This window comes from Prionailurus bengalensis, chromosome A1 (assembly GCF_016509475.1).
Source record: "Prionailurus bengalensis isolate Pbe53 chromosome A1, Fcat_Pben_1.1_paternal_pri, whole genome shotgun sequence".
NCBI lineage: Eukaryota > Metazoa > Chordata > Mammalia > Carnivora > Felidae > Prionailurus > Prionailurus bengalensis.
The window spans coordinates 113,163,363-113,233,737 of NC_057343.1; the positions used below are offsets into that span (position 1 = coordinate 113,163,363).

Sequence of the window (70,375 nt, forward strand, 5' to 3'; positions counted from 1 at the left end):
ATAGTCCACAAGGCCTAGGGGCCTGTTCCAGAGTGCTTATTGGTTCTAAAGTTTGGAAAGTGCTATATGGAAGATGGGCTTTTTGAAAAGGACCCAAATTCAAACGTTAGGATATTTAGATTTCTATACAATGGAAGGGTGGAGAAGGATGGTCTTAAATCGAATGATCAAGAAGGCATTTTCCTTGGCCATTAAGAATGGATGCACAGAAAAGCAACTCTTCCAGGCTCTTGTAGGTCTCAGAAACTGTAAGGTGCTAACGAGAACCAGAAACCCAGACTAGCAGTATGTCTGTCTCTGGTACTAACTCTGTCTCTGGTTTGGGGTTTGATGAGTTGCAGTCTACCTTGCTGACTTGGCTTCCCTCCCAACCAGATGATGAATCACCTCTTCTGGGAAGAATCCCAAACCCCCTCCACTCCTCTCACCCTCGACCGACTAGCCAGCCACCATCCCCCCTCGCCCCGTGTGGTTGGGTACTTTCCTTTGGAGCTCCTTTCTATGGAGCCATATATTAAGCACTTATTTCATTGTATATACGCCTGGCTCCCCCACCAGACTGAGTGCCTCATGGATGGGGAATGACTGAGTCATTTCTGCAACTGCCACAGGCAGCCCGTCGCTGAGCTCGTAGCATGATTTCTGTGAGTGTTTGTACAATCAGTCCAGAACCACTTTGTGGAGCGAGATGGTTGACCCATGCGTCGGCAGTAGCATTTTGTTTTTAATGACATAGAAAAATAGGACTTACTCAAACTACAGTTCAACTGTGACTTCAGAAACGTGCTAAATAATCCGGACACATCTTTTCTACAGACTCTGGGGGTCATTTTAATTCTTTTGTTGTCCTGGGATTCTGTTGTATTAAATGTTAATCTAAGTGACTGCGCCGTTAATTTGAAGAATTCTCAAGGACAGATAATTGATGTTTGATCAGTAATTTAAAGAGGAATAAAAGGAAAGTTTGGGTTTTTGTTTAAATGAGACTTACCGAAGTGTTGTGTGTGGGGTTGTGCCAGGCACCCCAAAGAATTATCTTTCACTTCTTATGTTATACACTTTTACGGTGCTTTAAGAGAAATGAGGGCTCAGAATACATAGTCCATCCGCAGTGTGAAATGTATTAGGAAAGAAAACGATCTGTCTTGCCAGCCAAAGAGTCAGACAGAGGTCATTGCTGGAGTACGGGAGGCTGCAAAGAGGGGTCTAGATAATTAAAGAGGAATGACGAGGCCTTGCCAGTGCTTGCTGCAGTATGTTTAAGAGTCCACATGTGCTGAGACCATAAGTTAGCTCTGGGAGCCTAGAGGCTACCTGATGGTAAATTGGGTGCAGGTGGGAATGTTCCCTTTGGGAGGTCCCAGGCCATGGGGAGCCCAATGTCAGTGCTGCAAACTCCCTCAGGTGTCTGAGTAAGCCGTGGGGAAAAGACAGGGATGTGCTTCCCCCAAATTCAAGAAAGAAATTCTCCTCTTGCCCATGCCAGCTGAGTAGCATTTTTATTTGGTCAACGCAAATTCTGGAGACTTCATCAGAGGACCCTGCAAGTGGCTAATCTGGAGGAGCAGCAAGTCACTGCTATGGGAGCAGGTGGGTAATCCCTTCCCCTGTATCTGGGAGGCACGGGCTCATCTAGATTCACCAAGCAGTAAATACAGATGGTTCTTTCTGTAGGCTGGGAGTGGCCTAACGGTAAGGTTGTTGAGGGGTGCTAAATAATTCTAGTTGAGTCACTCAAAGGAACACAGATTTCATGGTGAAGACAAACGATGGTTCCACAGCTCAGTCCTCTGCCTCTCTGGGGTGGGAGGGAATGGCTCTGTGTCACCACTTTCCTCACCGAAGCTGCCTCATTCGCCAGAAAGTCTGCTGGGAACTTGCAGGGGTTTGCTCAGTGAACATCTGTGCAAGCGAGAGAAAGTTCTAGAGCTTTCGAAAAGTGTGCAACTACACTGCCCGCCGAGGGGCATTCAACAGTGGTGTAGGCAGTGCGGCTGCTAGGACCTGGTGGGCCGTCTGGGCTCAAATGCTGACTCTTCCGCTTACAGCTTCATCACTTCTCTGGCAAGCTCCTTCACCTCTCCCAGCCTTGCCTTTCTAACATCTGTAAAACAGAAAAAATAACGATTCCCACCCCATAGGATTATGTTAAAGATGAAATGACTTAATGCACAGAAAGTACTTAAGATAGCACCTGCCATTGGTCAGCTAGGAGTGGTGTGCAAACGGGTAAATAGTCCGTGTGTGCGCATACGTACAAGTATAGCCTGTGCACATGCGTGCACCTATGTGCCTTTCTCGGCTTCCCCATCGCTCTGAAGCTCACTGCCTTTCTAGAAACAGCCTCATCTAGGAGATCCCCGGGCTAAACCCTGCTTTTGCTGTCTTGGGAAGCAGCAGTCCAAGCCCCTTTCCGTGGCTCCTCTCATCACAGCATTTAGGCCCTCAAGTCTTGGTGAAAGGTCAGGAGCCCCATGGGTGGAAGGCTGAGGAGGAAATGCTGGGGAAGGCTGGGAGTGGGAGGGAGCCGGCTCGGAGAGGCGGCTGGTGCTGACAGGTGGGCTCTGGGCCCAGCCTGACCGCTGTGTGAGGGGCGGGGCGGGTCCAGAGAAGTCAGCGTGTGTATCACAGAACGCTGAAATGCGGAGTAATTTTGCCTCCATTTCAGGGTAAAGGTGCTGATCTAGAGAACGGGCATGTTCCAAAGTGTGCAAGATGTGTCTGTTATCTCTCAAGCTGTCTGGCCTGCACAAATCACCTTCTGTACCATGGATTCAAATGTCCTGAGGCCTTTTGTGGGAGGCGGGGTGGGGGCAGGATCAGAGCATTTCTTAGGCACTTTCAACATGGCTCTCAGGATGGCTGCTGTAGAGCCACATCTCTCGATGGCTGCAACCTCTTCCCCCTTCTTCTGATGGTCACACAGCTTGCGGCTGAGGAAGTGGAGGCTTTCGCTGCATTTTAGCACGCGGTGGGGGGGTGGGCAGTCAAAATCAGGATGTGACGTTGGGAGGGAAGGTGGGGAGGGGAGCCAGGACAAACATTTTTTTAAGCCCCTTGGTTTCTGCCTGACTCTGAGGGCCACTTAAATCAGAATCCTAGCTGCGTGGAGGAACCATCAGCTAAAGTGGTGTCCGTCTCCGCTTACTCCAGACCCATCCGTTGCAATGGGTGGGGGTTGCACCAGAAGGGATTTAGGCTGGGCCTTCCAAAACACAGACAGCAGTCAATCACTGAGGCTGTAGCTGTTAACTGGGCTCTATGCGGAGCTATTCTGAAGTTCTAAAAGAAGAGCATGTGTAAACACTTGGGCTAAGTGTCATGGCAGGCCTAAGGGCTGACATGGGAAAGGAGAGCCTCCCTCAAGTGGGAAGTCCAAGGAACGAAGACGAGATGATAACACAGCATCCCAGAAAGGTTACGGAATCTGCCTGAGGGCACACAGCTTCTCAGGAGCAAAGCTGTTCTTACATGAGTGGAGACCAGGAGGAGCCCAGTGCTCTGCATAGTGGAAGCAGAAGTGGGGCTGTGTGGGGTGTGGGCTGTGTGCTGTGTGCCTTGCCCCACAGGAGCCAAGGCTGATGTCAAGATACGTGGGAGAGCAGGCTAGATCCATCAAAAGGAGGCATTCTATAGGAGCCTTAGCGGCCAGGCACAGCAAAAGAACGGCAATGCGTGGAAAGTAACTTTGGGTGTAGGGATTATGGATGTGATCAGTTTTATTCTATGATCTAGCCTTTTCGGTGTTTTCCAAGCTCTGTATAATCTGCATGCGTTCTTTTTTTAACCAGAAAAAAAAAAATGTCCATTAAAATGAAAGAAAACAGACCGGGAAGTCTGGATTTTCTCTCATAAACAATAGAAGCCATTGGGCGTGTCCTAGGAGATCAGTGTTTCCAGAGAAGCGGTATTTGGGGAAGATAAGGCAGGCAGTGTTGGGAAAGGTGGATGGTGGCAGTGAGGGTAGGGTGTCAAGGAGACTGGCTGGGGACTGCTGATGGTGAGAAGTGAGGCAGTGGGGTATTTGAGTGCTACCTGGGGGAGCAGAAACATCTGGAGAGGTGTGGAAAGAATGCTTGGAGGGTCTTGGTGACCGTTTGCACGTGGGGGGCAAGAAGAGGGAAGAGGCAAAAGTTGCTGTGGGGTTTCCAACCCTGGGCGGTGCCCTTGGCAGGAATATAGAAGCCAAGAGGAGTCGGACGAAGGAGAGGAGTGGGACAAAGCAGCCATTGGGGCTTGCTGGAGTTTGGAATGCATTGCCTTTGGGTGATGTCTATTTTTTTGAGGCCTTTGCCCTCCAAGCAGGAAAACTTGAGGGGAGTAGAGAAAAGGCATGGGTAAGCTTTGTGTCTCAAGTTCCCTACTGTGGGTATCACTCCTCGAAAGTATTTGAGGTCAGGCAACCTCAAAAGTGCCTGCAGATTCTTCTAGGAGATTTTATCTGAGCCAAATCAATGCAACTCTCGTGTGAAAAATCCATTTCCCTGGAAAATGAAGTTGGGTTCTAACCAACAAGTAGTAGCGTTTGGCAAGCCCTGATTAAGAAAGCCAGTGTTTGGAGAAGTTGTGACAACAGCCAGTCATTTAGGAAAGTAAACACTGGGGACCTCATGCCATTTTAGGGCTGTGACAGTTGGTTCTGTCCCCTTCAGATGTAGAGACTGACGCTGCAGGTTTAAGTGCTTGCTGTTACCAGCCTGTGGACCACCCAGGCCCCCTTTGCAGGCTTTGAAAAGCAAGAAGAATTGAAGGTGACCCTGACCAGACACAGTTTCCTTTCCCTGTTCATTGTGGAGAAGACACTGAATATCTAACAACTGGACTTAGCAAAACAAAAGACAAACCACCTGCCAGTCACCAAGGTATCTTGACCGACTTTCAGAAAGTCAGCTGGGCCTCAGTGCAGCAGCTGACCACTTTCCAACGTCGTCATGTTGCTGGCAAAAATTTTCGGGTGTCTTTCTCTTTGTCGATGTCTGTATTTCTTGAAAAGCTTTACATGAATTGAATCGTAGTTTAAACTCATCTGAGCTTTACCCGTTTAACCTAAAACGCCACTGGCCTGTGTTTCTCAGACTTTGACATGCACACAAATGACCTGGTGATCTGTTAAAATACAGTATCTGACGGGGGGTGGGGTGTCTAAGATTCTGCATGTGTTCCACACGTGCTCAGGGGCAAGGTTATGGTACGCCCTTGACAACCCAAATCCAAATTCCCCAAATGGCACTGCAGTAACCCCTCAATTTTAGTAGACAGGGCTGTTTCTTGCATTTGTCAGGGGGATAGAGAATTGCTGTGTGAAGTACTGTTCTAAATGCTGTGTGTTGTACAAAGAATGGAAGCTTTCCCCCACATGTGACTCATGTGTTCCTTTAAGTTGGATATCTCATGCCAAAGCTCATCCTTCTTTCTCCCCAGCAAGTCTTAGGGTGCTGAAGAGCTAATTCGCTACATGGCGGCAACTTTTTTAGGTCGAGTGCCCTCTGGAAATTATTTTGGCCATGTCATCTGACCCCACTGATGCACAGACATCACCAGGAACTCTGGGGAGGATGGCCAGAGGGAGGTATGAAGTGGACCAAGCTGCGAACACCAGTTCTCCCACCCACAGACCCCCAAACCAGTTTCTCTCGGTTTCCTTTGTGGGGAACTTGCTGGAACCACTAATTCGTCGTGATGTTTAAGGCGCGTCGTCAAGCACAACAGGGTTATTTTCAAAAACTGAACCGTCTTTGGTGATCTTACATGAGCCACAGAATGTGAAAGTAGTCATTTTTATAAAGTGCCTGAAAAAGCCTAGCAATTATTGTTCCAAACAAGCCGGTCTTTCTCTTCAGTTTGTCTGACGTGGAAAGAAAAAGAAAATCCCTTCCAAGTGAGCGGTCTTTTAGTGAGCTGTGCTCGCCCTGGCTGGATCCAGGTCAGCGGGGATGGGGGACCCCTGCTTTTCTCTCCAGCTGCATCTTGTCCTGTGGTCCAAAAACACCCCTCCAAGCAGCTGTCTCTGGTGGGAGAGCATGTTTACAATCACGGCGCTCTGTGTTGTAAAACTGTAAAGTTTCCGAGGGGGGCAGTGGTGGGCAAGAACGGGATTTATTTTTTACTTACATCTAAACAGTCAATGAAATATTACTGTAATCTCTTACTGAGCTCATGGAAAAACTCAAGTCATCGAATGTTAGTTTTACAGATGAGGGAAGTTTTACAGCAACATTACCTGACTGGCTCCAAAGCCCGTAAATCTTGCTACAGGGAGAGTTAGGCTGGGAAAGCAGGGCTCCCGGGCTCTTACACACGAGATGCATCTTCCCTAAAACTGCGATGCAGCTAATGTTCCAGCCCCGGGGGAAATTTCAAGCCTGGGCTTGGATCTCTTTGAGTGCTTCCTAATGTCCTGTGCCAAGCAGTCATGTTGAAACAGAGAAACGTTCTGCTTGAAATTAATTAAAAGATCATTTTCACATGATCGCTTCTAGAGTTGTTAATCAGTGACCTCTATTATATAAAACAGTTACTGGGGAGAAGTAAGCAACTCATATGCATCGACCACTTGACTTGAGTTATATTATAATCTACCCTAAGTCCTATGGGGTAGTTTTGATGATCATCTCTATGAGATAAGTAGCGGTTGAAGCTCAGAGGAATTGACCAGCTTGCCCAAGGCCACACAGCTTATAAGGAGCTGGGATTTGAACTCATGCCATCTGCCTCCAGAGCCTGTATTCAACAGCTTTGTTATACTGGTGTCATTACTCAGGCAAGACTGGCTGTCTACATGGTGGATCCTGCGTGGAGACAAACGTGAACCAGCTGCAAACCTGAACCATCAAGCGAAATTGCCAAGGGCTGCTTCCTCCCTTTCCTTCCCAGAAACTTCCTGTCGTTTCTTACCCTACCCTTCTTGTCAAAGCCACCCCAAATTTACAATGGAGTTATTTTACAGCAGCTCATACTCAGATGCCAATCCATGGAGGCTGCTGTGTGCTCAGACCTCAGCCCAGCCAATGCAGCCTTCCCAGCTGGTGATCTGAGAGGCCATCCATCTTGACTCAGTGAGTGGGGTCATTGCCAAAGATACCTCTTTCTTTGCTTGACCACTGGCTGAGCAGAAAGTCAGCAGATAGGATTTTTTGATGGGAAAATCACCAAAATAGTTCTTCCTATGCTGCTCTCTGGATTTTCTCCCAGAGGCTCCAGAAAGAAAAAAAAGAAGAAGAAGAAGAAGAAAGAAAAAAGAAATGATAATAAGCACCACGATGAGGAAAGAACTCATAGATAAAGTGGAGCTAAATCCTAGGGGCCCAAACCCAGAACCTAGGGCAGCAGGAGAGACATTTTCCTCTCTCAGAAATTTGTTTTCAGGAAAGTGCATTTATTCCAGACTGAAGTGTGTATTTGATAATGCTCCCCAGTGAGTAGAATGAGCCTCATGTGGACAGAGATAGGCAAAGGGAATATTTTCCCCAAAGTGGCAGAGGTCCCCAGCACTGAGCCTGGCCCCCACAGATAGCCAGCAGAGTGAATGTCCCAACCCTCCCTTCTGGGGAGGTGGGGAGGGGAGGAGACAAGGAGGGCATCAGGGAAGGTCAATGTCAGGACCACTCCAGATCACCTCCTGGTCTTCAGGGCAGAAGACACAAGTGGGGTTTCCCGGAAACGATAGCCTTCTGGTCTTTGGCTTCCTGAGTGCCAGCCAGAGGCTAGAAGCCGCTTAGTGATAGGATCCAGCTGGAACTCTGTGCCCCAGTTGACAGTGGTGGTAGCTCTGTGAAATCCTCCTCTCCATTGGCCTCCCTTCAGGGTTTCTTCTCTGCCTGCTTCTCCGCCTCTCAGATGGATCCTTCCTCAAGCTCGGAACTGCTTCCTCACCTCCCTTCCCCTTGCTCTTCCTCCTTGTCTTTTCCAACGCAGGAGCTGCAGAGAGCTCACCTAGTCCACGGTTTGGCCACCACCTGCTGGTGTGCTGACTCAGATCTGCATCTCCAGGCCTCAGGATTCCCCTGGCCCCCCGCCCTGTGAGGGCAGGTCTGTACTGGGCCTCTCCATCTGGAAATGCAGGGGACCCAGAAGGCATGATGTGGACACACCTGGACTCATGGTTCACTCCCCACTGGCACCTCAATGTGCCCTTCCCGGGGTGCTCATCATGTATCCAGTCGTCCGAGCCTCAAGCCTTGGTTAACTCTGACTACCCCCCTCCCTCCCTTACCCTCCAGTGCCCACGGGGTTTCCAAGTCTAGTCAAGGCTACCCTGAAATCTCCCTGCAACCTGTCCTCCCCTCTCGACTCCCTCTGTTCCCCCACGTCAGGCCCCCAATAGCTCTTCCTGCCCCTTCCCCAGGCCCTCAACTGCTCTGCTCCCCTCCTCTCCTTGCACCCCACACTCTGATGACCCCTTCTTCTCTTTCTTCTTCCTTTCCATCAGCATTCTAACATGTACAAGCCTCTCTTGATTTTGTCTTCACCTGACCTCCGTCCTGACTCTCCCCTTCCCTTCCCAGACAGGATTCTTGAGAAGAATCTTCTCTACTCCATACTCGTGTCATCACTCCAACCACCGCAGTCTGGCTTCAGCCATCCTGCTGCCCACAACCAGGTCCCCAGGGGCTCTCTGTAACACGGCAGGCTGAGTCCGTCATGTATACAGTAGTGCTGCTAACAGCCCCTCCTTGCGGGGCCCCCTCCCCAGTGTAGCTCCACACTCCCCATCTCCTGTCCCTCTGTCAGCTGCACCACCTGCCTGGTGACTGCTCTGTGCCCTGCCTCCTCCCCATCATTGCTGTCACCCACCTGCTGCTTTGCCTGCCCTCCCCCAGAGTTCAGGGACTCCTGCAGCTTCAGCTTCATGCAGGCCCAGGGTGACGCCCACGTGGGAATCTCCACACCCCAGCCCCCCCAGAGAGCCACATCCCACATCCAGCTGTCTGTGGGACCCTCCACTTGGATGAGTCACAAGCACATCAACCTGAGAGGATCCAAAACCACTTACCCTCTCCTGGCAAACCTGCAACCCCGTCCGTGTCCCTTATTCTAAAAATGGTTATCACCACCCGCCTAGATGCCCATGCCAAGAGCACCTTAGTCATTGTGCCTCCTCCTTCTCCCCTTCTTACGTACAGCGTCCAAGTCCTGCTGAGTGTGTTACCTCCTCCACACCCCTGGAGTTTGTCCGCCTCTCTGAATGCCCACCTCCACCACTGTTGGTCCAGCTCTTACATGGTCCCCCTCCTAGTCACCTGACCTTCCCACCCCAGGCTCGCCCTGTTTTGCCTGGGCCTCTCCCAGCCTGTTCCTGACACTGATCATGTCACTTGCCTGCTTTTCCGTCACCTGCACGACTCTTAGTTTGGGTCTGGGTCCTGTGACGTGTCATCCCGCTTCCTCTCTCCTTGACCTCCCTGTTCCTGAATGCATGCCGTGGTTGCCTGGCTAACTCCTTTTCACCCTCAGGCCGAGGAACAGGTGTCACTTCCATAGAGCCAGGGGTCTCCTCCAGGCCCCCCAGGCCCCAGCTGCCACTCTTCATGGCACGGTATTGGCTCAGAGATCTCCAAACGGTGAGCTTTTTCAGAAAGAGCCTCGATCTCCTTTGCTAGCACGTCTCTGTCTCCCCAGGGCTACCAGTGCCAGGTAACTGGTGGGTGATTAATAGGTGTTTGGATGGATACTTAGCTCCCTCCCATGTGACTGTCTGCTTAGGCACTCTGCGCTGCTCCGGGCCAGGAATCTTGCCCCTTCTTCTATCTCTTCACAGCATCCATCTGGCGCGCGGTGCTGCAGAGACGTTTACTTAAAGAGAATGAGTGTGTACCAAGGCGAGGGACCCCACCCTTCTCCAGGGTTTCCAAGGGTAGCTTAGCGTCTAACAAAACCTGCCCCGTGTATTTTTAGCTTCTGGCAGTCATAAGGTTTACTCCTTATCTGTCTGCCAGTTAGCAAGCCCTGGGGTGAGTGCTCTTCCCGAAATGCAGAGGCCGAGTGTGATGGGAGTGCGGTGGGCATCAGCGGTGCCCGTCAGTCACCCCTCTCCCCCAGAGTTTTGTAGCCTCAGACCAGGGAGGGACCTCGGAGCTGGGCAAGCTGCGGGCCTGGAGGACAGAGACGTGTGAGGAACCCAGCACACCACCGCCCCGCCCGCCCCGCTGTCCCCGCTGCCAGCCCCCACGCCCGCTGCGCTGCCGGATGACCCGTGGCCCCGGGGAGGGCGCAGCGGGGAGCGCGGGCCTGGGGCTGCGGGGGTGCCGCGCAGCGGGGGCGGCGGGTCGGAGGCGGGGGCGCCCGGCTTCCCCGCCCCTCGCGGCCGCTCCCTCCCGCTGCCGCCTACTTAACCTGGCCCGCGGCGGCGGCGCTCTCACTTCCCGAGGTCCGGGTCCTCTCGCTCCATGGCGCTCCTCGTGCGGCTGCTGCCCCTCGCCCTGGCGCTGGCCCTGGGCCCCGCCGCCACCCTGGCGGGCCCCGCCAAGTCGCCCTACCAGCTGGTGCTGCAGCACAGCCGGCTCCGGGGCCGCCAACACGGGTAAGCCGGCCGTCGCGCCAGGGGTGGCCGCGGGACGGGCCGGGGGCGCAGGGGACAGAGCGCAAAAACGCCGAGCAGGCAGCACGGGGAGGCCTGAGGGACCGGCCCTGTACCGGGTGAGGGAAGGAGGTGGGGGACCTGGAGGGCAAGCCCGTGGCACGGGCTTCGTAGAGGAAGGGGTGGGAGAACTGAGCGGCAACACCGGCCCTCGGGACCAGAGCACTGGACGACCGAGGCTTTCAGCTTCCTCTCCCAGGGGTAGGAAGGGGGAGTTGGCGGCCGTGCCCAGAATAACCGTGGAAAGGTGGCCAGGGCAGAGAGGAAGCCCACCTGCAGGGCACATGGTCCAGTGCAGCCAGGGCCTTGTCCAGAGAGAGCCTACAGATGTGGCACTGGAGCCGCACAAGGTGGCACCGTCCAAAGGCTCCGCGCCCACCACCTGGCTCCAGGCAGTGCTCACCAGGCACCCCAGGGGCCGAGCGGCACCTCCTCCCCTGCCAGATGAAGAGCAGAATTCCGTGGGCCTCATGCACGCTGTGTAGACTGGGAAACTGAGTCCAGAGAGGACTCATCCCTTTTCTCTAGTCCTGCCCTGGAGCCAACACTGGAATCTGCCTTAAAACATTAACTGGGATCATAAATGTGGCACATGATCCTCGCAGATATTCCTTTGAGACACTGACACTGATGTGTTGGCTGAAGGAGGCAAACCCAGGCAGAGGGTCTGACCTGGTAAAGACACCAGCCCAGACCCAGGCAGGGACAGGTGATATTTCTACATCCCAGACTAGACCATCCCACTTCACACTCACCCGGGCTTTGCCATAGCTTCCAGCCTGTCCCGTTGCACCAACTCTTTTTTCACAAGTAAGTAAAACCATACGTGGATAGAGTCATGCCACTGGGTCTGGCATTCGAACCCAGGTGGTGCCCTGGGCACATGACTGGGCAGACCTGTACTCAGGTCAAAACTCACTGTTGGGGGTGACTACAGGTAACTTCAGAGGCCTCACTATGCCTTGGCTCCCCACCCTTAGGAGTGCTCCAGGGGTGGGTGCCGGCTACCCCCCACAGAGAGCAGTTGTCCTTGGGCTTACGTGGCCTTTCAGGTGCCCAGGGATGCGGGGAGGGGGATTTCTGCAGACTGGCAGGGTGAGCTGCGGCCTCAGTGCCCTCCTGGAAAGAGTAGAGCATGGGAGAATGTCCTGGGGTCTTTAGGGAAGGGGGAGAATCACCTTCGACTGTGGCTGTGTGTACAGAAGGGTGAGGGGGGCAGCTCAAAAAGTTGAGGGGGATCATAAGAGACGTAAAAGTCAAAAAGTGTGCGACTGGCATCTTCATTGTCTCTGCCCAGCTCACCTTTCCTTGCCTTTCTTGCCAAAGAAGCATGTTCTGTTTGGGTGCCGCAGTCTGCGTGGGAGGTTTCTGTTCCTTCTGTATGTTAGCCACTAAGTCAGGAGAAGGTCCCGATAGCATGCCGAGCAGCGCTGTCGCCCAGAGTGGGATCTCCATGCACACCACAGTGAGGCTTCCCCAAAGGTGTTGTCAGGGCTCCACCAAGAGTCATCTCGATAGAGAAGCTCCTTCCCTTCAGAGCTCAGAAGAGACAATGACCAACTGAAAATTAGGACTTTTTTTTTTTTTAACAAGGCGAGTGCTCTTTGTTATGGATTTCAGATATTAGCTCAACTTCCTCTGCACCCCTCTTCCCCATGCCCCTGCAGGCCAATCCTGTTGTTTTGCTTCTTGGGGGGTGCAAAGGAAGGCCTCTAGGAAGGCCTATGGAGATCGGGGATGGGCAGAATGGTCTGGGAAGTCACATACACACACCCTCCCCAGTAAAGTGTGGGTCTGCAGGCAGGTGAACTGTGACCAAACGCTTGCAGGCACGGTTGCATTTCCTGTGATCTAACTGTCCCTGAGAATTCAGAGGGACTGCCTGGCCTTGCACATAGGTGTGGCACCCTGTGCAAAATGGGTAACCCTGTTCAAGCCCCAACCCTTCATTCAAAGTGAGAAGTGGTGGAAAGGGAAGAAAAATCTGCTCTTTTCAGGCAATGCGGCATGCTCCACGAAGTGAAGGAGAACTAGGAAGTGTGCTTTGCCCACGAACAGCGTTTTATCACCCCACACCCCCATCTCCACCACAGCGCGGGAGATCTGTTGTTCGTGTTCCCATCTTACAGGTGGGGAAACTGCAGCTTAGTGGGATGGAGTGACTTAGTCCCAACACGGGAAGCTGTTCGGAGAGTAGAGACTGTGATGTGACCTCTTGACTCCCAGCTGCATCCATGTTGCTACAGGGAGGGGAAAAGAAATATGGACAGAGAAGTAGAAACGCATTTGCACTTCTGACTCCCAACATCCAAAACTGGACTGGATTTCCTGAAGCATTTGAGTTTCTTTCTTTTTTTAAATGTTTATTTATTTTTGAGAGACAGAGCAGGAGTCGGGGAGGGGCAGAGAGCGAGAGGGAGACACAGAATCTGAAGCAGGCTTCAGGCTCCGAGCTGTCAGCACAGAGCCCGATGTGGGGCTCGAACTCACACCAGGAGATCGTGACCTAAGCTGAAGTCGGACGCTTAACCGACTGAACCACCCAGGTGCCCCAAGAAGCACTTGATTTTCAAATCCGAGTTGAACAGCAGAACTGTTGTGCTGGAGGCAGTGGGCCCAGAAATGGCTAGGTCATTTCTATTAAGCTTCAGCCTAGATTTCCTGTGTATACAGCCCACCCCTCCCCCTGCTGCTGTGAGTGGGAGCCACCCCCAGCCTCTGCTCCTGTCTCAAAGGGGCCGCAGCAGTGGAAACTCACTCCACAGAGGAATGTTAGAGCCACATCCACAAGAGACTCACTGAAGATTCGCCAGCCGCCTACGGAAAGTTGCAGGGAATTCATCGACAGTAATTGTTTCCTGCTTGGGCAGATAGAAGAACTTCTGAGGTTGTTCAGCAATAAACAGTACCTAGGGCTGGAGTGTGGCCAGTGGGGACTCTCCAGGGGTTATTTGGGGACGGCTGTAACCTGTGAATCGCAGGTGGCAAACAGAGGAGCAAGGTGGCTTTGGTTAGAATCCTCTGGAGGCTGTGGGCATCTGGTCAGACCCAGCTAGGACTAAGGGGACACAGGCTTACCTCCCTGCCAGCCTGTGATTTGCCGCCCCCCGACTTCCCTTGCCCTCTGCTTCTTATGCCGACTCACGAATATTTAGTGTGCCTCCTTGGCCCGTGCACCTTTGCCTCCTGAGCCACAAGCTGGACAAAGAAGTGACCTCCATATGGTAGAAGAGAGAGGGCAGAGAAGCAAAAGGTCAGTGTGCCCTCCTACCTAATAACCCGATTCTGACTTTTTGAGAGCTGACCACGTTCCTGCAGCTGATATGATGGGGATGGTAGGTGTAGCTGTTGCTGAAGTACCCATGGCCTCCTGGCAGCAAGTGATGATTGCTAAGCACGTTTTTAAAGTAACAGAGGAGGTGATATATAAAAATGACACCTGAATCTCTCAGGACACAGAGGTTTTGTGGAAGCCCTCAGTCTCTTCGCTTTGTTTTCCTCCGACTTGTGGTTCAGCCAAGGAACTTCCTGCCTCAGGTCAGGGAGACCCCCTCCCAATTGTCTCCCGCTACACAGCCACAGCTAACTCCTTTCCCCCGGGGCTCCTAATGAAGATCCTGCCACTGCGTGGCCTGAGCATGGTTTGGGTCACGACTCCGTACGTTGGTTAAAAGACACACCAACAGGGGCGCCTGGGTGGCGCAGTCGGTTAAGTGTCCGACTTCAGCCAGGTCACAATCTCGCGGTCTGTGAGTTCGAGCCCCGCGTCGGGCTCTGGGCTGATGGCTCAGAGCCTGGAGCCTGTTTCCGATTCTGTGTCTCCCTCTCTCTCTGCCCCTCCCCCGTTCATGCTCTGTCTCTCTCTGTCCCAAAAAATAAATAAATGTTGAAAAAAAAAATTAAAAAAAAAAAAAAAGACACCAACAAACCCCCCAGCTCTGGGAAGGGGGGCTTCTCAGCAGAACCCTGGGCGTTGCACTGAGCTTTTCCAGCATTCCCAAGAACTCCTCCGAGTGGGTGGTCCCAGCAACAGTATCTTCAGCAAGGTCATTTCCAAGCTCTTGCTTCACCCTGACTCAGTGCTGGGCCCCATGTAGAATGTAAAAGCGAGAACAAGGCAGCGCACCTACCCTCAAGGGTCTTTGGGGGGGTAATTGGAGAGAAGAAAGATATGTACTCTGATCAGTTTTGGATTCTGTTTGGTACCAAGCATCAAACAGGGGCCGTATTTTGGGGTAGATTTGCACAGGAGAGGGTCGCCTGGGACACTGGAGGGAGGCTTTCTGGGGGCAGTGGACTCAGGCAGGGGCCTAACTAGTGAATGGCTGAGAGTCCATTGGGAGAGTGTCGCCTACCGAGGTCCTCACCTCAGCCAGCATAGTAGTGTTCAGAGCCAGGCTCCTGGCTTAGGGATGTGGAACATGTCTGTGTGGAGCTGCCTAGGAGGTGCCGGGCTCAGACTTTGGCCTCCTCTCATGACAGAGGGGCTGGCTATGTGCACTGGGATGCCCAGTTAGAGCCTGTGGACATTGTGGCTCAGAGGGGCCTTGGGGGTGCAGAGGAGGGCTGAGGGCTTCTCTCAAAGCTGCCTGGCTTCACAAATGTACTACTTAGCTAGCTTTCTCAATCTGTAATGTGATCTAAAAATGTTAAGATGCTTTTATTTACACAGACCCACTACCTATGTCAAAGGATACTTCCATGAAATTATGTCAGTGTGCGAGATACACTTTGACAGGGTTTAATTTGGTAGGAAACTTGCAGGGGAGCTCGAAATCAAGGGAGACAGTATCTGCCCCCGAGCCACCCCGCAGGTCCCAACACTGACATGACTGTGCCTTCTCCATATCTAGAACATTCTAATGATCCATTCTAAAACATTCCCATGACAATTCTAGAACATTCTAACGACCCATTCTAGAACATTCTAACAACCCTGGAAGGCCCACATGGCGGGAAGGACATGGTAGGCGGGTAGAGGTGCCGACCATCCTGCTGACACCACTGCTTTTATTTCAGCCCCAACGTGTGTGCTGTGCAGAAGCTCATCGGCACCAACAAGAAGTACTTCACCAACTGCAAGCAGTGGTACCAGAGGAAGATCTGTGGCAAATCAACGTGAGTATCTGTAAGCGCTCGAGACTGCCAGCCACCTCAGAGGGCACACTGCACGTAAGCCAGTTGCAGGGCCCCTGGGCCAGGGCCGGCCTTCTGAAAGGTTAGGCTGCCTAAGGAGTCACGCAGATGCATGTGCAAACGTGTCACACAGCTGTGTCCTGGGGAGGGGCGCTTTTAGGAGGCTGGCCAACTTTTTTTTTAATTCTTTTTTTTTAATCTTTATTTTTGAGAGAGAGAGGGAAAATGACAGTGCAAGCAGGGGAGGAACAGAGAGAGAGGGAAACCCAGAATTCAAAGCAGGCTCCAGGCTCTGAGCTGTCAGCACAGTGCCCGACATGGGACTCGAACCCATGAACAGCGAGTTTGTGACCTGAGCTGAAGTCGGATGCTTAGCCAACTGAGCCACGCAGGTGCCCCAGGAGGCTGGCCAACTTTGGTTTGCATTTTTAAGGCTCCTGACAAGACTTGGATACATTCTTCAGGGCTGCTGTGGGATTATAAGCAGCATAAACCATGGTGTGTGTGTACATGTATGTGTGGGCATGCTTCTCAATACTCACCAAGTGGTACAGAGTCAGTAGAGATGCCACTGGCCTGTGTCTCTAGGTAAGAGAGCCCACTGGTGAACTTACACAGCACTCCTGCTCTGCAGTCATAAGGTAAACACCCCCAAAAGACTGGATGCCTAGAAACATGCATGTTATGAGGCAGCAAGCGTGTTAAAAACATAGGCTCAGGCTCCCTTGCTTCAGATGCTGGCTGTGCCACTTAGTTGGGCAGGCAGCTTCACCGTTGGAACCCTCAGTTGCCTCATCTGTCAAATGGGAACAACAAAGGACTGCCTTACAGGATCATCATGAGGATTGAATGAAGGAATGCATTTAAGGCTGAATAAGGTGCCTTGCATATAGTAAATGCTCAGTAAATGCTACCTGCTGTTATTTGCAGATCTAGGCCATGCAGACAGTGGTGAGAGTGCCAACGGGGTGTGGACCAGTGTGGTTACAACAGGGCTTTTCAGTGCCTCTGTCAGCATCCAGGGAGGTGGCATTCGCCCCAATTGTGCTGCCTGGTGGAAACAGGGTGGCATGCGTGTCCTAGCAGAATTCCTGGGAGGCTTAATCTGTTTTGGCACCAACAGTCAACCGATCTCAAAGCTGGCTCTCTGCTACAGACAGGAAGAAGTGCTATGAGAAACCTCCTGGGCCACTTTTGAGGGCCTGACCTTCCTCTTGTCTGCATACTAGGAGGATTAAGAGCTTCTAAGCCACTCTCTTGAACTCTTTCCCATGTTAGGGAATTTTAAATGTATTGCTTGGGACATTGCTTTTGAGTAGATGTCTCCTTCGGCTTCATAACCTGCAAAGGAAGGGAAAATGCTCTTTCCTGAAAAGGTACATAGAAAAGAAATATCCCAGCCTGTGACCCTGACTGCTTTAGGCAATTATCAATCCTGGTATGAATCAGGAGAAGTTAGGGCTCATGGCAGAGCAGGGGAGAGACCGGCAGCTCCCTGGGAGCTTGTCAAGGGCAGATCCATGACAGCTGGCTCTCGCTTGACCACACCCAGCCTCAAAAGTAAGGGCTGAGTGAACTAAGAGGACGTACCTTCTGGGTTCAGTTGAGTAAACACCCAGCAGTGTTTGCCGCCGTGGACAAAAAGAGATTAATGCAAATTCAATACCATACCTCCTTCCATGGTGTCCTTCCATGGTGTTTGTTACACAAACAACAAAAAAGTCTTTAGTACTATTTGATTTTTCCCATGTGTGTATATTATCTACTCGATGTAACAGTGAATTAATTACTTAATTAAGCATAGAGGTAGGCCGCACATAATTGCTTCTTGGAAGGTGACCAAAGACCTGTACCAAGCAAATAGCCCTTCGACATCTCGGAACCCTGGGTTTCAAGAGTTGCACACTTTTGTTAGTCCTGGTTTCCCTAAAGATGAGACCCACCTGTAATGTCAAGCTGGCCTCGGAGTGGCGTTGGCTGTGGTATTTTGTTCAGCCTTGTGTAGAAGCATTTGCCTGACCAGTTAACCGTAGCTGGGTAACGTTCCTCAGCAGTTCCTGGCTGATACCCCTGTCAACGATGAGTCATAGCCTTGGCTTATTGGCTCTCAGTACCTACACCCTTCTCATCTATGTGACAGGACAGGGCATAGGCCGCATAGCTGTGTGTTGGCAAATGTTCTCGATGGCCCATTCTTCCCTCGGGGAAGGTCTGGCTTTAAGAGGGTGGTGATGTGGTAGCACAGCAACCTTACGCCAATGAGCACAGGGGAAGCCTGGGGTAGATAGGGAATGGGCGGCTAGGCTGTGGGGGGGAAAGTGAGGTGTAGTGTGGGGTCACGCGGCGCCCCATGCCCAGCCCCAGCCGTTGACCCGGTCCTGCAGAGGCAGAAGGGGTTGCGTGCGCATTCAACTCTTCCATGTGGCCTTTGCTTTGGGCGACTTCAAAAACAGGAAATGAGGATAGGAAACCATGAGTTGATATAAAACTTCATGATCCGGGACAAGAGGGTCCCTTCCTGGAACATCACATGCAACATCGGAGGAGCTGACCTGGAAGAGGTCCAGAGGCCTCAGGCAGGGAAAGGGGAGGCAGTAGAACGCGTCCCCATTCTCAGAGACTGAGAAGGAGCAGCCTTGTGGTTCACATGTGTACATGGACCGAGACCCGAGAGAGAGCTACCATCTGACCCCCAGGAATTCAGTGCCAGAGGTGGCCACGAAGGGAGGGGCAGAGGGTTGTGTTGGCTAGAGCTGACAAGGGGTCCCTCCAGCCAAAATGGGTCCCTTGGCGTATTTGTTTGGGTGAAGACGAGAGTGGGAAATGGGGAACATAGTTGTGGTTGGAGCAGAGAGGACCGTCTCAGCCTGGGGCCGACTTGGGCAGTGAGAATTTTTAGGGAAGAGGCTGGAGCAGAGGTATGTGTTGGGGTGAAAGGAAGCCAAGCGTCTCGGGGAAGGAGGCAGCCCAGGTCACCAAGGGGCCCAAGTCTGGAGGAAGAGTTTAAATTTGAAAGCAGACAAGTGGCACTAAACCCAGGGCCTCGGGGTGAAGACTTTGCAGTGTCCAGTCACACAGAGACCCGGGACCCTTAAGCCACTTGTTGGATGCTTGGAGGCCCTGGATTCCAACTCCATGGAGGAAGGAAGGGGACTGGCCACACACTGTCCTCCAGTCAAAGTACAGGACATTGTCAGACGGAGGTTTTGCTGCATTTCCAAAAAGAGAAGAACTTGAGTCTTTGGTGCTGTTCGTCTAGCTTGCCATATGGATTTTATTACAGGAAGTGGTTACCAGTGGGCCCCTATTTAGCGACTTGAGTGAATTTTATTACTTGGAAATTCACATGAGCTTTTATTTCAGGTCCTAAAGAGCACCAGCACGATACAATAGCTAATCAAGCAAAGAGGGTTTGGGGGGAGACGGCATCCCATTCCGTGATTTCAGGCCCCAGTCTGATCAGTCACCGTAAAAACTTTGTATGCAGCGGCTTGAGCAATGCTGCAGGAAACGGTGGTCAGGAAACCTCGCCGCCTCTCAACAGGCCTCCTTTGTGCGAGCCCCAGGAGAGGGAGGCCTGCTTAACGGCCAAGTCGGGTCAGAGTTGACATCACGGGGACGTAGCAGTCATCGTTGGAGCGCAGGCATCATAAACGTGGCACAGGCAGAACCGGCAGGGGAGCCAGCAGTTAAGAGTGGTAGCTGTCCATTCTAAGAGTCTTGAAGTTATTTTGTGAGTAACACATCTCACAAGCTCAGCAGCCGGTTCTTCGAAGCCAAGATGAGCTGGCGGGGCACACCCCTTTCTCTGGGAGCAGCGTTGCTTTGCCCAGGGGCTGGAGTATGAATACTTCTTCAGCACTGTGTTAAGGCTGCAGCACCCAAGGCAGCGGGGGTATGGCCGAGCCTTTCCATCAGCGGGCAGAGCCATTTCCAGTAGGTCTCATGTTGTCAGGGCACCCAGGGACATCTGCAGGGAAGCTGAACAAGAGCCCTCCTGTTCCTCCCCGTCCTGTATCCCACAGCCTTGGTCCTATGAGGAAAAAGAAGAGGATGGTCCAGGGATGCCAGGCTGTCCCCAGGCCCACAGCGGCACTTCCTTCCTTGTTTGATGTTCCTTGTGTAGTCACCTGGGATAAACCACTTCAAAATAACTGAGATCGGACGTAGACCAAACACTGGGGGTTCACTGGACACGTTGGCCGTACAGGTTTTCCTGAAGGTTCTCTCCCATTCTGTAAATTCCAAGGAGGCAGGTTAGCTGCCAGGGAATTTAGCTTGGGTGAGAATTTACATGAATCCATGTACCATCTGGGGTAATGTCCTGTGGTAGGTGAATAACACCCCAGTAAAGACGTCCACATCCTAATCCCTGAACCTGTAACAGTGTTACCTGACCAGGAAAAAGAGAGCCTTTGCCAACATGATTAAATGAAGGATCTTGAGGGGGGAAGATTATCCCGGGTTATCTGGTGAGCTCAGTATAATCGTAAGGGTCCTTTTAAGAGGGAGGCAGGTGGGGCGCCTGGGTGGCGCAGTCGGTTAAGCGTCCGACTTCAGCCAGGTCACGATCTCACGGTCCGTGAGTTCGAGCCCCGCGTCAGGCTCTGGGCTGGTGGCTCAGAGCCTGGAGCCTGTTTCTGATTCTGTGTCTCCCTCTCTCTCTGCCCCTCCCCTGTTCATGCTGTGTCTCTCTCTGTCCCAAAAATAAATAAACGTTGAAAAAAAAATTAAAAAAAAAAAGAGGGAGGCAGGAGGGCAGAGTCAGAGAAAGAGATGGTGCATTTAAAACTGAGGTTCGGGTGATGGGACCACAAGCCAAGAAGTGCACACAGCTTTTCCAGATGCTGGAAAAGACAGATTCCCCCCTAGAGCGTCTAAAAGGAATGCAGCCTTTGGTTTTAGCCTCATAAGGCTGCTTTCTGGCTCTAACATCCAGAATTGTAAGACAATAAATGTGTGTTGTTGTGAGTCACTAAGTGTGGGATTATTTGTTACTGCAACAATGGGTAGCTGATGCAGGCCCTGTCTGTTAAGTGCTATAGATGTGTGATGGGGGATTCGTCTATCACGATGTGATTTGATCAGTGGCCACCTGGGTGGCTTAGTTGGTTGAGAGTCGGACTCTTGATTTCGGCTCAGGTTCTGATCTCAAGGTTTGTGAAATCGAGCCCCACGTCAGGCTCTGTGCTGACAGCTCGGAGCCTGGAGCTTGCTTTGGATTCTGTATCTTCTCTCTTTTTGCCCCTACCCCTGCTTGCAGTGTGCCTCTCTCTTTCTCAAAAATAAACAAACATTAAAAAAAAAATTTAAAGGTGCTGTCTTCCTCATGAACCAAGCTGGACGCTGGTTGGTGATGGGGCCTTTGATGGTGGACAGTAGGTTAAACAATCCCTTTTCATAGGGGAGCTCACAATTTTGATTTTGTACTGGGGGCTCAAGAAAGCTCAGCTGAGTTTCCAAGCCAGGAGGACAGGAAAGGAACCACTCCACATGGGCAGTCTGTTGGGGGGGGTGGCGGGGGAGGGACAACTGATGTCTAGACCATACCGGGCTGTGTTTGCTCTGTGATTCTGCTTGGAAATCATGACACATTGAGCAGTTTACCTTCTGTCTCGGGCTGTGTTCCTTGCTCCGCCTACTTCCAGAGTCTGCTCAGTCCCTAGATGTTCACAGCCGTGATAGCCGGCCAGAAGTGTGCAGTGCACTTGGAGAGAGTGATTGTTTTAACTTATTATATTAACTGCTCGGAAAATGACTTTGGGGAGAGAAGTACCAATGCTTCTGTCTATCTGATCATGAGTAACTCTGGAGGGGAATGGCAGAGAGCCTCCCAAGTGTCTCTATTCTTAGACCTTGGACCAATGCTGCCTTTGCCTTCCTCCTTTATTTTTTTTTTTTCTCAACGTTTTTTTATTTTTTTTTGGGACAGAGAGAGACACAGCATGAACGGGGGAGGGGGGGGAGGGGCAGAGAGAGAGGGAGACACAGAATCAGAAACAGGCTCCAGGCTCCAAGCCATCAGTCCAGAGCCTGACGCGGGGCTCGAACTCACGGACCGCGAGATCGTGACCTGGCTGAAGTCGGACGCTTAACCGACTGCGCCACCCAGGTGCCCCTGCCTTCCTCCTTTAAATGCCCCTCTAAATTGGGCACCTTTCCTCACCTTCTTCCTCAAATTGTTCTTCTGACCAGGGAAGCTGGAAGGAGAATATTAGTGTCTCACGGTCCTAGAGGATATTCTTTTTCTGATCTCAGGTCTTTACTTACTGGACTGTGTTAGGTGAAGGAAAAGCCAGGAGCCTCTCTTGAGAACAGCTTTCGCTGATGAGATTTGATTCAGAGACCAGTAGATGGTCCTCCCTGCACAGGGAGGCCAAGAAACTAGGGAGACGCAGATGGAGGCCCCCACAGTGTCCGTCTTTCCTGTGTTCATCTTGGAGAGATGGCATCAGCTGCACGAGCCTGTGAGGGTCCCCAGCCACATCTTCCCACGTGTGTTCTCCCTGGGGCCAGAGACCAAGGAGGACGCACGCTGGGCTGACGACAGACACTGCTCGTCCAGGAGCTCGGTGGGCTGTCTTCTCAGTCTGCAACTTCCAGCTGCCCTCTGCTTCTCTGGGGCCACACGGACCTGTCCTGGGAAGAGTTGGTATTGTGGGGTAGGGTTGGGAGTAGAGAAGTTGCCAGCCGAGGCAGTGTCTCGGCCCAGGAGGCTGTCAGGCTGGGGGTGAGGGGCATGGCCCGTGCCTGAGCACCTAGGGAGTGCCAAGGATGCCAGACTGTGGCAGCGGGAGTTGGGGGAGACCAGCAGGGCGAGAGGATGAGGAGAGAGCTTCCTGGCAGAGCCACACTCAATTAATCAGGAAAAAGCCTTCGGCTGGCGGACTGAGCTCTGCTGGGGGTGACCCACATCCAGCCGATGTGGGACGCAGCCGCAGAGAGCCCACGTAGCAAGGTACGGTGGGAAGGGTGCTGATGAGGGTAGGCTCTGGCCACATCAGAGAGAGCCCCTGGGTCCCCTTCATGTCAGATCGGTCTGCTTTCCCCCAATCTGTATGTTGCCAAAAGCAATGGAGAAGGGATTAGACTCCATAAAATCCCAGGGGAGTCCTAGGTCTGCTCCTATCCAGCTGTGATCTTTTTTTTGTTTTTAACATTTATTTATTTTTGAGAGAGAGAGAGCATACGTGCTAGTGGGGGAGGGGCAGAGAGAGATGGAAGGAGAGGATCCCAAGCAGGCTCCAGGCTCTCAGCACAGAGCCCAAGGTACGACTTGAATCCACAAACCGTGAGATCAGGACCTGAAGTGGAAACCTAGAGTCAGAAGCGTAACCTACCGAGCCACCCAAGCGCCCCCTAGCCAGCTGTGATCTTAAGACACCCTTTTGCCCCTGAACACCCTTGCAGCTCTCTGGTTCCATCCTAAGTATCCTTCTCCATGCTGACACTTTCCTGCTTAAGTAGGTCTTACCTCCCAGACGCTTAACCCCGCCTGTTTCTCCCCAATGCAACCCACTCCCCCCACACATGCCCGTGTATACGTGGCCACAGAAACTAGTGAGTGCACACTTGAGTTGCTTTTCTCTGTCCTCCGTGAAATCCTGGTGAGGCGCCTGAGCTGTGGAGCTCTCTCTTGTTTTTTTTGAGATGGAACTCAAAAGGTTCCATCTGGATACCCTGAGAGAATCCATTGGCCAGCACAGCTGGGGGCTCCCCGGTGTGGAGTGTGCAGCACCCATGTGCACAGGGGCCCCCCAGGATGAGGAGAGCTTTGAGGAGAAGACCCATCCTCCAGCTGTGCTACTCCGATTTCATGGAGTGCCACCCAAGCACTTTTGGAAAGAAGCTAAGCTTTGGAGGACCTGACCGTAATCCCACCTCTCCAGCCCCAGCCACAGAGCCCTGGCGTTTATCAGAGGAGCCCTGGGATCCCACGTATGGGTGTCCCGTGGACCTATGGGCCCAAGGCTTGGAGCTCTTCCCAGACTTATCTGGGAGAAGCCAGTGGACACTCTCCTTCAAAAGACAACTTCTCTGCCCCCTACAATACTCCCAGGGACTAGGACCATGAGTGTGAGATTGGAATGAACCTTGGATATCATCTAGTTTAACCTCACCCCATTTCGTAGATGAGGCAACTGAGACCCCGAGAGAGAAGTGGACTTTCGAGGTCACAAGCCAGGTCTCCTAGCTCTAGTACTGTTTCCATGACACCACACTGCCTTTAGAATCAGTGGCATACCTTTACACATCAGTCAAATCTTACTTTCGTTGCAGAAGATGACTTCAGTTTCCGAAAATAAAATTGTAGGTTGGTTGACATGAGTCCTGAGACTATTTAGCCCTTACAAGCAGAACTCTTATGGGTTTAGGGATAAGGGGTTAGAAGGGAGCAGGATGAGGGAAAGGCTGGAGAGGAGGAGGATGGGGTGGGCAGGAGGATGGAGGGAGCCGGGCAAAGAGGAATATGCGTGGCTCGTCACTCCTTAGCCATTTCCCAGAGGACTGACTCATTTCTGGCAAAGCGATTCCTGTAGCTCCCTGGCTGCCTGAGAATCCTAGTCGGTCTGTCTCTGAAACACCCCCTGGACGACAGATGAACCTGGCTTCGTCTTCTCATGACTCACCAGGGCTTCCCTGAGCTGACTCCTGTTGAATTAATAAGAGCAGAATGTCCTGGGCTCATGGAGAGCAGCCTCCCCAACTCCCAAGCCCGCATTTCTCCCCCGTCTGCCCGCCTGTCTTTGAACGAGGTTATTGAACATCCTATGAGAGCCCCGTGATGAGCACCTATGTGTCAAAACCCGAGTTCAAGTCTGAATTGTCTCCTGTCCCGAAGGGACAAGAAAGGAAGGGGCAGGGAATAGCTGCTCACATCTGGTTACAAGGCTGCCAGAGAGGACTGTGTTCACTGCCAGTGCAGGAGTGGTCTTCGAGAAAACTTGGGGATTTGATCAGAAGCAAGTCTTGCCTAGGTGTAAGCTTTTAGAACACTTACTTCCTTGTGATATTTCTTGGAATTCTCAGTCTTTTTGGTTCCCCAGAACATGCGGTTAGCTGAAGTTGTGTGTTTCAGACCTCCAGAAGACAGCAACTGTCCCATAATATACTGGCCAGAATTGGGAGAAGGGAAGTTTTTCTGCCAAATGATTTCAAAGTTTAAAACTGTATACTGGCAGGGGCGCCTGGATGGCTCAGTCAATTGAGCATCTGACTCTTGATTTTGGCTCACGGTTGTGACACCTGCTGAGCATGGACCCTGCTTGGAATTCTTTCTCTCTCTTTCTGTCTTTGACCCTCCCCTGCTTGCTCTCTCTCTATCTTTCTCTATCTCCAAACAACAATAATAACAACAATAACACACACACACACACACACACACATACACATACACACACACACACACACACACACACACAACCCACAAATTGTATACTGCCAGTCTTGTTTTCATCCAGGTACCAAAGAACCTTGCAAACTGGTGATATCAATGATGTTGTCCTGGAAGGACGATAGGATGATTGGTTGAGGGATGAGGGTGAGTGGGGGACACTTTGCTATGTAATCCTTTGTATATTTTCAATTTGAAACCATATAAATATGTTTATTGATTAAAATTTTGTTTTTATTTTAAAGAAATGAAAAAAAGAGCTTTGTTTTTACTTTAACTTTAAAAGTGTTAGAGTTTGATTGTAAAGACAGAAAAACTTGATGATCATCTATACACTGTCCTTCCGGGTCCTCTAATTGGAGAGCAAATGACTGTGAGAGACTGAATCCCATGACTGTTGGAAGATACACACGTACATTTTACAGATAAGGAAACGGAGTCAGGAGATGGGACTGGCAAGGGAGGTCCCAGTCGGTTAGTGGCAGACTCAGCCAGGACACGTTCGGGGCTCCCCTTCCTCCTCCCTGCTGTCCCAAGAACGCTGACGAGGGGGTTTGCCGTGAGTTATGCTGGAGATAAGTTCCTAGTGGGGCTCTTTTCTAATCCTGCTATTGAAAAGGCCACCACAGTCCCCTCTGGATTGCTGGAGGGATGGTGACCATTAGGAACATTCTACAAAGCTGAGGAAGAGTGACAAGGTCTTTGTTCCAAAAGGCACAAATAGGACTGAGAATGAATGATCTCCTCCAAGACGGTACAGTGTTGTACCATCGTTTCCCTTCCTCTGCCTGTGGACGCCCTTCCTGGAGTGAGGACTGATGACAGCCAGGAGAAGGGGAGCCCCGCCTTCCCCTCATGTGTGTGTTTCATTGCAGAGTCATCAGCTATGAGTGCTGCCCTGGGTACGAGAAGGTGCCAGGAGAGAAGGGCTGTCCTGCAGGTGAGTAAGCCAGGCCTGGCCCGTTGGTACAAATGGAGGGAGATGGGGAGGGAGGAACACCCATGTGAGAGGCAGCAGTGTCCACGGCGGAGGGGAGGGTGGCGCGGGTCTGACACACAAGGCTCCACGGACATGCCCCCCACGTGCTCTCTGGTTCTGGGCTCTGTGCGAGGGCCAGAGCATGGAAGCTGGGAACACGGAGCTTCCCGCCCTGCTCCTTCCTATGCAAGCTGACCTCCTCACGGGGCTAGTGGAACAGACTCCAATTCCAGCCTGCCTGTGCTGGCTTCCCAGCCATGGGCTGCTGGCCTTGTTGTCTCTGGCTAGGAGTGATTTCTGATCAGCTCTGCCAGAGAGCCAGGCTGGAGCACGAAGCCACCCCTCCTCCCTCTGTCAGAACTTGGCTCATCACAGTCCAACAAGAAGAGCAGTAGACCAGGCAGGATCACCCAGAAATGGCATAGGGAACCACCAATGGCCAAAGACTGTGTGGCCCCTGTCTTTTATCAGCTATCAGGCATATCCCCAGGGGCTGTGCAGAGTGGGAGTTTTAACTATGAAATACTTGCTGTTGATTCGTTGAGCATGTGAGACGGAGTTAAAAGGAAGGGGCACTTTGGTTGGTACCAAGGTCTCGAGGTCATGGTTGGTGTGGCGGGAGGCTCAGGTGGAAGGCAAGTGGGAAATAGCCAGTGGAGAAAGGAGAATGGCCTCAGAGAGGAGCTCAGCCTCTGAGCCTTCCCTCGCGCCCTTTGAAATGGATGGTGAGCTCACTGTGGGAGGGGAAGGCCCCTTGTGGGACATAACATTTTATTGCTTGTAAGTATACAAAGAACCTGGAAGGTCTGTAATGCTCTTTCATTCTAGTAGAGGCCATTAGGAACCCGGTTGGGACAACTAGATGAATCAGAAGGCCTGGTGTGTAAATAAGGATATCTATTTCCGACGTCCATTCCTGCTGGTACTCTCTAAATGTCTGGGAACAGAAGCTTCATCTTGCGTATGGCTAAAAGATGAAAAATTACCAATTAGTTGAGTCTGAGTAGGGAGGCGTTTGACCTACGGAGCTGCTGTAAGAAGCGTGTGACACACGTGACGACCTTGAGGCACATTGAGACACAGTGGACGTGTCTGGGCTTTCCCGCACACTTGTCCCGCAGCTGTACCCATGCTCTCTGCAGCCCAGGGAGGGGGCCGTCTGCCTGGGGTGGGCCCCACAGCCTGTGCCTCCTCTGTCCTCTGCCCCCACAGCCCTACCTCTCTCAAACCTTTACGAGACCCTGGGAGTCGTCGGCTCGACCACCACCCAGCTGTACACAGACCGCACAGAGAAGCTGAGGCCCGAGATGGAAGGGCCAGGCAGCTTCACCATCTTCGCCCCCAGCAACGAGGCCTGGGCTTCCTTGCCAGCTGTGAGATGCCTGCCTTACTTCCCAGAGGGGGGTGCTTGTGGGCATGAAGGATGAGGCTCTTTAGTGCTTTCCCACTGTTTCAGGAAACGTCTTCCTTGAGCCCTCAGAGAAAGCCAGGGAACCCGAGTTAGAATACACCTCACCAGGTTGCCTCCAGTGCCCCATCTGTCCAACTGAGCTCAGCAGACTGACTTTGGTGCTCACGGAGGAGAGGTCCTTGGCAGAATGGAGGCGTGGGGCCATTGGGGTTCCAGAAGCGCCTTTCCCAGGGTAACGAGAACCTCCCCCCTTGAACATGTGGTCTGCAGCTAAGTGCAACTCCGGCCTTCCTTCTAGGAAGTGCTGGACTCCCTGGTGAGCAACGTCAACATCGAGCTCCTCAATGCCCTTCGCTACCACATGGTGAACAGACGAGTCCTGACGGATGAGCTGAAACACGGCATGGCCCTCACCTCCATGTACCAGAATTCGGACATCCAGATCCACCACTATCCCAATGGGGTAGGGAGTCCCCAGCTACACTTCCCTGTGTCCACACCAAGCCTGCCCCTGGTCCGCATGTGGGGCTGGTTTCTGGGGTTTTGTCCTGCAGGTGAGATTGGCCGGAGGTAATCCCTGCCTCCTGCGCCTGCGTCTCCTCAGGCCCTCCTCAGGCCCTCAGGCGGGTGTGGAACCCACCTTCTGCACCACGTTTTCCCTTCCTGGGGCTTCAGGCCTGTGCCTCCGATGTGTCAACCACTCCTCCTCATTTCTTCTCTGGGCAGATCGTGACCGTCAACTGTGCTCGGCTGCTGAAAGCCGACCACCACGCAACCAATGGTGTGGTGCACCTCATCGATAAGGTCATCTCCACCGTCACCAACAACATTCAGCAGATCATCGAGATCGAGGACACCTTCGAGACCCTTCGGGTGAGGGACTGCCCTGGGAGGGGAGCCGACCTGGGGACACACCACCTCCCCAAAGGGCCTTCTTGTGTGGGAGAAGCAGAGGATGTCTCCATGTTCATGAGCATTTAGGGGACATGGAACAAGCTCCTCTAAGTGCCCACGAACAGGAAGGGTCCACTTACCAGACGCTCGGCTTGACCACAATGAAACATCATAATCCTCTGCTGGAAAAAAATGTCTCTGCCCGTCTTCTCCTTTGTCAAGCTTTCCTTTCGTGACTCCCCTGGAAAGTTCCGTGGTCTCCAGCTGCAGCGGGGCAGGTCGCTTGAGCCCGAGGCTGCCTGGGCACGCACTGTGGGTTCCAGAGGGGAGAGGGCCCTTCCTCCCAAGCAGTGGCTCCCATACGTGGGACTAGAATGATGTCAGGCTGCCTGATCTTCTGGAACACATGTTCCTACCATGGGGCCCTGCTGCAGCCATACCCGTGTCTCCTTTGAACCCAGACCGGCAGTGAGGCCACCAATGTGGACATGGGAGGCTGGGTTTGACTTCTGGCCTGGCTTCTGACCTGGCCACCAAGTTCTGTTCCTTCTGCCCTTCCCAGCAGGCATTTGTCTTACAACTGGAGTGGCAAGCAGGCATTGCTCTTGGCAGTGGCTGCTGAGAGGAAGTGAACACAGGCTGCCCCGTCAGGGGTTTTGCCCTGATTCAAGGAGAACTTCCTGACCACAAAGGACACCAAGGGGGGTGGGGTAGTTCCTCCCCTGGAGATCTCCAACACAGAGAGACAAACACCCTGGGGCTGGGCTGCCTCTGAGGTGGCCTCAGGAAGTAGCTCTGCAGGAGACTCTGCTCTCCAGACTTTCCCCCTGCTTTCCTTCTGGGTCACTCCAAGGGCAGGGGTCTGCAAGGGAATGATGTCCCTACAAAGTTGGGGGCACATCTTTTGATTAACCGTAGTTGACCCCGCTGAGTAACCTCCTCTTATTGTTTAGGTTTGGCAAATATTCCTTCTTTCCTTCTTCCTCTTTGGATCCCCCTAACGCCCATCCTTCCTCCCACTAACCCATACTTAGTAACACCTGCTACTTCCCAGGTATTGTTCCGTGTGCCAGGGGTATACAGGTGAACAAGATGGACCAATTTGTGTCCTCTGTGGCACTTCTTATTTTTTCCTGGGGAGACAGACAAGATGCACACGAGGTAGCCATGGATTGTGCTGGGCATTGTAAAGTCAGTGAGTAGGGAGCAGAGGAGGCCAGTTGACGCTGGATGGTCAGGGAAGGTCTCTCTGGAAGAGGTGACTTGAGCTGAGGACTAGAGGATGAGAACGGCCAGTTAAACAAAGCGCAGGGGCAAGAGCACAGTCAGCAGAGGGGAACAGGTCGAGCAAGGAGGAGGCCAGCAGGGCCGGAATGAAGAGAAGCACGCTGACAGAGCATGAGGCGGGAGCAGCCGGGCCACCAGGGGAGCAGACCGGGCACAGGAGTGTGTCCTCATCCCGAGAGCACAGGGAGGCGCTTGATGCTTTTGCGAGATATTCTGGCTGCTCTGTAGACGTGGGTGATGGGACCCTCCCACTCCTGGAGCTCACCCAGGTAGTATAGCTAGTAGTTCTTTATACAACGTGAGGACAGCAAGCCCTAAGAGTATGGCGACAGACCCCTTCTCAGGTGCGGAGTGGGGGTGGGCATGGGGTGATGGGGGGTTGGCTACCTAGAGAAATGACATTTCAGTCAAGTCCCAAAGAAGGAATAGGGGTCAGAGAAGCAAAGAAAGAAGGAAGGGCAAAAGGAATGGTGGGGCCAAAGCGTGGGGGTGGGAAGGACAAAGCCACGTGAAGTCACTGAGAGCTGGCCGGAGGGGTAGGAGCTCATCAAAGCTCAGAGAGGTAAGCTTTGGTTCGGCTCTCCATCTCGTCTTGGGCTTCTACACAAGCCTGAGGCCCTTTGAGGCAAGACTGGCGACACCGTGTGTGCCTCTTGCCTGTGGAGCATCCCAGAACCTTTAGGGAAACCTCCATCCTCTCCCCGCCCCACAGGCCGCCGTGGCCGCCTCTGGGCTCAACACACTGCTTGAAGGTGATGGCCAGTTCACGCTGTTGGCCCCGACCAATGAGGCCTTCGAGAAGATCCCTGCTGAAACCTTGAACCGGATCCTGGGTGACCCAGAGGCCCTGAGAGGTGAGCACCCCTCGGCTCCTGCTGCCCCCTCACCGGAGCAGCAAGACTGAGTCTAAGGCCTGCTCTTGTCCAAGACAGACATGTGGCCTGATGTCCTGTCACAGGACAGACATGCCACCTGACATCCTGTCTCATTGCTCCCAGCTGGCTCCATCTCTGCCAAAGCCAGAGCAGAGCCATGGTTGGAGGGGCGAATACAGAATCTAGCCACCTTTGTCTAATGACACAGTTGGGCTGAGGAGCAAGGCAGAGTTGGAGGTCCAAAGCAGGCCCTGGCCAGACTCAGAAAGAGCTAAAGGCCTGAATGATCAAACCAGAGCAGGGCATCCAAGCAGGCAGCAGCTTGGAGGTGTGGGGAGGAGATGGCAGGTCCTGGCATCCTGGAAATGAACCCATCGTGCTGACCCTTGAATTCTTCCTATGTCTGGCCAGGGGCCTCATGGATAATCGAAAATTACAATTGAATTCAGTTACGGTCAACTTCATAGCAGAGTCCCTCAGTGCTTCCTCAGTGGGTTGCTTAGCTAGGGGTGCATTGATTATTGGAAAGACCATGCACGTGAGAGAAGGGAGGGGAGGGGAGACCTGGCCCTCCCTGCCCCCTGCCACTGCCCCCTTCAGCTCCATGAGTGCTGAGCCGCTCCTGCTGACTGCGAATCTCTTGCAGAGAGGAGTTGGTCCCAGGTCCCCTGTGGACCCCAACCCCACTTAGTCATCCCAGCTATAATCCGGGGTGACATCATTTCTTTTGAATCTATTTAAACACACCTTTGAAATCTACAATCTACAATACCTACTGCATTTCAGACACCCTGTAAACGTAAAATGTTCTCCTTGCAGCCATGCAGGGATGGGCGAGGGCACATTTCTGAGAGCACAGATGGGGATCTGTTGTGTCCAGATGTTGTGGCGCCTCTGTGCCTGGCGTGTGGCAGGAACTGGGGCCACACAAGGGAACATGGTACAGACTTGCCTTCAAGGAAGTTTAAGCCTAGCTGGGCTTAAAGACAGGTCGTGGGTTCTGAAGACAGGCAGTGGTGACAGAGATGCCCCCACCCTCATGGGCACCTGCAGCCCGAGGCATCCCAAAGCTTCCTGGAGGAGCTGAGACTTGGGTCCATCTCAGCACACTGAACTTGCCATTCAGAGCTATGCTTCCCGTAACACCTGTTTTGTGCAGAGCACATTTGCATCTTTGTAGATATCAGAATTCCTGATGAGAAGAAAAAGACACTAATTTTTCCCTTTTGCACATCTGCCTTTTCCTGCTCAGTAACCCATTTGCTCTAAGCAAGAGCCCTCTGCACAGGGTTCTGGATGGCGGGCTTGAAGGCGGAGGGACAGGAGTGCAGCCGGACAGGCTCTGTTGTTTCTAGTGGGTTGGCAGACAAGCGAGAGGCCCGGGCTGGCGTGCCTTGTTGGAAGACTGGCTTCCAGCCCTGGCCCTGCTCTCCCTCCCAGTGGCCCTAGTGTGTCACCCCACCCTGCCTTCAGTTTCCTTCCCTGAGAAGCTAAATCCCGAGGCCTCTTTCCCATAGCGACCCAGCTGTCCTTTCTCTCCCGCCGGCCGAAGGGCGTCAGCACTGGCTTTCAAGGCCCCCAAAGGCCCTGCAGCAGCCCTGTGACTCTGCAGGTCCTCAGGGCTTCCTCCTGTCCGTGACTGTGCGGTTTTGGTTCTCACACTCGGCACAGATTGAGACACGCCTCTGTGGCGAGAACATAAGGCAAAGGGCCCTGAGTGGCCATCTGGGAACTTGTTTTGCGTGGCTGGGGTCATGAGCCGTCCCCCCCCCCCCACTGCCCCTTGCAGCTTCCTCAGGGCCCCCAACTTCTGCCCTGTCCCTGAAGGGCTCCTGGACAAGTAAATAAAGGATTCTATTTATGATTTATGGGTGGGGTGAATGCAGTGGCATTCGTGTCTTTTTGGTCACTATCCCCAGCCCCTAAGCAAGGTCCTGGCAACTAGCAGACCCTTGGGTAAAATGAACAAAAACAGATAAAATGAGCAAATACTCCCAGAACTCTCATTTGCTATAGTTTCCATCTTGGCCTCTCACATTTTACATTTTCTAAAGGTCTGTCGATAAAAAGTCCCAGGGTGAACTCACTTTGAGGTTCAGGTACTAGTAAGAGAATTCCCCTTAGATTCAGGTACAAATGAGCCAGTCATTAACACGTGTTGGGCATTCACTGTTGCCCAGCACCGTGCTGGGTACTTCACGTTCAGAGCTCACACCGCCCCCAGGAGAGGAATGCCGAGCTCATCTCCCCTGAGGAGGAAACTGAGGCTCACAGAGGTTCAGTGACTTGCCTGGGGCCCCAACCGCTGGTGAGTGGCTGAGCTGGGATTCAGACTCAGGCAGTCTGCCCACGGAGCTGGGCTCGACTCGGGGCAGCAGCAGGAGGAGGGGAGGACCCGGGCTTGTGTGGTGCCCCAGCCTCATCTGAAGGGCAGCGTCAGAGAGAATAGAATCATTACAGCCATGGAGGCTGCGTGCTGGCCTCTGATATCAGCCTGGAGCCAGCACCGACTCGACCTGTGTCCTTTTCGACCCCCAGACCTGCTGAACAACCACATCCTGAAGTCAGCCATGTGTGCCGAAGCCATCGTCGCAGGGATGTCCGTGGAGACCCTGGAGGGCACTACGCTGGAGGTGGGCTGCAGCGGTGACATGCTCACCATCAACGGGAAGGCCATCATCTCCAACAAAGACATCCTGGCCACCAATGGTGTGATCCACTACATCGATGAGCTGCTCATCCCAGACTCAGGTGAGCCAGGCCTCCTAGGCTATGGCCCTTCCAGGCCTCCTGTCCCCTCTGGCATCCAAGGTGGAGACACTTGGGGAATGTAGGGATCTGGGGGGCCATTTCCTTGCCTGCACACAGCTCACAGCCTCTCAGGAGAAAGGGCCTGGGCCCCTGTTGAGTTGCAGCCGGGACTGAAGCATCTTGAGCTGCCGGCCTAGGAGTCCAGGCGTTTCCTTGGAGGCAGTGGAGGAAGCTCAAGGGAGGTTGGAGGGAGCTGGGGAGGGAGCCGCTCGATCACAGAAGAAGCCTTTCAGAAGATCTGCCTGGACAGAGGGCCATTTGCTGACCTCAGAGCATGTGCCTTCTCAATGATGCCCAAGCATCCCCGAGTCGCTGACCCTGGTAGAAATGACCGAATGGACTTTGGCTTGGGTTTCATTCAGCATGCTAGCTAGCCCCATTCTGGACTTCGAGGGAGGTCGGTTGCTCAGGAGTGAAGCAATTTCACAGGAAAAAAACCAAACCAGAAGAAGACTTTGTACGGGTGTGGTTGCTGGCATTATCTACTACTCAGAAGCCATGACACGGATGGCGCTGCCCTGCTGCAGGCATTAGCCGGTGCCCTGACCAAGGGTGGGGACAGAGGCCAGCCCCTGCTCGCCTGCACCTCCCCTCGCTCCCCTGCCCAGTGAGACCTGGGCGACCAGTGCCCTGATGACACGAGCCCGCTGCGCCCCAGCAGTGCCGAGAGGGCTGTTGACTTGCAGGATGACATTCCTGCTGGTGTGTGTCACGCTCTGGGTGGACGGATGATAAATGAAAACAGCACTTCTAACTTTTGAACCTGCGTTCTCCTTCCTTGCAGCCAAGACGCTGTTTGAGTTGGCAGCAGAGTCGGACGTTTCCACAGCTGTTGACCTTTTCAGACAAGCTGGCCTCGGCACTCATCTCTCCGGAAACGAGCGGGTGACCCTCCTGGCCCCCCTGAATTCTGTGTTCAAAGGTAACATGGTGACAGCAGCCCCAGGAGTTTGTCTCTGGGGTAGCTCCCCCCCCCACCACTGTCACCTCTTGCAGCCTCCTCCCTGATTGCCAGCACCCTGCAGAATGTTAGCACTCCCACCCAGCTCAACAGAAACCTCGGAGGCTCTGGCACATCGTTTGGCAGAGCAGAGAATGCATTTTGGGGATCTGGTTCCCAGAATTCAAAAGTTCACATCTGGCCGGAGAGCAGAGCACTCTCATGCCTTTTTATGTACAGAATCAATCGCCCATGTGATCATCAGAAGGTCAGAGTGAGGATACAGCTGAGCTGTGGTCATGGGGAAGGCGGAGGAGGGGGCCAAATGGTGTCCATGCCTTCCCCTCCCTCCACGGGCAAATCTCCAAACACCCTCGATTATCTAGAGCTTTTTGTTTGGTTAATTTGCAGAAGATGGCAGATGTTAAGGAATTTGGCAGCCTTACTGCATTTCTCAATCTCCCGTTTCCAAACTTAAGGAGGGTTGGCCTTCTCACTACATTTGTCTCTCATTCTCTTCCTTTCTGGAGCATGCCTCTGGACCTACGCACACCTTCCCTTACAGATGGAACCCCTAACATTGATGCGCGCACAAAGAATTTGCTTCTCAATCACTTGATTAAAGAGCAGCTGGCCTCCAAGTATCTGTACCATGGACAGACCCTCAACACTCTAGGTGGCAAAAAACTGAGAGTTTTTATTTATCGCAATGTAAGTTCTGGTTCCCCAATTGTCCTCTTTCTTTGTCTCAGGTCTAAGAAATGGAAGCTGTATTAGTGGTAAAAGAACATATATGTCTATGTCTATGTCTATGTCTATGTATGTGTGTATATACGTATATATTGTATATGTATGTGTGTATATATATACATACCTATTATATATATATACATATACACACATAAAATCTCAATAAACAGAAGCCTGCCTGAGTATGTGTGTGTGTGTGTGTATATATATGTATATATATACACACACACAGTATGCTGATTCACTGATACACACACAGTACTGATTTCTAATAAGGAAGGAAGGAATTTCTGGAAAGTATCTTATTTGAAAGGATCAAAATGGGAAACTGTAGAAGGATTAGAATCTCCTTTGCTGGCAGCCTTTGGGAATAAACCACGCAGCGGTCTCAGCTGTCTGGGTAGGCAGCCGTCAGCCTCAAGCTCAGAGTGATGAACAGGGGAGGAGGAATGGAGGTTTTAAATCCTTGGCTTATGTGAACAGAAGCCCCCTTAACTGAATGAGCACAGCCCTTCCTGGTCCAAAAGGCTCTTTTCTCTCTTCTCCAGTCTCTTTTCTGTCTTCAAACCCAACAAAATATCAAACAGGAAGCACACCACAATGCAGTCCTTCCTTGGAACCATCCAGTACCATTGACTAAAGATGGTTGTCATCTGTTACATAGATGAGTCAATAGACTCGATCTATTGATTTGACCACTGTTGATGGACACCATGTGTGATGGGATATTCTCATTAGGGGACCTCTCTATATCTTTATTGGGGCCCGATAGCCATTTTTCCTCAACACAGTTTTTATTTTTTCTCTTCTGGAGAAAACACAACATTTTATCCTAGTCTTAATGACCCACACCAGTGTATATCCATTGATCTTTGCAGATGAAGCCATCGGCAGGCACATGTCCTGACCAAATTATGAGGCCCCCATGTGGGAGGATAACGTGCCCTTTCTCTGCTCCTCTTTTGCACAGAGCCTGTGCATCGAGAACAGCTGCATTGCCGCCCATGACAAGAGGGGCAGGTATGGGACACTCTTCACCATGGACCGAATGCTAACCCCCCCAATGGGGACCGTCATGGATGTCCTAAAGGGGGACAATCGCTTCAGGTAACCAGCTTCTCCCAAGTGGTCATGCTGGGGAAGGACGTTGGGTCTCAGCTATCTGTCAAGCTCCCCACTTCCTCGGGGATTCAGTTAACACTGACGGTGCACTGGTCACCTTCCAGGCTGGGGATCTGGGAAGGGTGAAGTTCAGACTGGAAGCTTATGTTGATAAAAAGGGTTATTTCTGGGAATGTAATCTTCACATCCTTGGGAACAGGGAGGGGGCGACATTTTTGTATTGAAGTCCGAGGAAGACATCATATTCTCTTTTTAAAGTCCCAAGTAAGTGGAGAGCACCTGGTTTTGAGTGTGGGATGAATCTCGCTCTGAACGATATCCACTCGTGGTGCCTGGAGACCCCCAGCTGCTCCTTCTCAGGCTCCCTGTGTTGCTTTGCTTTCTTGCTCCTCTCTCTCCTTTTCTGACTTGCTCACTTACCACAGGGTGCTCTGACACCGGAGTCTGGGAGACCAGCCAGGCACTCCCCTGAATCGTATCCCCAGGGCCCGGTGGCTCGGCCAGTCTGTGGGTTGGCCATGCTGCCGGCCTCTCCCTTCCTCCTTCCCTCTCTGGCCTCTGACTTCCGGCCATTTGACTGAGCTTAGCATTTATGGAGAGAAGATGCAGACTGGAATCTTCCCTCTTTGTGTACGAGCCGGGAGTGAAAACCAGCCAGGGGTGTGAATTCCATTGCTGGGCCCCACCTACCCACAGTGGGGAGGCATTTGGGAAAGTGACCGCTCCTCTCCCCACCACAGGCAGGTGACATTTTCTCTGCTGTCTCCACAGCATGCTGGTGGCCGCCATCCAGTCTGCAGGGCTGACAGAGATGCTCAACAGGGAAGGCGTCTACACGGTCTTTGCTCCTACAAATGAAGCCTTCCAGGCCATGCCACCAGGAGAGCTCAACAAACTCCTGGGTAAAGACCAACTGAAGTACATTTCGCATGGTTTCTAAAGTGACCGTATCGGTCAGGGGACCCGCAGGAAACAGGTGGCACGTTACAGAGGGTTTCACTGGAAGGAACTTAATGAAGAGACTGTTTGTAAAACTATGGGCAGGAGGAAGGGACCAGCAAAGGGTGATGACACCCAGGCCTGGGGTTGGGGAGGAAGGTGGAGGAGGGGACAGGGAGAACCAGAGCTTCAGAGGAGGGACACAGGACAGCAGCCAGAGCCACACGCAGCTGCTGGCAGAAGCAGGACAAGGGGGCCAGGACTACCTTAGCCTCGTTCTCTTCCCGCATGCCCGTTGCCGTGGGCCTCCTATCAGCTGTGAGTTGGGGGGACACGGGGCAAAGGAGCCTGGACAATGTGCTTCACAGCCATCAGCCTCCCTGGGAACCATACAAGGCAGAGAAGAGTAGAAAGGCATTGAGTGGGTAACAGCCAGCCTGGTCACTGAGACATGTCTGCCACTGAGGACAGCGATAATGAAGCCATGTACCTTCACGAAACGTCCCTTTGGATAAAAGTTTACCAACAAGCTATTCCTGGCCCTGAGAAATTTAGTTGAGGATGTTTCAGAGGTAATTCTCACAGTTCAGAGCTTGGGCTCTGGGATTAACTCAAAGCTCCTTCCCATCCTTGCTCGGACATTCACCAGCTGAGTGACCTCTAGCAAGTTGCTTAACCTCTCTGAGCTTCAGTTTTCCCATTAGAAAAATGAGAGCACCTTGCTGTGTGTTGTGCGGAATAAATGTGCTGCTGGGCGCTGGGCACGCGTCCTCCCTCGGTGATGGCTACGATGAGGAGGGGGTGGGGTGGGGGTGCAGTGTTGAGCTTGCCCTTGACACACACACCTCACAAAAAGGTGAGCCTGAGGAGGGAGGGTGGGGGGAAAGAGAGGAAGGAGGAGGAGGAGGAAGGACCTTGGCCAGACCTTGGGGCCCACATCATAGACACCTTCCTTCCTGCTCTGGAGCAGGAGAATAGGAAATTCAGGTTGCAGGCAGCCCCGAGCTGAACTTGTGTTCTGTTTAAGATTCTTTATTGCCTGGTAAACGCCTGTCTCTTTGATGCTGACGTATGTTCCCGAGAAGAGGGGAGAAGTTCCTTCTGAACATAAACTTGTTCCATCCTCTCTGTGTCCAGCAGGACTGCAATATTCCCCAGTGGCCTCGGGCCTGCTCGGCCTCCCTCGCGTGTTCGCTTGTGCAGGAGCAGGGATGGGGTGGGATGTTGGTGTGCCCAAGGCTGCCCACACACACCTTCCGCCAGGTCTGCGGGCAGGAATAGCCCCCAGCCCTCCTGGGAGACAGAGACGGAAGGCCGCCCAGGTGTAAGAGGTCAATCCAGGAGTTAAATGTCTCGGAAGAAAGAAGCCTCTTGCACCCCCGGGGGCCGGCTGGGCGCAGCAGCTCCCGGCAGTATTTTCGTGGAATGGGAATCCGTGGCAGCCAGGCTGTGGGTGTTTGGAAATTACTTGGTACCTGGTGTCTCCATCCCACGGGCACTGATGTGGATTTGTCAGTAACCAAGTGAACTCTCCAAGATGCTTTAAAACTTCCCCCGTTCTCAGTTTCGAGATGCTGGAAATAGCCATCCACAGGCCCTGGGGAAATCTAGCCACTGGGCTGGGACTGTGAGTGTCGGGGCGGCCGTGATGGAGAGGAGAGGGCAGCTGGCAGCTTCAGGCATTGCCTCCCACACTTAATTTGGAAAATGCCTGTGCACCTTTATGAGCAATCGGATGCTCTCCCCAGTTGGTGGAGGAGCTGATGTGGGCTGGAAGGAATGTTGAGACGTGACAGGAGGGGCGCCGTGGAGGGAATGCCCCCCTCAGCCCTGACCTCATCGGCTCCACAGCCCCCCCCCCCCCAGACTGCAGCTGTTGACTCTTTTAAGTTCTCCCTTCAGGAAACAGCGGCCGCAGAATATGCATTTGAGGGCAGAACGTGTAAATATTTCACTACTGTGTTATAACCATCGGGAGCCATGCTGATGATGAAATGTCCCAGATGCCGGGGCTGGAAAGGTTCCTAGCTTTCCAAGCAAATATTTAGCTCATGGAAAAATGAGTCATACTCATAGAGGAGTATGGATTAACTCCTTCTCGGCATCACAGAGAGCTCTCGCTTAGCCCATCAGCCCCCTGACTGCCGAGGCAGATGCAGGGCCGCAGACATGGGCCTTTTTCCCCTGAGCCTTAGGCAGGTGGGGGGGGGGGGTCCAAGGGGTGAGCACGTGGCAGGCGCTCAAAGAGTGCTCGTTACCTGTTCAGGGAGTTCTCCATGTCAGGCATCACCGCTCGCATCCCCTCTGGGCCCTCCTTGACCACGCCAGTGACCAGCCTTGGAATGAACTCTGCTCTCCCTTCTTTCCCATTAACCTGCAGGCAATGCTAAAGAGCTTGCCAACATCCTGAAATACCACATTGGTGATGAGATCCTGGTCAGCGGAGGCATCGGATCCCTGGTGCGGCTGAAGTCTCTCCAGGGGGACAAGCTGGAAGTCAGCTCAGTGAGTGTGTTTCAGAACCAAACAGCCGGCCGGGCACCGTCACTGGGGTTCCAGGGCTTCTCTTGCCCCCGGGCCAGCCTTAGACACACACAGTCTTGAAGATGCACCTTGAATCTCTGAGTGCATTCTGTCCAAAGAAAGAAAAGAGAAAAGGGTTTTCACAGGGAAATGAGGCGAGACTGTGGCGGCCCACAAATAAGAACTCGCGGATTTGCTCAGGAATCAAGCATCCGACTGGCATCTGGGAGAGGCCATTAGATCTTCCTCCCCTTAAAGAGACGATAGGCAATTACTTATGCGTCTTGAGGGATCAGTCCCCCCGGCCCCTTCCCGCCCCATCCCTTCCAGTCTGGGGCTCACTGAGCTGTACCACGTGCCAGACCATCCCAAGAGCCCTTTCCTTCAGATGCTTGGTCTGCAAGCTTTCCCTTGCTCTGCACTTTGATAACACACATTCTGCTCTGAAGCTGCCTCAGGGGGTTCTTACCCTGAAGAGAGAGAATAGATAGCTGGCCCCGCTCCGTGAAGCTGCCCGTGGCCTCTGTGGCTGCACCTGGCGAGGTCACTGGGCTTCCCCATGGAGGGACCACTCTTCCAGTATGTGGCTGGCTCGGCCTCTGCTGCCTGCTCCTCTCTCCCGACCTTCCGCCATCCCTTTGCATATCACTTCCCCATGAGGAAGCATGGCAAGGGTAGGAATGTGATGACTAGTTGACTTCTGCAGGTCACCTGAGAATCTCCCAGCTCCTCGTTTGGGGTATTGGGATGCCGTCACAGGCTTCTGTTCTTCCTTCCCCCTTGGGATGACACCTGAGGTTCAGGAAGGACAGAGAGAGACACCCGGGTGCGCTTCCTATGGGAGAGGTAAGGCACTGAGGACGAGTGGAAGGAAGGAGCCCTGCACCAGAACTGGAGGCCCAGCTTCTGTTCCCAGCCATCCCACCCGCTTAGCTTAAAGGAGGCACCTGGCCTCTCTTGAATCTCTGTTTCTCTTCTGCTAAGTGAGACGATGACATCTGTGTCTTTACCACATGTCGCTGTGAGGACCAAGTGACTAGCACGGAAGGGTGTTTTGTAAATTACACTGGGCTGAGGCACACAAGGGATCAGAAAGAGTCCGCCAGGCTGAAGGTGTGGCTGGCAGGGACCATTCCATTCACCAGGTGTCCCTCACACTTAGCACAGGCTCTGGCATCCAGAACTGCTCACTGAGCACTTGCTGAGTGTAAGATACGTATGGTCTATGTTCAACAGTGGTCTCTTTTTCTCCCAGAAAAACAATGTAGTGAATGTCAATAAGGAGCCTGTTGCTGAAGCTGACATCATGGCCACAAATGGCGTGGTCTATGCCATCTCTAGTGTCCTGCAGCCTCCAGGTAAGGCCCTAAAGTATCCCATGGCCCTGCAGTCTGCGGCTGACTCTTCTCCACACAGCAGCTGGTACTCGACAGGAAAACTGTTCAAAGCAAAGATTAGTGTGCAACGTGCCCACAGAGGGTCCGTGGCCAGCATCACTGTGGCTGATCCAAAAGTGAATTAGGAACTGTTGGTTTCAAACGCGCTACCCCAGAAACTCAAGCAAGATTTCTTTTTGTTGAATTGCCTGGCTGTCTTCATACCACTCAGACACAGACACAGACGCGGCTTTCTCACACGTGGATGCTGGGAACGTGGTTCCAAGCACGCTTCTTACATCTCGCCTCATGGGAGCTCTCTTTACCTCCAGCAAAGTTGAACTTGAGTCCAGCCTCTGTCTGCACTGTGCATTCACCTTTCTTGGAGCTCTCTCCCCATGGGCCAGATTCCATCCACCCTCAGTTATGAAAAATTTTAAAGGAAAAATTCATTGGCGAATGTGAGGCAGGAAACCCAACAGTGCCCCTCAGTCACGGTCGCTATGAATGCCGTGCTAATAGTTTTGCTGTCACCAAAGTTGCCTTTTCTTTCATCGCCAGCCATCAGACCTCAGGAACGAGGGGATGAACTTGCAGACTCTGCACTTGAAATCTTCAAACAGGCGTCTGCATATTCCAGGGTAAGACGCAGCTAGGTTTGCCTGTGGCCTCAGCACCCTTGGTGCCTCTGCTTGGGCCCCTGGTTGGGGGGAGCTCTCTGGGTCCCTGTCTTCCTTGGCTGCCCTCCCAGGGCTCCCGTGAAACTTCTCCTCACTCCCATTCAGGAATCCTTAGCACTGGCCTGTGTGGCGTTCAGAGAAAAGAACGCAGGCAGCCCCTGTATCCTTTGTGGGCCAAAATCCAGGCCTATAAACCAAGGCCTCTGAACTTCATTCTATGGGGAAGCCCATAGAATGCTGGTGAAAACAGATAAAGCTCTAGAATCCATCTATCCAACTAGGGCAACCCATCCCAAATCAGCCTTACAGTGTGGCCTCTAAGTCACCCTCTGGTTTCCATGATGTGGCCCATCTTGGGTGATGCTGGGGCTCTTCAGGGTAGTGGTGAGGATTCTGGATACAGGGCAAGTGTGTGTGTGAAACCTCCCTTCCTTGCTCCAGCTTCTCTTTCCTCGCAGAGCCTCTGTGATTCTTCCTGGGCTTCTGTTCCTGCTCCCCAGCTTGCCCAGGGCCTCCTAGAAGCCCCACTCAGGCTTCTTTGCTGCTTCGAGTGAGGTGGAGCCCTTTGGGAATATGGGCACCTTACAGAAGACAAGAGGGTGTGGCTGGAGGTGGTTCTTACCCCAGAGACCCAGAGCTGGAATATGTCCTCTGCTTTTGGACAGAGAGGTCTCCTCAGTGCCCCTTGAGAAGGGTTCTTGGCTCTGAGCTCCTACTCCTCAGGGCCACCCCCTGTGCCGTCCCAGCTGTCCAGGCTCTAGGCTTTGGTCTCTGTGGAAGTCAGGTTTTGTGGTCTCCCAGGAATATCCACCTCAGACTCTAGTTGGTTGGGGCTTACACTTCACTTGGGGCTGCTGAGACTGACTGAGGGGCTCCCTGGGGCCCAGCAGCTACACATTCCCATTCCTCTCCCTCACCCCTGGCATTTTTTGTGAGTAGTGTGGCAGGGGGCAAAACCATCGCTGTGAACACATGCAGGGACAGCTTTCACTGGAAAACTTGACACTTTGTGCGTTTTTTTGTTTGTTTGTTTTTTCAGGCCACCCGGACCTCTGTGAAACTAGGTAAGTCTGGCCTGGATTTGAAGTCCTTGTATACTAAATAGTTTGGGCCTTTCCCCCAAGCAGGCCCAAACGTGCCATCTGATGTATATAGATAAGAACGTCATGGTGCAATAAAACCAGCCTGGCCTTTGGGGTCAGACGCAGAACACCCACTTCCCTTCTCCATAAGATGGAGATAATAAGAATACCAACATTTTAGGCTTGCTGCAAGTTTTTGGCTTTGGGAACCCAGCTGGAAGACAGAGAAAATCCCAGTTCAGAACATTGTTGAGTGAGACAGCAAGGCTCACCAACCAAAAAGCACCCGGGATGTGCGGGAGAGAGTGGCGGAAGGGGCCGCCGGCCATGCGTTTGTGACTCTGACGGTGTCTTGACAGACAGGGGCAGTTTGCACGTCTCACCTTGAAACTTCTCTCTTCCAGCTCCTGTCTATCAGCGGCTATTAGAGAGGATGAAGCATTAGTGCGGAAGATGTAGGAAGAACGCACTTCGGCAGCTCCCTGCCACTTTCTCTGAGTTTACCAAAGAGACTGAATGTTTTTGAAACCAAATATCACACACACTTCAGTGCATCTGGGCGGCACCATAATGAGATCTGAGCCCTGGGTGGGTGGAGGGAGGAGAGAAAGAGATGTCCTTTAAATTGTTTTCCCCCCACACGCGGCTGGTAACCTACTCCATGCAGAGACCTGGATGTCACTGCCTGAGAGTCGCTTCCAAAAAGGCCCTGTCCCAAACGTGGAATTTCCTGCCCATGCCAAGTGCTCTGGAAAAGGGAGCTGAGGTTTTGTGGAGCTCACAAAACACGAATCACACGCTCCAGCATCCTGGTTGGGGGGGGAGTCCTGGCGTGGTCTCTGTAAAGCTCTTTAGCAACTGGAGAAATGGCATCATTATAAGCTATGAGCTGGAACTGCTCTGTCCAGCGCGTCTCGTGCCTGCACGTGGTTTGGACACTTCTTTGTGGCCCTGTCCAGGTAGGAAAGAGAGGGCAGGTGGAACACGCAGAGCCCAGGATTTCCCAGGTGTGGCAGAGCCATCGTGTGTTGGTGAAAATAAAACCAAAGGAACATGTGCCTGTGTGGACGGGACCTGTGTGCTGGTCTGGGTATTCACGAGGGATAGGTTTCTGTTTCTCGCGGTTCGCGGGTCCTTCTAACCGGGGCTCCACCCGCAAGCAGCTGCAGTAGCCCTGAAAGGAGCGCTGAGGGGACCGTTTGTGGGCCGTGCTGAGTCTTTGCTGAACTTTTTTCCTTTTCAGTCTCCACAGGCCCTGGGGGGCTGAGTCCTCAGTCTTCGCTTTCCTCCCCAAGTGCCCATCTCCCTTGCAGCCTCGTGAGCCCCGCCTTCGGGTTGGACTTTTGAATGCTCAGCGTTCTGCCCTGTGAAGAACTTACAGGCACAGTCCCATTATACAGATGAGGAGGCCAAGGTTCCGGAAAGGGAGAGCCACTGGCAACACAGAAAATAGCTGAGTTGGGACTGCCTCCCAAGCCTTCTGCCTCCCAGAGACAAGGCAGGGGAGCCGTTCAAGGTTTTCTAGACCCAGACCCCCTGTGCGGACCCACACACAAATTCCTGCCCCTGCTCCTTTTGTCTTCTCCGTTTTGAAATATCCTCAGCACAGATAGGCTAGTGCAACCGGGGCATCACCACTCCCTGCCTATGTGGCCTTCATCTCTCAGGGCCTCTGTTTCGTCATCTGTACCAGGGGGATGACCGTATCATCTCCTTCCTGGGTCCATCATGAGGAAGAGAGGAGATGATCCTGGTAAAATGCTTAGCACAGCATCAGGTATCCTTACTCCCGTCCTGGTGTCGGGGACTGCTCAGGATCAGTGCAGCTGAGAGCCCTTCTCTGGTTCTGTCTTGAAGGCAGCCCACTTACTCGGAGCAGGGGGTCAGTGCTGCCTCCCACACTCTGCCAGGGCTGTCTGGCTCCAGCAGGCGGAGCTCACTCCACTCCCAGGACCCCGAGACCCAAGGACGGTGCGTCCCTGGAGCCACTGCTGGCAATAGAGCCCCTGCCCCACAGCCTGGGGAAAGACAGACGTTACCTCTCACACCTTAAGGTCACTCATCCATCGCCCTGAGGCGCTTCTCAGTGGCTCCACAAATAGCTGTGTTAGGCTCTGTTTTCATGAAGCTTCCCTGCTCATGGGGAAGCGAATTGTGAATCTGCTAGTGGCACTACCCCCTGAGCTTCTGTGACAGATGACGGAGAATCTGAGGAAGTAGGGGTGGAGGAAGGGATGCCAGGGAGCTCCCGGAAGTGGGAGGAGTGAGAGCAGGTTCAGGAGCTAGCCAGGGGGCGAAGGGCTCTCGGGGAGAGGGTGCCCTGAAAGGTGACATTTAGCCCCTTCTGCGGGCTGGTGCTGTTCCCACAGCTCTGCCCTGCTCACCTGCCCCCAGGGGCTGCCGGTGATGGCTAGCTCTCGCAGAACATGCTGCAGCCATACCTCACTTAAGCACCCGAAATGCACACCCCAGACCTTCCAAGAAAACGCCAGAACCAAAGAAGTGGTTGGTGTAACTTTTAAAGATCCCTTAATTTAAAATAAAAATCAACACAAGTTCCTTAAAAATGCCCTGTGTCCCTGCAATCCCTGCCCTGCCTCCACCCCAGCCTCCCAACTAGGGGCTCCATTCTTTCAGCTGCCTGTGTCCTCCTTGTGACTGAGCATCACACACAGCCTGGCCCTGCCTTCCCCTCCTGGGCAAAGAGGGTCAAGCTCCCTTTTTTGGGTCCTCAACACCACGACCCCCGCCTGTGTTTTTCCTGGAGACGCTGGCTAAAGATTCGGTGCTCCCATCTGGGAATGGATGCCCAGGGCTGGGGGAGCAGCCCCTGGATGTTTGGGGGGTGGGCGGCTGCTGGAGGGAGGTGTATGCCTGCCCTGTATCCCCTTCCAACAGAAGGCCAGAGGCAGCCCAAGCCTGGGCCAGCCCTGACCACCGAGCCCCAGTGAGGAAAAGGAAGGAGAGGGAGAAGGGAAGGGCTCTGCTTGGCTCCCTTCTCTCTCTGCTTCAGCCACTGGGTGGCTGCCAGTGTCTCCGGGGTAGAGAGGACCACAGAGACCCTGAGCAGGGCCGTGCCTTTCCCACACAGGGCCGCCTGGCTCTGGGGCCAGAGGAGGGAACCCTGCACTGGGCTATGCACTAAATGCCTTATCTTTCCTAGTCTTTACAGTCTTATAAAATAAGTGTGTATGAGTAGTTTTCATTTTACTGCTGTGGAAATGGGAGCTTAAAGAGGACGTCTGCCAGATGGCAGACCAGGCAGAGGCTGGAACATAAACCTGGCCCACGTGGCTCCAGACCTCACGCTCTCAAGCACTCTGCCCTCTCGGCCCCACTCACACCGGGGTGTCTGGCCAAGTAGGACATGCTTCTGGGGGGCTGGAAAGGGTGTGACGCCCCCACCCCTTCTGAGAAGCCCCAGAAAGCCTGGTCTCTGTTTGCACAACTTACACCGTAACTTGTTTCCGTGCTGCTGGTGGCCAGGAGGGGGTCAGCAACAGCTGCGGGTGCCGGGGCCACAGGGATGTCAGGAAAGAAGAGAGGAAGGGGATTTCGCATGCAGGGAAAATGCCTTTGTGCTTGAAGCCATATTCAGTGTCATGGTCTGAGAGGAGCTGCCTGGAATACTGTGCTCAGAAATCTTTCCAAAGCCAGGAGAGAAAGCCATGGAATGAGGGATGGGCCCAGTGCCCTTTCCAGACAAGTCAAATGAGGCCATCTCTGGCCATCCCAGGCTGGCGAGGACAGAAACGCATCCCCTCCGTGGGATCCTGTGGCCAAATGCCGGACTGAAGCAGTTTGGGGAAGTACACTCACAAATGCTCACACATTCGTATGCATGTGCTCTCACATGGTCACACGCATGCACACACTCATTCTCACATGGTCACATACCTGCACATACATGCACACTCACACACTCACACACTAACTCCCCCCCACACACACACACACCCTTCTGCAGGCCTGAAAGGCCCCAGACAGACCCTGGGGTGCAGGTAACTGGCGGTGGCAAGGGGACTCTGGGACCTGGGAGAGGAAGGGGAGCAGCAGGGTCCCACTTTCCCCCCCAGGAACCTCTGGCTGTGGCCTCAGGCCTGTTGGCGGCAGGCCGCACACGTCTGAAGCCTGATGATCAGTTAAGTATTTTTTCACGTGTGTATCTTCTTTGGAGAAATATCTATTCAAGTCTGTGCCCATTTTTGAGTTAGGTTGTTGGCTTCGTGAATGTTATAGAAGTTCTTTACATACTCTGGATATATTTTATTTCGTAAAATATATGACTTGCAAATATCTTCTCCCATTCTGTGGGTTGCCTTTTTACTCTGTTGATATTGCCCTTTGATGAATGGGAATTTTTCATTTTGATTAAGCCCAGTGTATCTGTTTTACTTTTGTTCCCTATGCTTTTGGTGTCATACCCAAGAAATCATTGCCAAATGCAATGTTGTGAAGTTTTGCCCTATGTTTCTTCTAAGAGTTTTATCGTTTTAGCTTTTATGTTTAGATCTCTGTCCCATTTTGAGTTGTGGTGTCAGGGTCTCACTTCATTTCATGCAGACCCCAGTTTTCTCAGTAACATTTCTTGGCAAGACTGTCCCTTTCCTGTTGAATGGTCTTGGTACCACCACCTTTGCAAATCATTTGGCCATATCTGCAAGGTTTTATGTCTGGGATCTGTTTTCTATTGGCCTATATGTTGATTTTTATGTCAAAACCACACTGTTTTGATTACTGTAGCTTTGTAGTGAATTTTGAAGTCAAGAACGTGAGTTGTCCGACTTTGTTCTTTTTCAGGAGTATTTTGCCCAAGCAGAGTCCCCTGAGATCCCAAATGCATTTTAGGATGGATGTTTCTATTTATGCAAAACAAAAACAAACAAACAAAAAAACGTCATTGGGATCTTGGTAGAGATTTCACTGAAAATGTAGATCACTTTGGGTAGTATTGACACATTTACAGGATTAAGTCTTCTGGCCCGTGGACCCAGGATATCTTCCATTTATTTTTGTCTTCTTCAATTTCTTTCCATAATGTTTTACACTTTTCAGTGTGTAAATCCTTCATAGAACCTGGGTTAAATTCATACCTGGGTGTTTAATTTTTTGATGCTATTGGAAATGGCGTTGTCTTCTTAATTTTCCAGTTTGTGTTTAAAGGATTGCTTTGGCTTCAGGGTGGAGGGAGGGAGTAGAAAGAAGCTGGGAAGCCAGTCAGGATATTGTTACAGTCATGCGGTCAAGGGACGGCGCAGGACCAGGGTGGTGGCACTAGAAACGGGAGGACATGGAAGGATGAGATCTATTCTGGAGGTGCAACAAATAGGACTTGGAACTGGGTTCGAGGAGTGGTGTGAAACAAGAGGAGAATTCAAAAGTGCTAATGTTTCCACCTTGAACATCCGGCTGAAAGGTGGTGCCAGTTTCTTCTAAAATGCAGAAGAATGAGGGAGAAGCTGTCGGGAGAAGAAAACTAATCGCTCTACTTTGGATGTTTCGAAGCTGGGGAAGCCAGTTCAACATCCGGCTGGGGTGTCAAAGAGGTTTTTCCATATCCGAGCCTAGAGCTCAGGGAAGAGGTCAGGACCGAGTTGCGGTGTTTGGGAGTCATGACACTTAAGGGTTGTTCACAAACGGTGCCTGGGTGAGATCACACAGGTCAAGAAGAGTGCCTTGGGTTTCTGTAGCATCCAGAGGCCTGGCCGAGGCAGAGAAAGCTGCAGAGGGACCCGAAAAGTTGTGTGTGGAGCCCTGGATGCCAAGGGAGGAGAACCTTTCCAGAAGGATAGAGTGTCAGCTGTGTTAAGTTACTGGTATGCCCATGGGATTTGGCCACATGAATGCCCTCAGTAGCCTTGGCAAGAACATGGTCAGTGGAGGCAAGGGGACTGCATCTGGAGTGCGAGGGCACAAAGGTGAGACGGATACGTTTTGTGGTCTGAGTGTGTGAATAGATGCCCTTTTCAGGGAACAAGAGCCCTGGAGGGGGGGAAAAAAACCTGGACATTGTCCATTCGTTCAGCCTCCTCATTCATGTCTGGCTCAGAAGCCCCTTCCGCCATCCCCCATGCATCCATTATCATAGCCTTCATCACTTATTTGGAGTAGTTTTCCACTTCCTTTCTGCCTCCCCCTCCTAAAGAGTGAGCTGCTCTCAGGTAGGGACTCTGTCCCAGCAGCCGGCATGGGGCCCGGCTCGCGGTAAGCGCTCAGTAGGAACTACCCCAAAGCCTGGTTTCCAGACAGGCAATAGCTCCTTTCTTCAACAAGGTGGGCTCAGGCCCCTTTTCTTCTCTGAAAAGGAAGAGGAGTCTTCCCAGATACGGGGGATGTCCTCTGGAGGCTGTTACGCATGTGGATGGGAGGAAGCATGAATCCAGGGCTCTCTTGAGGTCTCTCCCCGGAAAGCAGAGGGTGGCCTGCTCTGCTCTGCTTCAGTCCACTTTGGCTAAGAGGCCTCCCCCTCACTCAGAGGGGACACCCGTGGGCCAGCAGGCCCCAGATGGAGGAGGACGTCTGGTCCAGATGGCAGACATACGGCTGGGTAATCACGCCATCGAGCAGGTGACTTCATCTTGAGCAGGTGACCTGACCCTCTAACCCCTCTGGGGAGGAAGTTTCATGCTTAGGTAGTTTTCACCGTGTGCAGGATCCTCTCCCTCCAGTTCTATTGAAGGAAGAAGGTCTGCGATTGGGAAGCAGCAGAGACAGAGGGGAAAGACTTTGGATTAAATATCCTCATTTGGGCGGAAATGAGTTTTTGAGGGAACAGATGGAAAAAACCACTCTCTCCCCTGTCAGTTGGGGCCAGTACGTCCCTATGGCTTCCTGGCAACAGCCCATAAATAATTCGAGCTCAAGGAAGCCATCTGCATGCAGGGACCTTTCCCTGATGACAGCGCTCAGTCGGGCTCCCAGAGGTGGAGAATGAGGCAAACAGACCTGTGGGTGGCGTCGCCACACTGTGGTCAGTCCAGGAGGGGAGTGACCCGAGGCTAGCGTGCGCGCGCACACACACACACACACACACACACCTGTATCCTCAGTTCTTCCAGCACACAGGCACAGGAGCTCAGAACATATCTGAGAGCAAAGCAAGAACAGACTCTGACCTGCCAGGATGCAGCCTCAAATCCCAGTTCTACTGTGACAGGAAACACCACCAATCAGACCCGGTCGACTTCCAGCCTAGAGCAGGGCTTCCTCACCCTCCTTGAGCCCGGAGCTCCTGATGCAAGCTGGGACCCTCTCCCAGGGACACGGGCGCCTATACTCAGTTTGAATGACCACTCGCCCTTGAGCCCCGCCCTAAGCACATTTCGTACTGGCTGGAATTCTCTAGCACTGCGAGCTTCTTGGCACCAAGTTCTCTGCCTCCCCAGCATCCCACTTGGACACACAATGTACACCAATAAAGATAGCATATATTTATAAAAGAAATATAAAACATTTATATAAAATATGAAATATACACCAGTAAATATAAAATGTGGGCCATCCCACAGCAGCCCGGTTTCTGGGCCTGTGACAGTGCACACGGGCTGTCCGTCAGAGGCACAGGGGTAGGCAGACAGCAAGGGACTTGAGAGAGCCATCACCAGGCCTGATGGGGAAAGGCCTTCTGGGGTCTCATGGTGTGGCCCACCCATCGTTGCAGATGGAAATGGTGAGAAGCCCCGCGGCTGTCAGGAGTGTGAGAAGACCTTTCCTCAGAACTCAAAACGTTTTTAACATGAGAGAATCCACCCCGATGGGAACCCCTGTGCCCTTGAGTGACAGGGAAGCACCACTATGTGGGGTTTATAGTTTATATCCTTGTGTCGACTCGACCACAAGGACACCCCATACAGAAAGTCAGTCTTGGAAGGTGGTTCTCAATAGCCTACACCTTTTTTGGAAATCATGGAATTTATACCAGTAAGTGATTAAAAATAAAAGCCCTTCAGTCATCTCTCTAACCACCTTTTAGCTTGAGAAAAATCCTATTTGTGAACTTAGTTTTATTTCCTAATGCATCTATCATATTCGTGTTCATATTTAAATTTGATTTGAATTTGATTTACTCTAAGACAAGAATTCAGGGTCTCTTTTTTAAATGTTTATTTATTTATTTTTGAGAGAGACAGTGAGAGCATAAGTTGCGGGGCGGGGGGGGGGGGGGGGGGGGGTTGGGCAGAGAGAGAGGGAAACAGAATCCAAAGCAGACTCCAGGCTCTGAGCTGTCAGCACAGAGCCCGACGCGGGGCTCGAACCCACAAACCATGAGATTATGATCTGAGCTGAGGTCGGATGGTTAACTGACTGAGCCACCCAGGCACCCCCAAAATTCAAGGTTTTGATGAATAATGTCACCTCCAATCTTTTATCCCCCTGCCAGAAATTCAACAGTTACTTCCTCCCCTACTATGTTGTTTTGTCTTCTCAGAGATACTTTTGATTTTTATTCATATCGGCTGTGTCTCAGGACCATGTTTTCTCATCTTCTGTTCCTTTCATCTACCTAGCTGTGCTGGCACCTGTACCACACCCCATCAACTGGTGTTAATTTAACATCTTTTAACACCTTGGAGTCAGATTTCTTTGCTTTTGAAGGTAACTTTTTTTCTTTTTGTGAAATTAACACTTTCTCCTTGTAAAAGTTTCAGAAAATACAGAGAAGCGGGAAAAAAAAAGTAAAAATCATCTATACCTCTATCAACGAGGGACAACCTTGGTCAAATTATTGGAGCAGGTTCTCCCAGATTTTGTTTTTGAAGCAAATGTGAGCATATGTAACAGCTCATAATCTCCCTTAATTGTGCTAAAATAAATTATTCACAAGTCTCAAAATAAAAACAAAACAGGTGCTGTGGTAGACGGAATTTTGGAGGGGGCCTCCGTGACCTTGGCTCTCTAGTGTTACTCCTTTGTTGGCAAAAGGGAGATGATCCAGGTGGGTCCAATCTAATCACACAACTATTGAAAAGCAGAGTTTTCGCCAGCTGCGGGCACGAGAGGCTGTTAGGCCGACATAGTGTTTTAGGACGGCTGGAGGCAGAGTTGTTCTTTGAATTCAGAGATGGTCAAGTGGAGAGCAAAGCAGGCAGCCTTTAACAGTGAGGGTAGCTCCCACTGAGAGCTAGCAAGGAAATAGGGACTTAGAACCTACTACCCCAAAGAACTCAGCTTGACCACCCACCTCAAGGGGTTTGGAAATGGATCTTACTCCAGAACTTCCAGGTAAGAGCCGCCCCCCGCCCCCCCCACTGCCATACTGTCAGCCTAGGGGATGCTGAGCAGAGAACCCACTCAGAGCACTCATGGAACTGGGCAACAGTTAGTGTTGTTTTAAGCCACTACGTTTGTGGTAACTTCTTACACGGCAGTTGAAACTAATGTAGGTATTTAAACTAGTGAATGATTAAAAAGGAAAACACATTTATCTTTCTAACTGTATTTTCAATATTAGGAAAATCACTTTGGGGAATAATCCTGTGGATTTAGTTTCATTTCTTTCTACTCGGCATCTGCAGCGGCCTCTCGATTGCTCTGGTTCCAGGGAAAGCCTGTGTCAAGATGGGGTCTCTGGGGCTGGGATTCGGGGCCAGGCCGTGTGAGGCCCCACTGCGCACCCACTCCACGAAGCGGAGTGATTCCCTGCCCGTAAAGCTCTCCCAGATTCACAAGAGACTTGTTTTGAGCTGGGGGTGCTCCTAGGCACACCCCTGCTGGGCTAGCTCACCCCCAGGGCATCCACACAGTGTATCTGACAAATTAGGAGCCTGTGAGCATTCAGAGGGCCTCCTGGGAACAAGTCCCCACCTTTGCATTTTAACACACGGAAAAGCCTGCAAGTTGTTATCCTATAGCCGCCAAGGGTGGCCTTAGGACTGACCCGTGAGAGAGAAATTGAATCACAAAGACTCTGGGGCTCCACCAATCTCACCCTCTGGTGTCTACTGTAATAAACCAAGACCTCTCTTACTGAACGCCTAGCTTTGTGAAGCCTTATGCTCCCTATGTTACACTCACCTTCTCTTTCATTATTGTTTTCGTTTACAGAGGGAGAAGCTGAGGGCCCAAGAGATTGTATAATGTACCCAAAGAGGCACCGTTAATGATTAAGTGGGGATTCTGATCCCGCTCTGACTCTAGACTCTTGTCACCATTCACTACCTTGGGTAGCCACGGGGAAGGACTGCCTCAGCAACAACCCAGAGCAGTGCTTTTTATCCTGCTGCATGTTAGAGTCTTGAGCAACCTTCTAAAAGCCCTAGGCCTGGACTCCAACAGATATTTGGACATGAATGGTTTTAAGGGAACCTGTGCCTCAATAGTTGAGAACCTCTCTTGGAGATTTTAAGGTGAAGAACCGCGGTTCTCCACCAGTGTTATGCCAAAGATCCTTACTAGGGCCCTCCTGACATACGCAGATGCCTGGGCCTCCCTGGGTGACTGGTTCAGCTGGGGTGGGGTAAAGACCAAGAATTAGCATATTTCACCCCCAGCCGTGTGTGCTAAATAGCCGTCCGTGCTATTTAAACTTGCTGAAAATGAAGATTCCAATTCATAAGTCTGAGAAGGAACCTCAGAGTCTGCATTTTAAACAAGTTTCCAGCTGACATGAACGGTACTGGTTCAGGGGCTACATTTGAAGTGGCCAATGTCCCAGCAGACTTAGAAGTACCCTAGACCAATGTTTCTCAAAGTGTGGTCTGGGGACCAGCAGCATGGTGAGCAAACTTAACAGAAAGGGCAACTGGGGGGCCCCACCTCAGCCTTACTGGATTAGAAATTCAGGGGGTGGAGTCAGCATTTTGAATAAACCTTCCAGGTAATTGTGATGTGGGGTATGTTTTGAGAACCACTGAGGAATCGGCCATATCTGGGATAGCAGCTCAGGGCTGGCAGAGAAGGGGTGTCTGCTCTCTTCGTTGTTTCTGCTTTGGGCTCCAAAGGCAAAGCTTTGTTTCCCCAGGAGGACAAGCCAGTGGAACAGGAAGCAGGCAAGGCTTCCAGCAGCCACACTGGAACCAGCAAAAATTCCCTAGTTTCCTGACAAGGTCTGGGGCAGCCAGGTAGATATTGTGAGGCAAATATGGAAAACTGAACATTCTTGAAGGATGCAGCACAGTTAGGTTGAGTTTTTTCTCAGTGCATCAGTTTCTGGAGCCTAAATACCCTTTTCTGGAAAGCAGTGGGATTTCCCTGGCTTGAGGAAATCAAGTGAGCTCTTCTGTGAAAGGAGAGGGTGGGATTATTTCTCACTTTGAACATTGATTCAGTCTTTCTTTGAGTAAGTATATATTGAATGCCTGGTGTATACCAAGCTCTCTGCTAGGAAGCAGGGTGAGAAATGGCAGAAACATTTATTGTGTACCCCATCCCACCAACCCCCTGCCTACCCCAGAGGCAGGTGCCAGGATCCTCTCCCCTACAGGTCACCAGGTACCCTTTATAGGGACACATTCCTACATTCTGGGAACATCTAGCTTTTAAACAGGGGCCTTAGGGGGCATTCTGATGGGTTCCCCTTTTTTTTAAAGTAGAGCATGAAATAATAGGTATGCCTCTCTGAGCTGGAACCTTGCGTCCTGAAGAGAGAAGGGCTCAGGGCTGAAGGCGAAGGAGCAGGAAGTACAAGAGCCTGGGACCAATGGGGGCCCAGTGGCCTCTTCTGTCCAGGAGAACAAGTCCAGCCCTCCAGCTCCCTATTCCCTGAGCTGGGCAGTCACATGAGACCCCCTTCAAAGTCCACCTGTTCTGCCTGGCCCCGCACAGAGGTTTTTTACATAGCAGGACACCACCTGTAGGTCTCTTGATAGCTAAGGGCTGAGAGCTCCTCACAGAAGAGAGAAGCCGTGTTTTAGGGATGCTGTGACAAGTCTGCAGCAGTGAGCCTCAAGGGCCAGCCAGCCGTGGAGGGCAGAGCAGAGGAGCACACGGTCTCCCCTTCACCCTCTGCAAATAGATAAATACGTGGATGTTTCACCTGCAGTGTGGTTCCCCCCCTCCACCCCGCCATCCCTGCCCCAGCTGTTGGATTAAGGATCTGGGTGTCTCCAGCCATCCTCCCCAGATTCAGGTTCAGGGATCCCAGGGAGCTCCTGGCACATCTCTCTGCCCCTCTGGAACATCCAGCTTCTGTATCCTTCTAATAAGACCCCAACAGCTTTGAGCATTTCCTTGCTTTTTTCATAGACCATTAGCAGGTGACCCTGCCATGTGGAGGGTGAACTGGAGGGTGCTAAGACCAAGCAGGGAGCCCAGCTGGCTGCTGTCACGGAGTCTAGGTGAAAAGTGATGGAGTCAGGATGTTTGGGGACCAGGTTGCAATGGCAATGATAAGTGATGGAATTAAAGATTGATTTTACAAAGTAAAATCATTAGGACTTGTTCATTAACGGCTTGAATGGGGGCCGGGGGGGGGGATGACGAAGACCAAAAGATAGCATCCAAGTGGGTAGTGCTGCCATTTCCTGATGGGAAGGAGCGAGGAACATGTTTGGGTGGGTAGAGGGAGGGAATCAAGAGTATGGGTTAATCAAGTTTGAAATGTCAGAGATCTATCAGGTAAGCAATTGGATATTAAGATGTGAAGGTCAAAAAAACTTGGGCTTGAGATCTGCGTTTGGAAATCATCTGCAGCCTGGGAATTTAATGCCTGAGGGTTGAGTAAGGTTACAGGGGGAGGGAAGAGGGCTGGATAGTCGCAGAAAAGATGGGAGAGCCATGGGGCCTTCAACCCTTGGGAGTCCAGAGAACAAGAGTCCGCAGAGGAGACCAGGAAAGACAGGCCAGGAAGGCAGGTGGGAAAAGGGGACCAGTGGTGTCAGGAGGCTTAAAGCAGCAAGTGTGGCTGAAGTTGGTGGGACAGAATAAGGTTGGGAAAGGGAATTGACATTTGCACTTAGCCTGAGGGTACCTCAGCTGGAGAGAAAAGCTCTTAACCCAGTGAGGGGAGAAAAGAATTGAAGGCTAAGAAAATGGAGACAGAGGTGCTTTGCCAAGAAGGGGTGGGGGGGAGGGGCGGAGAAGTGGGGGGTGTTGTCAGGAGAGGACATGGGTTAGAAGGAACCTCTTTGTTGGTGTAGGTCTTAGTTTTGTTTTTGGAGGGTTGGACCATGCTAAGGCCAGTTTGTAGGACCATGGGAAGAACCCAGTAGAGGGGGAGAGGTCGGTGATGTGGGAGGAGGTTAGGGGAATCCAGGTCGATTGTGATGGACCCATGCTCCTTTTTCTGCTCCGGGGAAGGTTCCTCCCAGATGCTGGTGCTTGCTCGTGGGCTGGGGCTGCTTGCTGCTCGCTGCTCCCTGCTCCCAGTCCCCTTTCAGGATCTTGTGCCTATCCGGTAGGGAGCAGAGGGGTTGCGCCCGGGACCTCTGCCTCCCTGCCCCCCACCACAGTGTGGGAGGAAGGGGAGGCAAGTTCCTTGAGGCGGGGTGCAGAGGCAACAGGGCTGAGCCAGCCGGTGCAGCCAGCAGGCAGAACAGGGCGCCTGCAAGGGCTCGGAAACATGCAAAGACTTAGAAGTGTGGTTTGCACAATGCACGTAGCCTGTCCAGAGTCAAGGGGGCTGGATAGCAGGCAAGACTGCTGGTCGCCTGTCCTGGAAGGGCTGCAGTGTTGAGACCAGGGCTCGGAACTGTAGCCCAAGAGCACAATCATGTCAGGATCCCCTGCCCCACGCACAGTCTCAGCCTCCTGGGGCTTGTAGGGATTTTGGGGGAAACCAAGGGTCACCCCCCACCCCAACTGGACCACTCCGCAGGGAATTTGGGCTGCGAGTATCTAACGCCCTCAAATGTGCCTTAACTCGATCTAACCTTGAAAGGGCTGGATGCCCTGGGTACAGCAGGGGTCAAAGATGCTGCCCTCCTCATGCAGTTTATATTCTAGAAAGACCCCTCACATTAAACAAAATCCCATAAAATGTCTAGGATTTGGGCAAGCGTTATGAGGAAACCAGTAAGGTACCGGGGTGGGGGGTGTAGATAAAAGGAGAGATTGCCTTTTGATTGGGAGGGAGGCATGCGTAGGGACTGCCCATGTGAGTAAGACGGCAACAGGCTGCCACAGGAGGATTCTAGGACTTAAAAGAAAAATCTGGGGTAAGATAGGAGGGGGAGGTCTCAGCTGTGGTTGAGCCAGCAGGTCCTTGGGGAGCTTGGTATATGCAAACAAAATAGTCTGGAAGGGTAAAATAACAATAAATGGCAGTAATTGTTATTAAAATTCCGGAGGCTCTCTAAAACTTGAAATGAAATCCATGATCCATACTACACAGTTTTGATCTTGCCCCTTGACTCTCTTGTCTGGCATTTACCGCCACCCCACTCCCCCGCCTCGCCCCGTTGCAGGTATCTGACTGGTCAGCCTGTCATACAGAACTAGTCTGACTCTGGGCCCAGAAGTGACCCTTTTCATAATCTCCTTCAGGCTATCAAAGCTACACCAATATATATTATCAACAGATAAGTAATGGGGCAAAATGAAGACTGAAAGAACATAATCTAAAATTCTCAAAAAGAAGGAATTAATACAGAGAATTTGAGGACAAAAGGGTCAGAAAGCACCCGCGGGTCTCGAACCCCAACGAGAGGGTTGGAAGGTTTGGTAACCACACGCGAAGTAACCGCTTGAGCTAAAGCCGACCCGAGTGCCTGGTTGCAATTTCAACCTCTTAACTGCAGTGGTGTGGAGTGACGTCTAGGGGCAGGGCTGCATTTCTCCACGCCCCCAGAGCTGCTGGCCTCGCCCAGTCCTGCCTGTTCCCCGGGAGCTTGTCCTGTTCTCTTGGCCCTCCCCTTCCCGCAGAGCTGAGGGAAGGGATGATAATCAGGAGGGAGGGGATGGGTTTGCAGATCAAGGGCTATGAGAAGCAGCCAGCACTTGGAGAAGTCCTCCCCCGCTAGAAACTTGTCAAGGTGTCCTTGAGCAGGCCCGGGGAGCCCAAGTCTCAGTAAAATCTCCCCCTACAGCCTGTGATCTTGCCTAGGGCTAAGAGACAAGCTCATTTCATCTCTATGCCAGGCCCTTGAGCTGGCCCCTAGTGACGGAGTTCGTGATGTGCAAATGCTTTTGGGATGGGGCGTGAGTGAACTAATGAAGGATTATCCGGCTTCTGGACCCCAAGGTTCAGCCCAGAATTGAGCTCGGAGGCTCAAAACTTGAAAGCCTCAGGGCACCTGGGTGGCTTGGTCCGTTGGGCGGCCGACTTCTGCTCAGGTCATGATCTCACGGTCTGTGAGTTTCGAGCCACATGTCGGGCTCTGTGCTGACAGCTCGAAGCCTGGAGCCTGCTTCAGATTCAGTGTCTCCCTCTCTCTCTGCCCCTCCTCTGCTCATACTCTGTCTCTCTCAAAAATGAATAAACAATAAAAAATTAAAAAAAAACTTGAAAGCCTCATAGCTCATAAGAAAGTCCTCTCTCAGGGATAAAGTAGGGCTAAGTGTCCTTCCTTTTTCCCATCCCATGGCTGGTCTCCACTTCTTCCCTATTGGAGGATTCAGGAGCTGGATAGAGACCTGACATATACAAGTGTTAAAAAAGGGACTCAAACCTCAAGCATAATAACATACCCGTTTAGAGCGTACAGCACCATGAAAAGCTCCGGGTTAAGCTGTCTCATTTATACCCTAATTGGTAATGTTGCCCCATTTTGTAGACAAACAGACTCAGAGTTTAAGAAACTGAAACAGTAAGAAATGGAAAAGTGGCACAACTACTCAGTGACAGAACCACAGTTTGAACTCTAAGGAAAGGGGAAGAGTTATCTGTAAGGGTCTGTCTGCCGGTCTTTAAAATGTTTCCAACATCTGGTAAGCTCCACCAGACAGATAAACCATTTTATTCTTTCCCATTTCCCTGTGCCTGGCACAGTGTGGGGGCCACAGTAGATAATCTATAAACACGAGTGAGTGAGCAACAGGAAGAGTTGGACAGCTTTGTTCTAGAAACTGGCCTAGAAACTCGAAGCTCAAATGTTTGACTAATTGGTTTTTAAAAACATGTTGTGTGGAACAAAAACCACACGAGCAGTTAAAAGCCAATACAGGTAATAAAAGCCACCCTTAACCTAATTTTAGGTATTCATCCTGATCCTTCCCTATTTTTTTTTTTTAATTTTTAGACAGAAAAGTGTGTGCGTGACATGGCGAGGGAGGGAGGAGCAGAGACGAGGGAGAGACAGGATCTCAAGCAGGCTCCATGGGCCCACGGAGATCGTGACCTGAGCGGAAATGAAGGGTCGGATGCTTAACTGACTGAGCCACCCAGGCACCCCAATTACAGCTTTTTTTTTAGTGAGTTGGCTGTGCCTCCTTCCTAGTCGTCTTTCTATAAATTTACATAGGAAGGTAAAATTTAAATAAAAATAGCTTCATTTTGCTTATGTCTCTCTTTTGTTGGATAGGATGGGACTCCAGTGACCCAGCTTTGTGGGAAACTCAATTGTGTCTGGGAAGCGATCCCACAACAGTGTCTGGAGATCTCTCCTTATTTATAATAGCTCCCCCAGAGTACCAGGACATGAACCACGATGTATTTTGCCATTCCCCTGGTAGGATTAGACACTGAAGTTGTTTCTGGATTCTTACTTTGTTTTTAACCAGTTTTACAATCTTGCTCCGCTAAACATCTTTGTACAAGTCTCTTCACGGAAACAGATGAGTGTTGCTTGAGGGTGAATTCTCAGCAGCCGACTTGCTGGGCAGCCGTTTACACATTCAAAACTGTAATCACCGAATTGCCATCCAAAATTAGGGTATTAAGAATATCGTGTGGGATAGATGCCTGGGAATTTGTGCCGAGACACTGTGCCTCTTTCAGGCCAGGTGCATGGGATTCTGTCAGCTGTGAACTCAGTTCACCTGCCGCCAATCACGTCTCTGCAATCCAGCTGCTGGTCTGAGGTGGCTCAGGCTTTGGAGCCTGGGGTCTGGGTTGAGGAATAAGCACTGGGCAGCAGACAGGGGAGGACTCAGCGGGTACGTTGCGGGTGCTCCCCCTGGTGGGCAGATGTCCCTTGACAGTAAGGAAATCCACCTGGAAAGCCTAACCCCGTCCTGTCCACGCCTGCTCCGAACCCTCAGCGAAGGCCTCCCATTCTTACAACCCAGCCCAGACTCTGTTCGCCGGGTGATCTGGTACCTGGCTCCTTTTCCGATGATACCTGGTGCCCCTCTCTTGTTGCCTTGTCGCGTCGCCGCCACACTGCCCTCTCTGGTTCCTCAAGCATGCCTTTTCTAGCTGCTGTGCTGTGTCTCAAAAAACCTCCCCGCCCTTCAGTCTCATTCTTTAACACTTACCTCCTCAGAGGGCCCTTCGATGAACACTGCCCAACGGGTGTTAGCACCCACCTTCTTCCTTGTCACGGCAGCTGGTGTTTTTCCTCCGTGAGCAAGTCCACACCTAGATCAGCTCAGACATGTCCAAGTGCGGAGGAGTGCAGTGTCCTGAGGACGGGGGTCGTATCTGGCGTAGCTGTGCTCCCTGGCTCCCAGTACCCGGCCTGGCCCCTGGGCGATGGCATGCTCTGGGCACTTGTTAGAAGAATGGCCGAGTGAATACATACATGACGCTATTACATGCAGGAGTAGAACTGACCTCGAGAGCTAGCAGGGGTCAAGCAGGACATACCTTCTGGGGTCTGAGCTCTTGTTGTCTCCATGGGAGAAGAAAATGTTTTTCCTGGGGTAGGTTTTTGTTAGAGGTATTGCCCTGGGGATGAGGCAGGGGGACAGAAGGCAGGGGACATTTTCTTCAGGAAACTTCCCTCCCCACGGTCTGTAAGATTGACCGTATTATGTGCTCGCTGAGCAAACTCAGGCCCAAAGAAGCAGAGGAAGAGACACCCCTAGAGTCAGGCTCAATCCCTTCTTTTGGTCCAAAGGAACAGAGTCTGAAAGGAGGACATGTCCCCACTTGGGACATGGTGGCCTTTCTCAGTGGGGGAATCTATAGTGGCTGCGACAGGGTTGTGGACTTCCCCCAGACAGCACACCATTAGAGATCACCTACGGTGCACCAGGCCTGTCAAAGATGATTAAGGGGTAAATTCGGCATTTAAAAGCTTTACGGTCTAGAGTCCGTTGCTGTGGAAGATGTCAAGGGGCGTGTTGGGAGTGTGTAGAAGCAGAGCAGTCACATATGACCAGGTTGTGCATAACTCAAATCCGGGCTCTGCCCTGAGGAATGACCACAGTGTGAACAGTGCTGTCCGTAGTCAGGCCACGCACAACCTGAGCAAACATGTGGCTGCTGGTGAGGATGGGGTATGTCGCCTGGAATTAGGGCATCTGTCTGAGGAGTAAGAAGAGAAGAGAAGATAGACCTCAGGGGAGCAGCAACGTGTAGGGGTCTGTGGAAGGTGCAAAAGGCAGCGATAGAGGAGGAGGACCGGGTGTTACAGAAGCCAGCAGAAGATGAACCCAGGCGGAGGTGCAGCTAGCAGTGCCCAAGGGTGTGCCTGGGGAAGCAGAGAAGGGCTCCCAAGTGGCAACAAGGAGTTGGTTGGTGACCTTGGCAGGAGTGGTGAGGATCACATTCCCCTTTTTATAGGGATGGATGGGATGTAGGGACAGAGGGAGGGTATTCAGCTCTTGCTGGAAATTGGCTGTGAGAGAGAGGGAGCAAGTAGTGGCGTGGGTTCGGGACTGGGGAGAGCTTCATTTTTTAGCGGCCTTTAAGATGAGAACCTTGAGGGGCCCCTGGGTGGCTCAGTCGGTTAGGCGTTGAACTTTGGCTCAAGTCATGATCTCGCCATCCCCGAGTTCGAGCCCTGCGTCAGGCTCTGTGCTGACAGCCCAGAGCCTGGAACCTGCTTTGGATTCTGTGTCTCCCTCTCTCTCTCTGCCCCCCGCTCTCATTCATGCTCTGTCTCTGTCTCTGTCTCTCTCAAAAATAAACATAAAGAAAAAAAAAAAAGATGACAGCCTTGAACATGTCTGAATGCTGTAGGGAAGGCAGTAATAGTAGCCAAGGGAAGTTGAAAACTCACTAGAGAGTGTTTTCACCAGGATGACTCACACAGCAAGGCTTCATGGAGGGAGAGAGTTTAGCTCTATATTAAGCAAAGACTCCAGATGACAGCTAGTCAGAATTCCAGAAGGCTTCATGGAGGTGGTGTGCCTTAGTCCTGGGCATCAGAGGCCCCTTTTAGACCATACTCCAGGTGACTGGAATACTCAAGTCACCTCCAGAATGGCCCTGAGTGTCTCTTGGAGTCTTTGTGAACCTTTCCCTCCTCACATCCTCCCTAAAACAGTCCATTCCCAAGGGGAAGCCAACTCATTTTTTGAGGTTAGCATTAGTCTGATTCCACACCAGGAAAATCCATTGCAAGGAAACAAACCGATATCCCTCATAAACATAGATGTGAAAATTCTAAATAAAATTTTAGCATATAGAAGCCAACAATCTATAAAAATGCAATGTATCATGACCACGTAGGCTTTACCACAGAAATGGAAGGTTGGTTTAACATTTGAAAATCAACCTAGTTCACTATATTAATAAACTAAAGCCCAGAGAACACATCATAGCAATAGATGCAGAAAAGACATTTGAAAGTCCAACGTCCATTCCTGATTAATAAAACAAACAAACAAAACAAAACAAAACAACTCTCAGCACCCCAGGAACGGTGGGGAATTTCCTCAACCTGATAACTAGCACCTACAAGAGGAGCCCATCTAACAACCTGCAAAGTGGAAGAGACTATCAGACTTTCCCTACTAAGATCAAGTAGTTAACAGGGATGTCTGCTTTTAGCACTTGGATTTGACATTATACTGAAGGTTCTAATCAGTGCAGTAAGTCAAGAAAAAGTAATGAGTTACCCAAATCAGAAAGGCAGAAGTAAAACTGTTTTTAGGAGCCAATGACACAATCATCTATGTAGAAAATCTGACGGGATCAAAGAAAAGCTACCAGCACTGATGAACGAGTTCAGCAAGGTGGCAGGACACAAGATCAGCCTACGATTCTACTTCCTTTCACAGCAACAAACAACCAAAAATGAAATTGAAGATAATACTATTTACAATAGTACCAGAAGTTATCAAATCCTTAGGGATGAACGTGGCAAATGATGTGCAAGACCCATGGACAAAAAACTAAACTTGGCTGAGACAAATTTTAAAAATCCAAATAAATGGAAAAAACATTTAGTTTGTTCATGGATCAGAAGACTCAGTGTTGCTCTCACGTCTCACCACAGTGTTCTATAGGTGTAATATACTCCCAATCGGAGTCCCATGTGGCTTTCTTTTAAATTAAAAATTGATGAGGTTATGTTGAAATTCGTATAAAAAGTAATAGACCTGTATTAGCCAAAACGACTTGGAAAAAGGGTACAATGGGAGGGCTCACCTTACCTGATTGGAAAAGTAAAAATCAGATGATGATAATGGCACAGAGATGGACAAATAGATCAGTGGAACAGAACGGAGACTCCAAAAATAGACAACTGATTCTTAACCAATTTGCAAAGACAATTCAGTGAAGAAGGCGTGGCCTTTTCCACTAATGGGGCTGAAACAATTGGTTATCCATATAAAAAAGTAAGTTTAAGCCATATTTCCCACCATATATAAAAAGAAATCATAAAAACTTTTTTCTTAAAAAACTTATAGATCATAGACCTAAATGAGAAACCCAAAACCCATAAAGCTTCCAGGAGAAAATCTTTTTGACCTTGAGCTAGGCAGAAATTTTTTAGATACAAGAGCAAAAAGCCTGATTGAAAAAAGAAAAAAAAAATGATCATTTGAATTAACTTTGCTCTTTGAAAGATGCTGTTAAGAGAATAAACAGACAAGCCAGAGACTGAGAGACGAATCTTTGCAAATCACAGACCTGAAAAACACAGAATAGAAAAGCTCTCAAACACTCCACGTCAAGAAAATAAACAGCTCATTTTTCAAAAAAGGGCCAAAGGTTTGAACAGACATGTCACCAGAGCAGATAAAGGGATGACACAAAAGCACATGATAAGAAATTCTCAGCATCATTCTTGTTGAGGGAAATGCAAACTAAAGTCACAGTAGGATTATTCCACTACACATTTGTCAGAATGGCTAGACTGGGAGAGACCAGTCCAAGTGGCAGTCACAGCCTAGGGTGGGAAGGAGCTGGAATTTTCTTATGCACTGTCGGTATGAATGATGAGGCAAACCTGTGTAAGGCAAAGTTGGACAGTTTCTTAAAAAGTCAACATGCTCATAACATACCAGCTTCTTCCCTCCTAGGTGTTTCCTCAGGAGAAAGGAGAGCATGTGTAGAAACCAAATCTTGTACATCAATATTCCTATCAGCTTTATTCATAATAGCCCCAAACAGGAAACAAATAGTCAAAAACTAGTCGATGGATCAACAGTCTGTGTCATATCTATGCAGTGGAATACTACCCAGAAATAAAGGGGAATGAAATATCGGTAGTTTCATCAACATGGATGAATCTCAAAAGAACGATGCTGAGGGCTGCCTGGTCAGTTAAGCATCTGACTCTTGATTTTGGCTCAGAACATGATGTCAGGATTTGTGGGTTCAAGCCCCACGTTGGGCTTGACATGCGCTGACGGCACGGAGCCTGCTTGGGATTCTCTGTGCCCCTTCCCCACTCACTAGCTCTCAAAATGAATAAACTTAAAAAAAATAATGATGCTAAGATGGAGAAGCCAAATGAAAGGAGCACATGTAATATGGATCATTTACCTAAAACTCTAAAACATGCAAATTAACCCCTTTTGACAGAAAGCTGAATAGTGGTTGCCTGGGGATGGTAGGGGTGGGGTGGGAGGTATGGCAGGGTGGAATTATACAGGGGGAGGGGTCTTTGGGGAATGTTAGATGTGTTCACAGTCTGATTGCAGTGATGGTTTCATGGGCGTATACGTGTGTTCAACCTATTGCATACAGTTTATTGTGTGTTAATTGCACCTCGATAAAGCTGTCGAGTATAGAGGCTCCTAGTATGTTGATCTCCCTGTTACTCTGCTTTTTGTTCCACAAATGTCAGGAACAAGTTCCGTGATGGGCCATTAATAAGAGTTAAACATTAAGAAAAAGCAAATAGACTTCTCTGAGTATGTGTGAGCGTGCTGTTTGTGAGACACAAAAACAGAAGACATTTTTCCCACGTGCCCGAAGAACCAGAGGCTTCAAAAAGTCACCGTGTAATATAATTAACAGCAAGTATTTATTTACCAACCAACTTGACTCCCTCCTTGAGTCAGATTCTTGACAAATGTATACAATAATCCTTTTGACCCTCCCAATAAATTTAGAGTAGTGTGACAGTTTCAAAAATCAGTCTCAGAGGCATCACGTCAGCTTTCCAAAAGTGCACAGCGAAGGAGTGGCAGGGCCGGGATGTGAGGGGCCTGAGACGGCTGCACTTGTTCCCCCCCCCCTCCCTGCTGCCCCTGCTCTGTGGACCCCTCCCTGCAGACAGCTGCCAGTTGGGCTGGTGTTGAAACAATAGGCCAACTCCGTCCAAGAGTCCAGTCCTCCAAGGTTAGCTATTGTGCATAGAGCTATATATAGCTGACTTAGGGGAAGAAAGAGAAAATAAGATTTACTTTTTGGAGGCTCAGAGGATTGAGGCAACTTGAAAGGTCCTCAGGGCTTTTGCAGACGGCGGCTGAAATGTCATTGGCTAAGCACAGTTGGAGTGTGGTTTCTTAACAAGGGAGGAGGTGTCCTGGCCCAGGGAGGTGTGACACGTTTCTCTGCTCAAAATAGAGACTGGCCATTTCCTGAGTGGGACTCAGCTGGGGGTGGGAAGGCAGCCCCAGCCCTACAGCTTCTGACCTTTGGAGCGTCTTGCACCCCTGCTGGAAAGTGGGAAGCGGGGGCAAAGTTCAGGGCCCCTGAGGCTCTCACGCTGCGGGGAGGGGCGGGTGGAATGGGGGTGGTGGTGACAGAGCAGACAGTGGGACAGTGAGATGGCTGCTATATTGATTGCAGGTGGGGAGGGGTGGCTCCCAACTCTGCCTGGTGCGGGGGTGGGGAGAGAGGGGAACGGGGAACGTGGGCAGAGGCCAGTCCTGACAAATTGCAGCTAAGGAGGTGTTGAGGCTGAAGTCTCTGGGCATGGACAGAGTTCATGGTTCCTGTGCAGGCAGCCGCTGAAGAAGGGTCCAGAAAAGGAGGCGGAGGCCTGATAACGTCCCGGCAGTCTCTGTGAGCATTGAGAGGCCATTTTCTAACTGGGTGAGAACCAGCCATGCCCTTGAGTTCGGATCCTCCGCAGGTTCCAACTCAGTACCTGCTCCAGGGCTGATGTGAGCTGGTTTGCACCAGTGTGGCCGTGCTGGGGGTTCACTGCAGAGCTACTTTTGCACTGGCTGGTAACTAGCCCCTGCCCAGACTCCCCCATAATGACTCTTAACCATCACAGCCATCATGATGTCATCCCTCATCCCTATGTCCCATGGTACCCACTCCTCACCTCGCAAGTCCAGCTGCCCAAAGGTCAATGCCTAGCTTTGCGGTGGTTGCCTCGTGCCAGGGCTGTTAAATATATGAATATCACCTATGCTGGACCCAAAAGAGTAGCGCTCGTCCATTACTCTTTGCTGTGTGTCAGTCACCCCCCTCCATTCTAGATGCTTTCCTTGTATCTACAACAGTAGCAATAGCCATAAGACAACAGTAGCTAACAACAGTAGTTCATTAGATGCCAGGGATGGTGCTAAGTACTTTGCATTGATTATGCCATTTTAATGCCCATCCATCATTATAACCCTATGTGGTAGGTTCTGATAGTATCTTACATTTTCAGAAGCAAAAAAAACCCAAGCCCCAGAGAGGTTAAGCAACTTGCTTTGGGTCACACAGCTAGTAAGTAGCAGGGCCCAGTTAAAACCCAGGTCTTGCTGACTCCAGGATCTTTGCTCTGGCATTATTCTGTACGATAAGAAATAATCGAAAACAATAAAAAATGCTCCTAAAATTTGAAAGCATCCTTTTATGAAAGCCATTTCTATTCTGTACTGAATGTCCAACACCTTTATCAGGCAAATTCCTTCAACTTTGCTGCTTGAGTGTTTCTAATACACCGTCTGCATTCGATGGCTATCATTCTCCTGCTGTGAAAGTAAGGGTGATTGTGCCAGGGGCATCCTAGTTGATCTGGCTGAACAGTGGCACAAAATATTCCATTAAAGAGGATGCAGGAGTCCTGACTGATGTCTGTAAGAAACAAATGGAAGTGTGGAGGCTCCGTGCCGTCCATTTGCTCCCCAGTCTCCAGAGCTTTCCTGGAAACCCTCCTTCCTGATTATTTATTGTGAAGTCATGCAAAGGCTGCTGACGTCTTATTGGCAAGACTCTTAAGAGCTGCCCTGTTTCTGAAATCAGGCCACTTTCTGTGTTCCAGGAATTATCTAGTGTATCCAAGACCGTGGATCAGGCACTCTTCTAGTTACTGAGCAGAGAGTCACGGATAAAACAGACCCTGCCCCTGCCCGCGTGGGGCTTGTCCTCTAGAGAAAGAAAGAGATACTTGACACCTGACTGCAGAAACACAGCTAACTGTATAATTATGTCTTGTGACAAATGCCGTGAAAGAAAAGCAAAGACTAAAGTAAAAGATCTTCAATTCGATTATCAAAGATGTGAGAAGAAGGGATATTGCAAGTACTATTCAAGCTGACACATGAAGAGGCAGGCAGTCACACGAAGGAAGGAGACGGTCTCAGAATAAAGTTGCAGGTGGGGGGTGGGCAGTGTGGGTGCAGGCCTGGGGTCAGGTGACACTTGGGCAGTTTTGAGGTCTTGAAAGGAAAAACATCTAGAGTTTAACTGCATGGGAGAGACTGAAAGGTGATAAGCCTGGATGGTGGGAGTGGGTCACATTTTCTGGGAATGAGGGTCTCTATAGAGCAAGTGCAGATGAGGGTTTAAGGCCTAAGGAGGGTGGTGGAATCACCCCCAAAACCATACCCTTTGCTAGGACAGACCGATGGACAATAGCAAGAAGAGGTCCCCAAAGCTCTCCTTACTCATGAGGCAGTTGCTTTGTGAATGGCATTTGCTTTCACAGAAAAATTTATCTTGGGCAAAAATCACATCATACTGGCAGGGGAAAGCATTCTTGATTAAAGTAAGACCCGACAGCTCACGTCTGTGAATGTGGCCCAGACTTGCAGGGGCTGGGATGATGCCTTAGGATTCTTCTAGTTACCACTGACAGAAACTACCTCAGATTAGCTTAGGTGAGGAAGAGACATGTATGGATTCAGACCACTGGGGAGTCTGAGGAGTCAGCTGGCGAAGTAGAGGTGTTCAAACTTGTCATCTCTTATCTCTCTCTTTTGGTCTTTCCCGCTCTGTCTTGGCTTCTTCTTACCGATTTACCACCATGTGGCTTCGTTCTGGGACAGGCAAAGATGACGCCATGCTATTTCAGATGAAAGAGCTAGATTGTTGCCTACAGTCTGAGTCTCCCCTTGCATCACCTACCTATCTCTGAGCCGATTGCCAGGACGAGCCGTCTAATTGCCCGGTTTCAGTGGCACCGGGCCGCGTGGATCAGACAGGAGAGTATGGAGTTCAGGAGGGGTCATTCCCCAGAGGGCTGCTGACAGACCAGAACACATCCCTTGTACCTAAGGGGTGCGAAACTTGTCCTGCCTCTGCATGTCGAATTGTTTTGTTCCGTTATTTTTATAAATTTTGTTAAAAAATCACCCATAAAGCTGTCAATGTAGTGCTAGCGTTTACTGCATAACCTGTTAATCATACCCACCCACTTACATGCACACAGACATCTACATCTTTTATAGGCTTTGTTTGGTTGGTTTTTTAGGGTAGTCATTTGGTAGAATTCAACTTCAATACTATTAACTTTTAATTTTTTCCCAAGAAATGTAAAAATGTCCTCTCTTCCTCTAGTCAGTGATATCCCAAATGAAACTCTGGCTAATGCTCCTCTATTTAAACATCATTTCGCTCCTTCTCATCTTTTCTAACTTGAACACTGATGCTAGAATCCCCAGCATATGTTTTTCTGCGGTTTCAGGGTTAACCACGTAAAAATGCTCCAAGTGTATTTGGAGTGAAGGGACAGGGCTGAGGAGTCCTGACCCATTTCTTGAGTCCTTGGACTTAAGTTCTCCCCTGAGAACTCTCTCCTGTCTTTGCCCTTTGACCCATGGCCTGGTTGGTTTTTTTTGTTTTTGTTTTTTTGTCTTACAGAGGAACTCACAGCCATGCGCAAAGATAACCCAAAAAGATGTTCCTTGCAGCTTTGATTGTGACAGCTTACAAAGTGGCAACACTGACATGTCCATCGGTTTGGTCAAGTGACTGTGTATGATGTAACACAACCCAGTACCCGGGAGTAACGCCAGCCATTTCCGCAGACCCCTCTGGAAGGTGCCCAACGTGTACTCAGAGAAAACATGAAATTGCAAAAGGGTGTTAGAGTTGTAGTTCACAAACTGATATTTCAATAAATATTTAATGAGTGGGTACTACTGACCAGGCTTTTCCATTGCCCTGTTGTTAAAAATTTCATCTGTTCTATTTCCTCAATTGTCTTTGACTTGAAAAATGGCTTCTCTTCCAAAAGTTCTCAAAGAAGACGAGACAAGTAGGATCCGGGGTGGCTTTTGAAAACTACTTAGAGTTAATAGTTTCAATAACTTAGGGAAACATTTCCCTCCCTCCCCCGCCCCGTTTATATTTATAAAAGACCTCACTGGAAGAAAAATGTCACACGTGAACATTTGCACATATATATCTGGTTTTCCGACAGTCATAAAACCAGGATCACATGTTCTCTTCTGTGCTGTATGAATTTTCCCCTTGAAGGTGAATTACTTAAATAACATAAAAAAGTACTAGTTCAGGGGCACACGAGTGGTTCAGCCAGCTAAGCGTCCAAGTCTTGATTTCAGCTCTGGTCATGATCTCACAGTTCCTGAGTTCTATTCCCGTGTCAGATCCGTGCTGAGAGTGCGGAGCCTGCTTGGGATTCTCTCTCTTCCTCTCTCTCTCCCTCTCCCCTGTTCCTTTTCTCTCTCTCTCCCAAAATAAATACACTTAAAATTTTTTTTTAATGTACTAGTTCATTAAAAATTTCACACACACACACACACACACACACATGCACGACGCACATACAAGGCTTTTCTCCCTGACAAGCCTCTCTCATTAGTGACTTTCTACTCTTTGGAAGGTTTGCCCCTTGTCACTGCCAGGTGCTTCTGTGATCCCCTCTGAACTACCTTTCCTACTAGGGTAGGAGCCATATTTAACCATCGTGTTGTGACTGTTTCCTTCCTTCCGGTGACCTAACACGTGAATCTCTTGTAAAGATAGTCAAAGAAGATGAGGAAGAATGCAGGGGTGTGTTGGGGAACCATTCAGAGTTCATGGCCCAAATACCTTAATAAGAGCTTTAAGAGGTTTTTTTTTTTTCATAGAAGACTTAAATTGAAGAAAAATATACTGTGTGATCATTTTCCCAAGCCCCACCCGGTATGTGAGTGGCTTACAGCATTGCTCATTGTAGAGCAATTGGTTATTCTGACTCCTTCCGCAAATTAATTTACCTCAGGAAGCCACGTCCCTCTATAAAGGGGAGGGCGAAACAATGGGGTCTT

The 70,375-nt window shown here is 51.1% G+C and overlaps 1 protein-coding gene across 2 annotated transcripts; it reads left to right on the forward strand.

Annotated features, from left to right (window-relative positions):
• Positions 1–10,297: 10,297 nt before the first annotated feature.
• TGFBI (transforming growth factor beta induced) lies at positions 10,298–43,831 on the forward strand. Of its 2 annotated transcripts, XM_043588425.1 has the most exons (17): positions 10,298–10,519; positions 15,596–15,694; positions 25,982–26,046; positions 27,298–27,458; positions 27,795–27,959; positions 28,223–28,369; positions 30,390–30,531; positions 33,091–33,303; positions 34,148–34,285; positions 34,869–35,014; positions 36,024–36,160; positions 36,947–37,077; positions 39,495–39,619; positions 40,893–40,995; positions 41,575–41,654; positions 42,733–42,757; positions 43,180–43,831. In XM_043588425.1, the coding sequence occupies exons 1-17, from the start codon at positions 10,386–10,388 to the stop codon at positions 43,218–43,220; spliced, it is 2,052 nt and encodes a 683-aa protein (XP_043444360.1). In that variant the 5' UTR covers positions 10,298–10,385; the 3' UTR covers positions 43,221–43,831. The 2 variants fall into 2 exon arrangements, 1 of the variants encoding a protein (XP_043444360.1); XR_006298433.1 differs by lacking the exons at positions 42,733–42,757; positions 43,180–43,831 and having other exon boundaries at positions 10,343–10,519; positions 39,495–39,623.
• The last annotated feature ends 26,544 nt before the right edge of the window (positions 43,832–70,375 follow it).

Bases quoted from the DNA above. Each gene is read 5' to 3' on its own strand.
- TGFBI (XM_043588425.1), top strand. From the start codon at position 10,386: ATGGCGCTCCTCGTGCGGCTGCTGCCCCTCGCCCTGGCGCTGGCCCTG. The intron at 15,695-25,981 runs GTGAGTATCTGT...GTTTCATTGCAG, and splicing joins AAGATCTGTGGCAAATCAAC to AGTCATCAGCTATGAGTGCT. The intron at 27,459-27,794 runs GTGAGATGCCTG...CCTTCCTTCTAG, and splicing joins CCTGGGCTTCCTTGCCAGCT to GAAGTGCTGGACTCCCTGGT.